This window comes from Dendropsophus ebraccatus, chromosome 1 (assembly GCF_027789765.1).
Source record: "Dendropsophus ebraccatus isolate aDenEbr1 chromosome 1, aDenEbr1.pat, whole genome shotgun sequence".
NCBI classification, from domain to species: Eukaryota; Metazoa; Chordata; class Amphibia; order Anura; family Hylidae; genus Dendropsophus; species Dendropsophus ebraccatus.
The window spans coordinates 184,936,952-184,995,044 of NC_091454.1; the positions used below are offsets into that span (position 1 = coordinate 184,936,952).

General features: G+C 44.2%; 2 protein-coding genes across 12 annotated transcripts; both read left to right on the forward strand.

Moving 5' to 3' along the window:
* Positions 1-2,328: 2,328 nt before the first annotated feature.
* Positions 2,329-15,274, forward strand: PAQR5 (progestin and adipoQ receptor family member 5). Of its 2 annotated transcripts, XM_069986381.1 has the most exons (9): positions 2,329-2,508; positions 3,762-3,877; positions 4,081-4,208; positions 5,437-5,642; positions 7,907-8,033; positions 9,611-9,655; positions 10,419-10,515; positions 12,677-12,821; positions 15,032-15,274. In XM_069986381.1, exons 2-9 carry the CDS (start codon positions 3,827-3,829, stop codon positions 15,271-15,273), a joined length of 1,041 nt encoding a protein of 346 aa, XP_069842482.1. In that variant the 5' UTR covers positions 2,329-2,508; positions 3,762-3,826; the 3' UTR covers position 15,274. The 2 variants fall into 2 exon arrangements, with proteins under 2 accessions (XP_069842482.1, XP_069842489.1); XM_069986388.1 differs by lacking the exon at positions 9,611-9,655.
* A 1,109-nt stretch (positions 15,275-16,383) lies between these two features.
* On the forward strand, positions 16,384-43,869 carry KIF23 (kinesin family member 23). Of its 10 annotated transcripts, none has more exons than XM_069986296.1 (24): positions 16,384-16,461; positions 32,077-32,146; positions 33,927-34,055; positions 34,554-34,659; positions 34,738-34,874; positions 34,982-35,097; positions 35,171-35,341; positions 35,559-35,591; positions 35,828-35,940; positions 36,125-36,246; positions 37,366-37,468; positions 37,580-37,659; positions 37,741-37,860; positions 37,952-38,111; positions 38,190-38,357; positions 38,448-38,605; positions 38,690-38,863; positions 38,998-39,183; positions 39,606-39,884; positions 42,013-42,246; positions 42,590-42,678; positions 42,763-42,844; positions 43,402-43,472; positions 43,632-43,869. In XM_069986296.1, the coding sequence occupies exons 1-24, from the start codon at positions 16,430-16,432 to the stop codon at positions 43,645-43,647; spliced, it is 2,949 nt and encodes a 982-aa protein (XP_069842397.1). In that variant the 5' UTR covers positions 16,384-16,429; the 3' UTR covers positions 43,648-43,869. The 10 variants fall into 10 exon arrangements, with proteins under 10 accessions (XP_069842397.1, XP_069842422.1, XP_069842432.1 ...); XM_069986321.1 differs by having other exon boundaries at positions 39,666-39,884; XM_069986304.1 differs by lacking the exon at positions 16,384-16,461 and adding an exon at positions 25,596-25,714.
* Positions 43,870-58,093: the final 14,224 nt, after the last annotated feature.

Consider the following 58,093-nt stretch of genomic DNA (forward strand, 5'->3'; position numbering starts at 1 on the left):
TAACATGACAGGTTTCCTTTATGCACTATGGTCCCACTTTAACCATGACTGCTGTTATGTGTACATTAGGCAATATTGAAGATGTATATTTTTAAAAAAGTTTAACATAAAAACTTGACTTATAGGGGTTGGCCACTTTACAGTAGTTGGCCGGGTTCACACAGCGTATGACACCGGCCGTTCTGCGACACGGCAGTGATGTTCATTCCGGCCGGTACTACAATAAACTTCAATTCACCATTGAACATAATGGAGAGTGCGGCCGGATCCGCAATTTCCATTATGTGACGTGTTAGTTTTTCGTGCGGCCACTAGGGATCCTGGTCAGAGCGATACTATGTGTATGCACTCTGCCGGGATTCCGTTCATTCAAATACAACGTATCTTTTACATTTATCATGGCTGTAATTGCAACAATGGTCGTGATTTATGTAAAAGATACGTTGTGTGAACATAGCTGTATAATACTGTATTTACTCGCTGCACTTTCTGATAGCAGCTCCCTATGTACCTCATAGAGCTAAAATAACACTCTCCTCCTCCAGGCTGGGCTGTCCTGCTCTGTGATGATCCTGTCCATAAGATGGCCAACATGGAGGAGCAGTGTGGCAACTCTGATGGTGTTCAGATGGGGACACGATGTTATGTACCACTGAGGCACTTGTCACGATGGTCAGAAGTGGTATTTGCACACCCCTAGATATAGCAGCCCACGCCCATTAATAGAACAGTGTGTAGTGCAGATGTATGAACAAGTAACCACAGAGCCACACGTAGACTTCAACGAGGCGCAACCTTTACTAAATTTTTTCTTAAAGGAACAGTACACAGTAACAGTTCTTTTTGGTAAAAGTGGAATACAGTAAATGACATGGCTAACTGAGAGGCATGGTCATATGTGATTCTCCATGTCAGCCATCTTATGAACAGAATCATCACAGAGCAGGGCAGCACAGTTTGTATTAGGGGAGTCTGATTTTGGCTCTATGAGGTACACAGGGAGCTGCTGTTGGTATATATACAATAAATACACTTACTAATACTGTATTCTGAACAATTTTACTATAAAGCCAACTCCTTCAATCAATAGGTAATTTCTGATGACACGTTCCCTTTAACCCATTCACGATCAGGAATGTAACTGTTCTTTTATTTTAGCATTGCATTCCCACTGATGGACATACATTTGCGTCCATAAGGCTGTCAATCATAACCAAGAACCCACCTCAATTGTCGGGAGTGGAGCCATGCTCCGCTCCTGGCAGTTAACCCTATAGATGCTGCAATCTGCGCCATTGCAGGGTCCCAATTGTAGTTGTGGCAGCCAGAGACCTTACTGAGGCCTCTGATGACCTGGCTATGGAAGCCAATCAGGCTCTGCCGTGAGGTAGAGTTGGATCTGCTATGCCTGTCAGAGTCAGTGTACTGATTGGTACTGTTATTCCAGCAAATGGCACAGTCAGGTCCCCCAGTGAGATAGTAAAATAAAATGTAAAAGTAAGAAAAACTCTGAAAATAAGTAAGCACACAATCCCCATATCCCCCAATGCAAATAATCAATAAAAAAAGTGCACATATTTGGTATCGCTGTGTATGTAATGACACTGGCAAAAAAATTCTCACATGATAACCTTACACGGTGAAGTTGAAGAATTCCAAAGTTAGACAAATGCCCGTTTGCCTTTTTTTTTCTTCAATAAATGTGGGTATTTTTCCCAAAAAATGGTAATGATCAGCCAAAAACTCATGTTAGGTGTCTCATGGGCATATGGCACAGGCTGATTTAATAGTTTCGATAATCTCCCCAATTTTTTTTTACCTTCTTTATGAAAAGGAGAGACCTGTTATTTGAGAGGTAGTGTATCTGCCATTTAGCATACGTTTTGACATGTCACAGAGGCAAGTTAAAAGCTTTGATCAGTTGGGGTCTGAGTGTTCACACCCCCACAGGTCATTAGAACATTGGACACTTCTCTCCCTGACTCTGAGATCTTCATCACATTGCAGGAGACGGGCTCCACAGACTGACAATAGACCGCACCTCCCACAACCGGATGGAGATTATGGCAAGCCAGGGAGTGAAGCCCCCAGCACGTTCTAATGATCGATAGGGGTCTAAACACCGAAACCCTGACCAATCAAAATTTTTGACATGTCTCCGTGCCAAGTCAAAAGTTTTGTTAAATGACAGGAACACTTTAAGAGGTGTTTGAACATCCTAATAAAAAAAAGAGTAAGAAGTTAGTTCCCTGTGTACTGAGTGTGAGTGAGTCACACAGCTCTGTCACTGTGGGCCACTGTGTCAGCTTTGCTAGTCTCTTTCCACAAACCAGTCAGACAAGTCCTGTTTGGGGCAACAAACAGAATCCAAAACATTTGAGGAGGAGTAAGAATGCCAGAAGAGGAGGGAAAAGGTAAAAGACACCGACAGCTCTTGGCCAAGGGAGTAACTGTAGTAAATTGTCAGACAGATTCAGAAGCAGACCAGGTCCTCCTCATGTACCGCAGGTGAGTGAGTGCCTAGACTAACGCCATGCCTTGGGATCTGCATATAGTATACTGCAGTCACTGTCAGCTGCCACTTGCATGTTTAATACAATAACATTCACATGTGTATATGGAGACCGGTATCTTCATTGTTATTAGCAAAATCTCAGCTTTCTTCTGTCACAGGCTCTCAGCCAGCCAGATACACCTAGTATGTGCAGGTACATATGGGTCTGGTCTGGGATTTGCTCTCCAGATTACACGTTAACTAGCCTATCCCCCTTGGTTACTTATTAAGCCATGAAATGTTTCGCCTGATTTACATCCTCTAAGGACATGACATTGAATTACAAACAATGACTCTTAGACACACATTATGTGACACAGGGATGAAGGAACACCTTTACCCATAGCAATAAAGCGTCAGACATGCTTTGCATGCTCCATTCATAAAGTCAGCAGGCGCCTGGCACAGAATGTAGAGCGCGATTATAGGAGCATTAGGGTGGTATGCAAGGTAAGGCGCTGCTGGAAACGTGCTTCCATTTTCTAAAGAAAAAATAATCATTAACCCTGCTTAAAAAGTGGAAAAAAGAACAAATTTTTATCTTACGCAAAATTTTTGGTCAAGATTTTGTCATATTCTAGTGTAGAAAGCGCATCCTGTTATGTCTGGAGTATTTGTAGCAATAGAATGAACAGTCTGTAAATGATTCCTCTGTGTGTGCACAGTGTCAAGATGTATCAGGGCGGCACGTCACACAATAATTCCTGGCACACATGGCTGCTGGACCTGCACATCCTTGTAGATTGACACAGACCAGCTCATCTTTGGTACCATATAGTTGTTGTGTGCTGATTTTTAATATATGGGATCTCTTATGGATGTGTCCTGCACAAGTTGCACTAACTCTGAAGACGCCTTATGTGCATCTAGTTCTCCAGCCATAGACTTGTCACTGTGAAAGGTCCAATGGAACTGAACTAATTCACTAACTCATTCAAAATACTAACATCTCTTATTACATTCTTGCAATTTTTTTGTCTGGATATATTTTGCGCAAAAAAAAAAATCTGGATTGAGATGGCAAACCCTTCTTGAGGGTGGTGGATTGTTCTTTGGCATGCAGTTATGGGGGTCACAAGACTCTTAATTTTGATAACTGAGCAAACAGATAAGGTGTGTTTAAGGGGAGTGTCAGCTAGGAGGGTGTAGGATGACAGTAAGGAGGGCAGACTGTAAACTGAATAAAGACACATATTTGTCATGTCAGTGTTACCAGGGCACTAGAAGGATTCAATCGAAGAACGTGTAACGACCAGATTCAGATCTGCTGCCATGCTGACCTGGAAGCTCCCCAGACTGCTAAATGTTAACCAGGTGCCCAAGGTGAGTTTTGGGAAATTTAAAATGATGACAAGCAGATGTGTGTGTGTGTGTATATATGTGTATATATATATATATCCTGATCATCCTCCAGCAGCACAATATGAGTGTATATGAGCTGTGTATAATTTATATAATATATATATATATATAATCATGATTGCAAAACCTGTATTTATGTTGCACCCCCCCCCCCCCTTCCCCAGGTATTTCATGAAGACAGTATTATTTGTGGTTATCGTTCCCCTCCAAGTTCCGCCACTGATTGTGTCCTAAGCCTGTTCCAGATGACCAATGAGACCCTCAATATTTGGACCCATTTTATACCCACCTGGTAAGATCATACATTTGATGCCGTAACACATTGCTGAGCTTTTCTTTTTTAAGCCATTATACTTGCCTGAATACCAGCAGTTATCCTGCTTTATTCTGTTTCAGATCCGTCACCTTTCCTTTGCTATATTCTGCTCTTTCCTGGATTCTTTACATCTATACAGTCAAACACTGGAGAGCACGTTCTCTTCTTCCTTTTCCTTTGTAAGAGTCTTCTAATGATTGATCCATAACATATTTTCTATTGTCAGAATTACTGCAGCATATGTATAAGTAATATAAACTAAATCTATGATGTGACCTGCTTGCTTAAAGGACTAATCCAGGATTAGAAACATCATAGCTGCTAGAAACAGCGCCACTCTTATCCTCAGTTTGTGTGTGGTATTGCAGCCCATTTCCATTGAAGTGAATAGAGCTAAATTGTAATACCACACACATATTGAGGACAAGTGTGGTGCTGTTTATAGAAGAGAGCAGCCATGTTTTTATAATCCTGGATTACCCCTTTAAATCAGTCCCTAAATCAGTATATAGTGGTGTTTTGTTTTTTTTGTTTTTTGTGTGTGTGTGTGTGGGGGGGGGGGGGGTGTAATGTCACCTATTTTCCCCTCATAGTCTCCTAAATTACTTGCTTAACCAGATTACCCATATCTCATGTGTACCCCCTTCTCCTTCAGAATGCTCTAAAGTAGCTAGGAGCAGACTTGTTCTGCCTAGTTGTGTAGGGATGCACTGCATAAACTTGAAGCATTAAACCATATATAGAGATAAAAATATTTTTAAAAATAATAATAATAATAATAGAAACAAGAAAAGTAGTAGGTGCATCACACTTACACCCTCTAATCCCCCACACCGCAGGACACAGGTTTACCCAGAGCACATCACATACTGTAGGGCACTGGTCGCTAAACGTAAGTGATTAGTAGAGTATACACGCTGATTCTATACCTGCATTTTTTTTTAATCTTTCTATGTTCTTGTATTCCTCTGTTATAAGCCCACAAATGAAGGAGAAGTCCTCTCCATTATATTCTTGAACTATCCACATGCCCAGCTTGTAGGCTTACAGCTTACTCTCTACAAAGGAGTAGAAAGCTACAAGTTACAGATTTGGAATCAGCATCCTTTATCCTACTTACAGATGACTTTTTAGTTTGGGGTTTTGAGGAGGATGGGTTGGAGGAGACAGAATCCCTTTAAATAAATGTTCTATGTCTCTTCAGGTACTTCCTATGGCGAATGCTGGCACTTCTTTCCTCACCTGGTTCCTTACATGATCCCTTTTTGTGGCCGCTGTTTGTCTACCTCCTGTCCTGCTGTATCTACCCGCTGATGTCCACCTGTGCTCACACATTCAGCGTCATGTCCACCCAAGCCCGGCACATTTGCTTTTTCATGGACTATGGAGCGTTGAGCCTTTACAGCCTGGGTAGGGAAATAGTTAACATACTTCACATGCTATACAAGGAGAAGTCACAATATGCACTTTATTCATTTCCAACAAACACTATTGAACAGTTTTGGGTGTGAACGTAGATCTTGCCAAGAAAGTCATCCAGACTGCTCTAACAACATTACTATTGTAACCGCTAGCTGGGATTATAATGGAGATAGGTATGCATTGTGAGGTTGTTTTTCAACGAACGTGGGAGCAATACATGACATGACTCTGCTTATCAGTCACCTATTATTAAATGTTACTCAGTAAATGTTTTCTGTAATACTGATCTAGGCAACACTGTCATATACAGTAACCCTTGTTGTGGTATATCCTAAGATACAGGCATATATGACTACTATTCAGGTGACAGAAGAAGCGTTTACATATGATACCACACAATGAGATTATTACTTTAGCCTGCCTATAGGTACACATGCAATAACTCACAGCTGAACTTTTGTTCATCCAACAGTTAACGCTCATGACTCCCCATATACATGCGTACTTGGCATAGCTGGGTGTGGTTCTATTCGGTGGGGAAGGGAGGCAAGCCTTTGTCAGATACTTCTGGAGGCAACTTGTCTCCCATAGGTACAAGGGGATGGGCATGTTAAAATCCAAGATGTCCACATACACAATAGATTGGTGGCATGTTTCGCAGGGGATTGTATGTTATAGTTATATTATAGTTGTTCTTTAGTTATATGTATGAAAACTCTCTCAGATAATGTCCTTGTTGATCATAGCAACCATGTTTTTCCAAAAATAGGCCCTACCCCAAAATTGGGGTAGCTTCATATTTCAATGTTTTTGGAGTGGGCTTGGTTTGGGCATGTGACGTCACGGAGACAGTTAATAGATAATACTATAGCTGGCCTGACAGCTTTCTCACCCTCCCTTTTGGCCACAAAGGACATAATCGTCCCCTGCATGACTAGGTAGGCAGCTTGCATATAGTGCAGCCTGACAGGCAACGGTGCTACTGAATCTCTGACTGTCGCCGCTATTGTGACACAGCAGAGTACAGTGCAGATGCCAGGGCCAACCGTAGGTTCTTCCTATCCTCTGGTGGGCCAGTCTAACGTTGCACCTAGTGATGCAGCCACTCCAGTGGGCCCCAGCAGCAGCAGTCAGAGATTCAGTAGTAACCTGTTAGGCTCCCCTGAGTGTGACCTGCCTCTGTCCCTCTACCATGTCTCTCCAAAAATAGGACCTATCCTGAAAATCAGCCCTAGTCCTTTTTTTTTTGGAAGATAGTATAAGGCTCTGTTCACACTGAGTTATCAAAGAGGAAAATGTTCTGCTTTAAAAACCCCACCTATTTAATGCTGGCAGAATAGTCTTGGATTTTGAGCAGAAATCAAGCTCCATTCACTTCTATAGGATATCTCTAGCGGAATCCGCCCAAAGAATTGACGTGTCAATTCTTGTAGTGGAAGGTGGAATCCGAGGTGAAAAGTTCTGCATGGAAATTCTGCCGTGTTAACAACATAGCAGAAATCCAATTAAACATGATGGGCTATTGCTATGCTCATTTTACGAGCTGAATTTGAAGCAGATTCCGCTTTAAATTCAGCGCCTATTCCTTAGAGTGAACATACCCCAAGACCCCGTCTTATTTTTGCAGTAACATGGTACCATGTATTCATGATCAGTTTCTTTTAGGGTGGGTTCACACTATGGAATCCGCGTGGATAAGTTTCGGCGGATTCTGTCACTCATACCTGCTTATGGCCACGCGCATATCCACCCATCTGATAGACTCAGTTCTATAGGCGGGCGAATTCCACTGTCCGCCAAAAGAAATGACATGTCAGTTCTTTCAGCGGACGGCGGAATGCGCCCGCCTATAGAATTGAGTCTATGGGACAGGTGGAGATGCGCGCTGAGTGAGCGGGTACGAGCGACGGAATCCGTCAGAATTTATCAGCGCGGATTCCATAGTGTGAACCCAACCTTAGTCAGTATTTTTACTAAAACTAGGAGTGGCTGCAACAAACTATAATGGAAAGACTTGCACCTTTTTTTTATGTTTTAGTAAAAACACTGACTAAAATGAACTCCGGAGCAAATACTGTGAACTAGTTATTCAGCGATGCTCAGTAATTTTATGTGATGACTTCAGGCCATTTATCAGTCTTCATTTGTAGAAAAACAGTAACCTATTTATTCATCATCAAGTTGTGTTCGCTTAGCTTATTGCTTCTTTGTTCAGTTCTGTTTGTTCACTTAATTTTGCATTCTAACTTCAGGCTCAGCCATTGCCTACTCCACGTATATCTTCCCAGATCGGTGGGTGAACAGCACATTCCACCAGTGGTTTGTATCTTGGGCTGTTTTTAACTCAGTCATCAGCACTGGACTGTCTTGCTATTCCAGGTATGTATTCATCGGACAACAAGTTTAAACTAGAAACACTGAGCCTATAGAAAAACAGAAAAGTCAGCTCTGAACTGGAATAAAATGTATACCAAGGGTAAAGAACTGATAAGGTCATAAGATCCAAGTAAACAACATTGATATTTGTCCTAGATCCTCTCATGCAGACAGCAGCTGTGGTAGTATGGTAGTAGAATAAAATGATTAGTAAGAAATGGTTTCCACAATGAATAACATAAAAAAATTGAGAAATCCCACAATGGTCATGTTCTGAACTTAGCTGCAGAAATGTATAGGTGAGGGATTTCCTTTGGCATGCTGAGGCCATGCGATTGCGCAATTCATAGCAGAAATGCAACAAAAAAGTCTACCAAATGTGATACCATGATCCCAGCTAGGTGAGATGTCAGGATACAAATGATGCAAGCTTGCAGGGATCAAGTGGGTATTAAGGCCTGTTCACACTACGGAATTGGCACAGAAATTCTGTGCAGAACCCCTGTGCAGACTCGGCATTGAATCCTGTCTTCTATCTGAAGGAATTGACATGTCAATTCTTTAAGCGGAGGCACGCAAGCCCTCCCATTCAAACAGATAGAAGGCAGGATTCGGCGCAGAGTCTGCAGGGGAGTTCCATGCAGAATTTATTGTGGGTAATACATAGCATTTCTTTAAGATTCTTAAAAGTATATTTCCATCTCAACTAATAGTTAGGATATCAAGATAAGGAGGCAAGTTTGGTAACTAAAGGGATTTGCGAATATTTAACTCAAGTAAATGTATTATTAGATGGGAAAAGGCGTGTACAATAAAATGTAGAATTTGGGATAGCGTAATAAAATTTACAGATTGCCTGCAAGTTATTGTGAGGAGACTATCTATGGCAGCCAATTGGTAGGAGGAATCAGAATTCATATTTATGTTCATATTAAATAAGGCAAAGCTGTGAGGGTGATAGGGAATGAGTCTGGGTTTAGGGCGCCAATGGAGGCACCAATAAGCTGCCCTGCTCTGTCCTAGGAAAGCCTAGTTTAGAACTTGGAGTTGTGTATTGTACAATATCTTACTACACTATTAACATAATCTAATGGGTAATGCCATAATCTAAGGCTAATGCCTAAAGGTCCCCATATACTTTATACCTATGTCTGTCAAACCTGCCATGAGAGATAACGTATATTGGGTTCAACTGTGATTCCACCCACAGATGCTGTTCATGGAAATAGGGGTCAGATGAAAAATTAGTGCCTGAGCCCTTTGTTCTCAGAGAGATAAGCAGCCGTCAGAACAGTCTGATGGCTGATAAACACCCCCTAGTCCACAACCCTCCGTAGAAAAAACAAGAACATTTGGCCGTGCTGAACATTTGTTTGTATGGGGTGGACAGGGGAGAGAACCGTCGGCCTAACACAGTTTTTAAAGGTGTATAGCCACCTTTAATTCTGTAGCTGTTGCTGTAGCTATGCATCGTGTCTATAGCCGCAAGCTTGTCACCTATCACTTACTTGTCCATTCCCTGCATCAATGCTAGGTCTCCACAATTCTATAAGGCTTACCTATTAAACTATCACCCACAGGCTGGGTATTCCTTTTCTCCATTATAACCAGCACCTGACAGAAAGGTAAATATTGGACAAGAAGTGGTTATCTCCACATCCCAACCATCTACCTGTGATCAAGTAGATGTCTGCAGATAAAAATCTGGGCAATCTGTCAATGTGCAATCATGATGAAAATAATAATAATTGATCATTTAATTTATATAGCGCCAACATATACCACAGCACTTTACAATTCTGAGGTTGGATATCTAGACAAAATCAGACATTACAGATATACATATTTAACCATTAATTGCAATCTAATATTCACCGAATGCCACATTTTGTAATGCGTCTGCTGGGAATGTAATCTGCAATATAAGGATTGAACAAGTATTAAAGTGCACCTGTCATACTTTTATTTCTGGATTTAAAGTAATCTTTCCTAAAGCAAGGTTCAATAAGCCAGTATTTGCAGAGTGAAGTCACTAATATCTATATACTGTATATACACCCAAGGCTTCATCTCGTGGTCTATTCAGTCCTTATACAAATCAATCGTGTTTACATACATAACAAATGGACGAATATTGCCTAGGAATATTTTGGAACAAAGCCTGACACACAATCTGATCCCCCTATATCATTGACAGGTATACTTTAAGATGTTAAACCTGACAATATCGTGCATGTCAAGTAATTGTGGTAAATCCTAGAAATGATTCATACAGCTTAATTCTATTACTAATAATGTATCCCAGCATATTGCTGGATGATACGGAGAGACGTTTTCAGGCTTCCATACAGTTACGATAACTGCTCTGTTGAATCTCTGTATCTGCAGGTTTCCAGAGAATTCTCGTCCGCGGCTCAGCAAGGTATTGCGGGTAACAGCCTTTGCATACCCCTACCTGTTTGACAGCATTCCATTGTTCTATCGGGTGAGACTTGGGTACATGTTGGGAGGGGAAGTTATTATGTAACTAAACCAGTTTGTGCCAGGCATGTTAACAACATAGCAGAAATCCAATTAAACATGATGGGCTATTGCTATGCTCATTTTACGAGCGGAATTTGAAGCAGATTCCGCTTTAAATTCAGCGCCTATTCCTTAGAGTGAACATACCCCAAGACCCCGTCTTATTTTTGCAGTAACATGGTACCATGTATTCATGATCAGTTTCTTTTAGGGTGGGTTCACACTATGGAATCCGCGTGGATACGTTTCAGCGGATTCTGTCACTCATACCTGCTTATGGCCGCGCGCATATCCACCCATCTGATAGACTCAGTTCTATAGGCGGGCGAATTCCGCTGTCCGCCGAAAGAAATGACATGTCAATTCTTTCAGCGGATGGCGGAATGCGCCAGCCTATAGAATTGAGTCTATGGGACAGGTGGAGATGCGCGCTGAGTGAGCTGGTACGAGCGACGGAATCCGTCAGAATTTATCAGCGCTGATTCCAAAGTGTGAACCCACCCTTAGTCAGTATTTTTACTAACACTAGGAGTGGCTGCAACAAACTATAATGGAAAGACTTGCACCTTTTTTTATGTTTTAGTAAAAACACTGACTAAAATGAACTCTGGAGCAAATACTGTGAAGACTTGGGTACATGTTGGGAGGGGAAGTTATTATGTAACTAAACCAGTTTGTGCCAGGCATGTTCACATGTTCCTGGGTAACTAATATTAAAAAAAAAAAAATATATATATATAATGCTTTCTGTATGATTTTTACAGTTATTGTCTGTGTTTCTGTGTCTTCCCATATCTTAAAATAACACATGGAATTATATCCATACATGAAACCGCATGGCTGTGTAATGGGAGGTCTGCAGTTGGCAACTGAAGTATATAGAAAATAATAACCTTATCTGTCCACGCTTCCCCGGTGTCCTCTTGCTTGTTTCCCGCTAACCAGAGCCGCAGCTGAAGCTTCTACACCCGTCTCTGAAGTGACAGGTCGCTCCGTCAGTCACTGACCGAGACAGAACAGCGCCACGCCCAGTGATTGGCTGAGTGGCCTGTCACTTCAGAGACAGGTGTAGAAGCTTCAGAGACGGGTCTGGTCAGCTGATAACAGGCAGGAGTACACCGGGAAGTGTGGACAGATAAGTAAAACTTTGTTTTATATAGAAAATAATAAGGGCTGCATGGACATCCTTAATGATGTCCATGCAGCCCTTGCTGCACAATAATTGAGCAATGTAATGGTCTCTATAAGTGAGCACCCAGTGGCGGATGCATGTTAGGGCACAGGCAATACCAAATACCAGCCAAATCCTGTTTATAGAAGAGAAAGTCCAACAGCATCCAAAGACAATGGTCTTTATTAGAGATGAGCGAACCGGGTTCGAGTTCAAGTCGATCCGAACCTGAACGTTCGGCATTTGATTAGCGGGGGCTGCTGAACTTGGATAAAGCTCTAAGGTTGTCTGGAAAACATGGATACAGCCAATGACTATATCCATGTTTTCCACATAGCCTTAGGGCTTTATCCAACTTCAGCAGCCACCGCTAATCAAATGCTGAAAGTTCAGGTTCGGATCGACTCGAGCATGCTCCAGGTTCGCTCATCTCTAGTTTTTATCAATAATAAAGGCTATCTTTATTTTTGACCATTGTTAGTCAGAAAATTCTGTACTTGGATATGCAATAAAAATTTAAGATTTTTTTTTTTCAGATGTTGTTGGACTTTCCTTTCTATATATGTCTGACAAGTCAAAAGTTTTTTTTTTTGTTTTTTTTTTAAGGAAAGTATCACTTTAAGGTGACTATATACTTTCAATAGCTGTCAGCTGAAAGGAAATAAAGCGGAAGCCAGACTTCTCAAGCAGTGGCATAGGCATATCTGTAAGGGAAATAAAAGAATTAGGTGTTAAAATTTACCATGACTGATCCTTCTCTTCCCCAACATTATATGTTGGCGAGGATCTAATATATCTATTAGACAGCCGTCTGGTACTCTAAAATCGACAGACTTTACTCTAATGTGTATGAGGGCCTTAATGCATTAGATTCTCAGTGATGTGTTTAGAACATTTCAGAATGTGATTTATCACTCTTGGATATCCATGTCTTTGGTCTGTTTGCCTTCAGCTCCTCTTCTGCTCGGGTAATGACTGCACACACAATGCCACGCTCACCATGCACATCTGGCATTCCATCCTCGCCTTCCTCACTGGTTTTCTGTTTTCCACTCATCTACCAGAGAGGCTTGCCCCAGGACGATTCGATTATGTGGGTAAGTTTTCTACACATGGATGCATGTACAGGCAAACTCTACCTGTATACACTCCCTGGGCTTACACATACACAGTTTTGTAATTTCCCTCATGTCATATGATTTTCCATCTGTCCCATTATGTGAGGTAATATTTATTGCCTCTTTACAGCAAAACATAATCTTAAGCAGGCCTCACACTTTATATAGCTAAACAAAAGCCTGTTGTTTTGGCTCCTAAACGCAAAATGAAACAACTTTCTATATAGTCTTTACTGGAAATTTACTACCAGTTAGCTGCCCCTCAGAGACAGAGAAATCCATTAGATGAACTTCTACTCTTTGTGCTACAGAAAGCAGCAGGGAGAGAGAGTGAGTTCCAGACCAGCTTAGATTGTGGACAGGAGGAAGAGATTCCTTGGAGGACAGCTCACAGAGATTGTAGTTGGAGAGGAGAGCAGACATCATGTAGGTTGCAGGGGAAAATAATGCGGGCTGTTTACAAGCTTAGAGAGAAAACAGAACTCTCACAGCTAGCTGTAAAAGCAAAATACACAGACGAATGCCAGTGCATTATAGTTTAAAAAAAAATCCTAAAAGGTCGTAAAACAAAAATCCCTTCCTGGTACTAAGAAGAAATTGAAATTGAAATATATTTTTATACAAATTTACACAATTTATTTAAAGGGAAACTATCCCCTATAGTGCACGGGGTGCTGAGGATGAAGGTAATTTTGTTACCTTGAACCTTGGTGCCATTTTCAGGAACTGTAGTTTATTAGATATGTAAATGAGGCAGTTTGGGGGTGCCACTACCACTGATCCGCCCCACCTACCTAATGAATATTCATCCGGTGCTGAGTGCTAGAATGGCGTCACTGCAGAGCACTGCTTCAATATTAATTTGGGGGGGGGACACAGTCAGGGCAGATCTCTTCACTCAGGATGTTAGTCCTGCCCCCAGTGCACCTTTAAACATGTTAGATATTGACACAAAATTATCACACATTATACGTTTGTAGTTAATATCTTCACAGCAGTCACAAACTATTCAAAAAGCCAAAATATTGTGTATGTAGAGTATGAAGCGTGTTGCTTGTCAGCCGTCTGCCTTTGAACATTGTGCACCTCCATGCTGCTCTGCTCCGGGTGCTCGGAAATTTCTCCTAGTTTCCCAGTACTGAATCCAGTTTTTGCAGGCACCTGGAAAGGAGCAGCATGGAGGGCTACAGAGTTCAAAGGCAGTTGGCTCATCTCTAATATGTATACTACCTTGGATATATATGAAGAAACTTGAAATGAGGCTGGGTTCACACTGAGTTCTTTTGCAATCCGTTTTTTCCCCTCAATTTTTTCCAAAAAACAGATGCAAAAAACAGATGCATGTCTGTGCATCCGTTTTGACCCGTCTTTCCATTGACTTTCATTGTAAAAAAAGACTGATCAAAACGGATCTGGTTTTTTAATTTTTTTTTTTTTTTTTAACGGACACAAAAATTAGGTCAACTACATTTTTGTGTCCGTTAAAAAAACACTGATAAGTTTTGATCTGTTTTTTCCACTGACTTTCATTATAAAAAAGCAGATCAAAACGTATGCACACAAAAGCATCCATTTTTTTTCATCCATTTTTTAAAGGGAAAAAAAATTGATGAGAAAAACAGACTGAAAAACACAGTGTAAACCCAGCCATACTAGACATGCTCAAGTATGATTGTCTAAGTTCTACATTTGGTACCTACAAACCACAGACTGAGGCAGAGTTTTTATTATATCTTGTCTGTAAGTTTTCTCTGATTGTGGAATGCATCCATAGGGAGCAGTGTACATACCCTATTCATGAACAGCCTTCCAGAGGAAGATCAGTGGTGACAGAATTTTATTGCAGTCTATATCAGAGAGCAGCTAGCATATTGCTTATGAACTTCTGTATTCCTGGAGAACAGTGTCGGACTGGCCCACCAGAGGACCAGAGGATCCTCCGGTGGGCCCCCAGCTTTACAACATGCACAAACACTGATTCACAAGTCTTTTCTTACTGTTTCTTCATTGGTGGGCCCCTAGGATTATTTCCTCTGGTGGGCCCCAGATACCCCAGTCCGACACTGCTGGAGAACCCATGTAAAGATCACTTTTGGCTTGCTGTAATTCTACGATGTATTGATACATCATGAGATCATGTAATTAAACTGTTAAACCCCTTTCTGAACAGCAATGTTCTTCATTCCCAGGTCATAGTCACCAACTCTTTCACGTATTTGGTGTCATGGGAACGTACTGCCAGATGGAGGCGCTGATTATGGATATGAATCTAAGAAGGAAGTGGCTTCTGGATCACAGTCTTATTCCATCACTATCTGGCACTCTTGGAGCCTGGTGCTTAGCGTTGGTGACCTCCTTTCTGCTTATCGCTGCTTTCTCGTGGGCTCTGTACTGGAAGCCAAAGGAACAGAAAAAAAGGAAGCGCATGTAGCAGTATCTGATCTAACCTCAACAAAATGGAAGGTGCAATATATAGTTTTGGCGCCATAGCTTGCCTTGAAGCCTTGCTTTCCAGCAACACATGCAGCGTCCTACGCATTTAATGTGCCTATGAATAATCGAAAATTCAATAACATTTCTCACTTGCAGCAAGAGTACACTCCATGGACTAAACAAAAAATGAGAAGGTGCATTACCTTATTATTACCTGGCATATTGTCAGGGTTAAGGTTTGGGTGGGAAGTACATGTTTCATATCTATGAAAATCTATATCCAAATATTTATGTGACCTCTTTGGAAACCTGCTAGCGGACAACTTTACTAAGCTGGTGGACGGTACCTTGTGGCGAGTCATAGAGACAGCTCAGAATTAACTCTGAAGTACCTGAAAAGATGGAAATCAGAGTGTCAACCACTAAACTGGACGCAAACACCAAAATGTGTTATGGTGTTCTACCAAACATTAGTCATACAAGGAATTGGTGGTGGCCCCAGATCATGAATCTTGTCAATTGTCTTGTCTCTAAACTCATCAGCCATGACGTTAAAACCAATGGCCAAATATGCGGTATGCCCCCCTTGCCAAAACACCTTTCACCTGTTAAGGCACTGGAGGTGTCCTGGGGTGTCTGGGGCAGCCATTTCTTTAACGTGTACCTATTAATTTAACAAACTTCAGGCATGTCATAGGGACTTGTCCAAAGTTTGTATTGTGGAGGTTCAGGAGCTGAGACCCCTGCTGATATTCAGGATGAAAGGGCAGAAGGGCATGGCTGCATGGCCTATGCGTCTTTTGCAAGCAGTTTATAAAAGTATAAGTTTGTTTAAGTCATGTAAGTTGTGAGGTGCGACCTTCATGGATCAGACTTGTTTTCCACTGCCTCCCATAGATGCTTTTGGATTACAATCTAGGAATTTGGAGGCCACGTCAATGACCCCAACTGTTTGTCATGTTCCTCAATCCATTCCTGAACAGTTTTGTTGTGGGAAGAGCATTATCCTGTTAAAGGATGGTGCTCCCATTATGGAATAACACTGCCATTAAGAGGGGGGTTTGCGTAGCTGGTACATGTCAACATAACTACTACATAGATGCCAGGACCGAAGGTTTCCATACAAAGCATCACACTACCTCTACCAACTTTCCATGGTGCAGCTGAGGGCCATCTCCACCCTAAGGTAAGTGACATCCAAATAATGCATAGATTATGTGATTCAGATCAGGCCACCTTTATCCATTTCTGATGTTCATGTGCTTGTTATAGACACTTAGAGTGATAGACAGGGGTCAGCATGAGCACAGTGACCAATCTGCAGCTACATAGACCCAGACACAGCTCATAGACCCATACACTGTGAGGGTTTGTGTGTTCTTACACCTTTCTATCATACCCAGCAGTAACGTTTCAATTATTTGCGGGATAAGACCAGATAGAATAATCTTTAATACCTACCTGAGCATTGATCACTCATGACCCTGTCGTCAGTTTACAGATTGACAACTTTTGGTAGGTACTAACCACTACATACCAAGAATACAGCCACAAGACCTGTTATGTTGCTCTTACCTATTGGCCCTTATCAAAGTCAGTCAAATCCTTACACCGGCTCCTGATTCCAACACACCAATGTCAAGATCTGTTTACTTACTACCTAATATATGCCAATTTTTAACATAACTACCCCCATCAGTGGTTCCATTGTTATTTCACAAAATCGTAAACGCGGACTACCCCTTTATCTTGTCCTATGCATTTGTTTATGGTAAACCAAAAAAAGGCACTTTCATCCAATGACTCTGCAGGCCAAGCGATACCAAGTGTCTTCAGATTCGTTGGCTCCTAATACGGTATAATCTGTACACGAAGGAAAAGTACTCTGTTTTACATTAAAAAATGTTTAATATATTAACACAATAAATATTTATTACATGGGAAACGGTGGACTTATTTTCTTGTTCTCAAAAAAAAAAAAAAAAGTCATTTGTGGTTCTTTTTGGTAGCTTTGGTTGCTTATCCTTCGCAAAAAGAAAATGTGAACAATATATTACATGGAGAATTGTATTTTAATAATTAAGGTGCCATTTTGGAGGCTGTATCCTGTTTGTGCTGCTGCTTAGATTAGTAGGTACCATTTAGCAAGAAGGAAATAAAGTAACAGAATAATCTTTAGTTTTGTTTGTAAGGGTACAATAACTGCAATGAGTCCTCGGGACCAGGAGAAGCATGCTGGCAAGGATCACAACAACATGAAATGATGCTTAATTGTATTAGCTGCTTCTCCCTCCTCCTTTTTCATGGTGCCTTATTGCTCTGCAGCACAATAATCATTCTTATGTTTAATTGCACTGCTGAATAGAATGTATTATGCATAATGTGTAATGTGCTTTTATAATAGAGAATACTATAGATCTCTTAAAGGGGTTGTCCGGCGATAAAAAAATTATTCACAGAATAACACACATTACAAAGTTATACAACTTTGTAATGTATGTTATGTCTGTGAATGGCCCCCTTCCCCGTGTCCCACCACCCCCACCCGTGTACCCGGAAGTGTGGTGCGCTTTACATACCTGTCACGTGCCGACCACGGTCTCCCATCCTCAGCAGTGACGTCTTCTTCGGGCGGCCAGCGGATCTTCCCGAGTGCTGGCCGCCCTCTGCAGCGTCATCCGAAGCTCAGCCGCGATTGGCTGAGCATAACTGTGCTCAGCCAATCGCGGCAGAGCGGCTGATGACGCGGCCACATCATCAGCTGCTCAGCCGCGATTGGCTGAGCACAGTTCTGCTCAGCCAATCGCGGCTGAGCTTCGGATGACGCTGCAGAGGGCGGCCGGCACTCTGGAAGATCCGCCGGTCTCCCGAAGAAGACGTCACTGCTGAGGATCGGAGACCGTGGACGACACGAGATGCGGTGAGTATAATGCACCACACTTCCGGGTCTAGCGTGGGTGGGGGGAAACACGGGGAAGGGGGCCATTCACAGACATAACATACATTACAAAGTTGTATAACTTTGTAATGTGTGTTATTCTGTGAATAATTTTTTATCGCCGGACAACCCCTTTAAAGAGTACCTGTTATAATTAAAAAAAACAAACAAAAAAAAAACAGATCCTGGGCTTACTGACAATCTTGTAATATAAGGTGGTACCTCGGTTCTCAAACTGCTCGGAACGCAAACTGTATTTTCAAGGGAATTTTGCTTTGGTTCTCAAACTTTTGCTCGGTTCTCAAACACTTTTCGGGCACCCAGTCTTAAAGTTCAGTAACACTGCAGAATTCAAACTAAAAAGTTCAGAATTCAAACTTTGCTCGGTATCTGAACATTTTTGTGAATGTAGAATAGATGGTGGGTTGTACTTGGTGAGTTTAGCACTGGTGAGGCTGAGTGCATATACAGTACAGTAGTAGTACAGTCAGTGCACCACCATCTCCCATCCTGTACTGTATAAGACTGCTGGAGTGCATATACAGTACAGTAGTAGTACAGTCAGTGCACCACCATCTCCCATCCTGTACTGTATAAGACTGCTGGAGTGCATATACAGTACAGTAGTAGTACAGTCAGTGCACCACTATCTCCCATCCTGTACTGTATAAGACTGCTGGAGTGCATATACAGTACAGTAGTAGTACAGTCAGTGCACCACCATCTCCTATCTGTTACAGTGCTGGGATGGGGGGGGCTCTATACAGTAAATTTTGAGTGAGGAGTTAGTGACTGCTGTACTATAATTGCTGGTTTTGTTGAATGTTTCTTGTGAATAATGTCCTGTACAGTATAGTGCTGTTCTGTAATGTACTGTAGTGGGCACTTTTCAATGTAATAAATGAGTACTGTAGGGAATTATTGGTGGGTGCTGGATCTAATTAAACACATTTACATTATTTCCTATGGGAAGACACTGCTTGGTTTTCAAACTGTCTTCAGGAACCAATTAAGTTCAAGAATCGAGGTACCACTGCACTCTAAGCTCTAAGGTTGTCTGGAAAACAATAAATAGTTTGAAATGAGGAAATCACCATTGCATGCTTCTACTTATATGCCCTATTTTCATGGTATAATATCACATGAACTTTTTATGTTTTACACAGATATTACCTGCAAACCAAATATCCCAACCTTTTTGTGAATAGTGTAAACTACCTACATAATGCATAAATAATACTGCTGTACCATGACTGGCATCACTACCACCACAGACCATATAGACCCAATAAGAGAATACAGTACAGTTACAGCCAGTGACTCAAGGAGGACATCTTCCCTGATTGGAGTCGTTCACTTTTCTCTTTCTTCATTAAGCCGGATGGTTTCTTCCAGCCACAACTCATCTCTCCAGAACATGCCGAACATCCTAGGCTACAAATTCTTCCAGCTGTCTCCTTATCTAATCCTGCATATAATGCCCCAAATGGTAACTATGCTCCCTCCCCCCGTGTCTTTAACAGTAAAGTGGGTTGGGGGGAGGGGTTGCTCAGATATATACCCCCAGTTGCTAGTCTTCCTCGTTTTGGTAGGTGCCTTTAGGGTCCTATTCTACGGGCCAATGGGGGCCGGAACAATATGTAAATGTATGTAAATAAGCGCCGATCTGCGTTTACTGGGCCTATGACACGGCCTGATAATCGTTTAGCAAGGGCTGCAGGGATATCGTTACCGATGTAACATTTCATACATTACCTAAACATTTTGCAGGGTCTCCTGTGCTACTTCTGCATCCCGGTCCCGTGCGTAGCAGCAGCTTCGGTGCGGCCTGTCTGAGCTGACAGACCGCTCAGCCAACCACTGGCCGCGGTGGTCCTGGCCAGTGATTGGCTGAGCGGTCTGTCCGCTAAGAAAGGCCGCACCGAAGCTGCTGCTGCACCCGGGATCGAGATAGAAGGAGCGCAGGAGACCCTGCAAAATGTTTAGGTAATGTATGGAATGTTACATCGGTAATAGAGATGAGCGAACCGGGTAGGGGGTCAAGTCCATCCGAACCCGAACGTTCGGTATTTGATTAGCGGGGGCTGCTGAGCTTGGATAAAGCTCTAAGGTTGTCTGGAAAACATGGATACAGCCAATGACTATATCCATGTTTTCCACATAGCCTTAGGGCTTTATCCAAGTTCAGCAGCCACCGCTAATCAAATGCCGAACGATCGGGTTCGCATGGACTCGAGCATGTTCGAGGTTCGCTCATCTCTAATCGGTAAGGTTTGAACCTAAATAAACGATCAGCCGATGACCCGATCATCGGACGATTATTGCTACGTGAAATAGGACCCTTAGGTAGTATTCCCTCTAGCCATGTTTCTCCCTGTAGGCATGCCTGTATTTCGAGTTCATGCTGCCATAGGCACTTTGCATGCTGAGGCGCCCCGCGCCCCCTTCCCCGCGCCCCCTTCCCCTCGGCACTGGCAGGTTACATGCATGGTGTATACCCTGGCACAGCTGGCAGGCCGGCACTCCAGCACCCAGTACTACTGAGCGACACCCCCCGACTGTCAGTAGTACTGGGGTGCCGTTCTGCTTGATGCCCACTCTTCTCATCAACAGACATGATGGAGAAAGGAAGGAGGCCGGGGACTTAATTTGGGGACCGCTTCTGTCCAGTGTCGGACTGGGGTGCCTGGGGCCCACCAATATAGAACCAGTTAAACGCGACATGCTGACCCGCTCCTTTCCTGGATTTATCTGTATCTGTGACAAATCTCAGAACACCCTCTATTTATACAGCTCTCAGGGGATGCTGGGAGTTGTAGTCTCTGAGAGGACAACCCTTTAATAAATCAGAGTCTCCTGGTGGCTGCAATCTGTGGGTGACAACCATCATCCCTGAAGGTCCAGCAATACATCTGTCTACAGCTGCAGTTATCAGAGGATTGTACTACAACTCCCAGCATATCCTGAGGGCTGCAGACTGTCAGTACATGCTAGGAGTTGTAGTGCCTGCAGCTGTTGGAGTTGGGTCCTAGATGCATTATACACTGGATGCTTTGTGGCATATAAGAATACATAGATCTGGGGGCTCAGTGTAGGGAAGTGACCCCAGAACATCACTAATAGGAGATAGAACAAAAACATCTACCCCTATCCCTATTAGTGATGTTCTGGGGTCATTTCCCTGCACTGAGCCCCCACAGATCTATGTATTCTTATATGCCACAAAGCATCCAGTGTATAGAACCCAACTACAACAGCTGCAGGCACTACAACTCCCAGCATATCCCAAGGGCTGCAGACTCAGTACATGCTGGGAGTTGTAGTGCCTGCAGCTGTTGTAGTTGGGTCCTAGATGCATTATACCAGTGCTTCTCAACTCCAGTCCTCAGGCCTCACCAACAGGTCATGTTTTGAGGATTTCCTTAGTATTTCACAGGTGACATAATTATACTCAGTGTATCAGGTATTAGCCCAGGTGTCCTTTATATGGGAAATCCTCAAAACATGACCTGTTGGTAAGGACTGGAATTGAGAAGCACTGCATTATACATTGGATGCTTTGTGGGAGATCAGAATACATAGATCTGTGGGGGCTCAGTGCAGGGAAGTGACCCCAGAACGTCACTAATAGGGGATAGGGGTAGATGTTTTTGTTCTATCCCCTATTAGTGCCCCCACAGATCTATGTATTCTGATCCAGTGTATGCGACCCAACTACAACAGCTGCAGGCACTACAACTCCCAGCATGTACTGACAGTCTGCAGCCCTCAGGATATGCTGGGAGTTGTAGTACCTACAGCTGTTGTAGTTGGATTCTAGTTTAAAAGTTTGTGCTAGTGTACTGTAGTGACCACAGGGCTGTGTCAGTACACTACCGCAAACCATACACTGACCCATTTAGACCCCAATGGTACACAGGCTCTGCACACTATAGACACTATAGAAGTGATTACAGTGCAGTTACTAATGACTAATGACAGGTGACGTCTTCTCCGTTTGCCGTCGCTCACTTTTTGCTTTCTTCTCCATCTGGAGCAGCCATCATGAAGACTTCTCCGACCACAACTCATCTGCAGGCGGGCAGCTGGGGGTTACTAGGGAAGGGAGGCAGCTGGGGGTGACAGGGAAAACAGCTGGGGTGACAGGGGGAGGGGGAGTAGCTGGGGTGACAGGGGGAGCAGGAGAAGCTGGGGAACAGGGGGAGCAGCTGGGGCGACGGGGAGGGGGAGAAGCTGGGGAACAGGGGGAAAAGCTGGGGCGGGAGGGGGAGCAGCTAGGGGTGGCAGGGGGAGAAGATGGGAGGACAGATGGGGTGGCAGGGGGAGGGGGAGAAACTGGGGTAACAGGGGGAGAGGGAGAAGCTGGGGAACAGGGGGAGCAGCTTGGAGTGGCAGGGGGAGAAGATAGGAGGGCAGCTGGGGTGGCAGGGGGAGGGGGAGAAGCTGGGGCGACGGGGAGCAGCTGGGGAAAAGGGGGAGCAGCTGGGGCAATGGGGGGCAGCCGGGGCAACGGGGAGGGGGAGAAGCTGGGGAACAGGGGGAGAAGCTGGGGCGACAGGGAGAGGGGGAACAGCTAGGGGTGGCAGGGGGAGGGGAAGAAGCTGGGGTGACAGGGGTAGGGGGAGAAGCTGGGGAACAGAGGGAGCAGCTGGGGCGACAGGGGGAGGGGGAGCAGCTAGGGGTGGCAGGTGGAGAAGATGGGAGGGCAGATGGGGTGACAGGGGGAGAGGGAGAAGCTGGGGAACAGGGGGAGCAGCTAGGAGTGGCAGGGGGAGAAGATAGGAGGGCAGCTGGGGTGGCAGGGGGAGGGGGAGAAGCTGGGGCGACGGGGAGCAGCTGGGGAACAGGGGGAGGAGGAGAAGCTGGGGAAAAGGGGGAGCAGCTGGGGCAACGGGGGGCAGCCGGGGCAACGGGGAGGGGGAGAAGCTGGGGAACAGGGAGAGAAGCTGGGGCGACAGGGAGAGGGGGAACAGCTAGGGGTGGCAGGGGGAGGGGAAGAAGCTGGGGTGACAGGGGTAGGGGGAGAAGCTGGGGAACAGAGGGAGCAGCTGGGGCGACAGGGGGAGGGGGAGCAGCTAGGGGTGGCAGGGGGAGAAGATGGGAGGGCAGCTGGGGTTGCAGGGAGAGAAGATGAGAGGGCAGCTGGGGTGGCAGAGGGAGGGGGAGAAGCTGGGAAACAGGGGGAGCAGCTGGGGCGACAGGGGGAGTGGGAGCAGCTTGGGGTGGCAGGGGGAGAAGATGGGAGGGTAGCTGGGGTGGCAGGGGGAGGAGGAGAGGATGGGAGGTTGCGAAACCAGAAAAAAATTAAATGTGTGGTGAAATTGAAATTTTCGCGTTTACGCTGTCTGCCCTAGGGTAAAATTGACTTGTTTTGCATGTTCCTCAAGTTGTTACAATTACAATGATATGTAACTTGCATAACTTTCATTTTATTTGATGGCTTTAAAAAAAATATATGTTCCTTAAAATCGCTCCATTCCCATGCCTATAACGCTTTTATCCTTTGGTCTATGGGGCTGTGTCAGGTGTCATTTTTTGCGCCATGATGTGTTCTTTCTATCGGTACCTTGATTGCGCATATGCGACTTTTTGATCGCTTTTTATTACAATTTTTCTGGATTTGATGTGACCAAAAATGCGCAATTTTGCACTTTAAAGTTTTTTTTTTTTTTTGCATTAACGCCATTTACTGTGAGAGATCAAGAATTAAATAAATTAATAGTTTGAGCAATTACACACGCGGCGAAACCAAACATGTTTATTTATTTATTTTTATTTATAAAATGGGGAAAGGGGGGTGATTCAAAATTTTATTAGGGGAGGGGACATTTACGCCCTGTGTCGTTAAGGGATTAAAGAGCGGAAGGGGTTTTCAGAGACAGAGGTGGCAGCAGGACATACAGCAGCTGAAAAATACTGGAAGGCTTTTTTTTTTCTTTATAAATAGATTTATGGTGCGTTCACACCTACAGGATCTGCAGCTGATTTTCTGCAGCAGATTTCATTTAAATAACTGAACACAGCATCAAATCTGCTGCAGATCTGCTGCAGATCCTGTAGGTGTGAACGCACCCTTAATCTACAAATCTGTATAACTTTTTGACATCAGTTGATTTGAAAACAATTTAGTTTCTCTGTTACTGAACCAGTTCTTCAGCCCTTAACTTATCCCCTCAAGGCAGCGGCCGATTCTCCAGTGACCCACAGTACTGTGACAGGAAAAGTGCTCACATAGCCCCCGGGCTCCACAGACATGTTTCTCATGGACCCTTTGTCCTCAGCTAACTATGCAAATAGAGCATTTCCTTGCACCTTTTCAGCAATCCCACCTCTTTGTCTAGTGGCTTCCTTACACTGACAGAACACCTCACAGCCCTGTCTGTAGTTTCTCTTAACGCATTCGCTCATTCTGTCTTTTAACAACTCGCTGCCACCCTCTGGGAACAGTGCGAAACCAATGCATCTTCCCAGACAGGTGGACAACCAGGGCTCCATGCTGCCACAGGATTCTGACTACAGAATTAGGGTATGCGCCCGCCCCATAGACTCAATGATATTCGACGGCAAATTCCGTTGTCCACACAAAGAATTGACATGTCAATTCTTTGGATGGATGCCGGAATTCGCTGGCAAATATCGAGTCTATGGAACAGACGGAACTTAAAGCGGGGTCCGCGGGGAGAAATCTGCTTGAAGTGACCGGGATATGCCATAGTGTGCACATACCCTCACACAAAACCATGGTAGTAACCCCTCGGCCCTGTACCATATACTATCCAGATACAAATAAAAACTATAGCATAAAAACTATCGTGAGAAAAACAACAATGTATCATAACTAAAGAACACCACAACTGTTTGTGAGAACCTCCATACTCTCACAGACCACATCCTTTCTTGGTGAACCTGTCAGTAATATGGCGGACCTGGGATTGTTGGTGACAGAAAGAGTCCATCTCGTCAGTGCTTATGTTATTATCTTAGGATAGATATATGTTTATCCAGTTTATACTGTAGATTTACCAACCACATCAGCTGGAAGTTTGTTCCAAGCATCTACTACTCTTTCAAATGACTTTTTATCTGTTATTAAAATTAGGCATTATTAATGTCAGCCTTTTCTTATTTGCAAAATGACAGCTCACATGATGCACTGACAGCTGTATTAGGAGAAGAGTGTTAGCTGACTACAGATCTACTAATTCGCTGGCTTTTTTCTGTTTCCATTTCGGCTGAGAATTTAGGTGGGTGTAATGCAACGATTAGCCATCAGGTGGCGCGCTTCGCTAACCCACCGCTTCGGCTTGTCTAGCCGTTCAAGTCCACGCTGTTTGCTTTACGCGTAATGACGTCATCCAGCGCTGTGATTGGCTGAATTTAAAAAATACAACAGGCGGGAAGCGGAAACCGTACAGCTGTGTGTGACCGATACCGAGTAATCTGTGCGGCGGTACCTGAGCCCGGAGCAGCGACCACCGGCTGCAAACATGATGAAACCACCGTAAGTACATGGAGTATAGTAGCTTCCCCTGGTTCTGGTGAATGTTACTCCTGTGAGTGTCAGCAGCGCACGGTATAGGGAGACTGAGCCCTAACTACGGGTCTCCACATCACTGTACGGCCGGCTGTATAGCCAGGGGTAACGGGGCAGTGTCTGAGGGGAGGCAGGGGTAACGGGGGCAGCTTCTGAGGGGAGCCTGGGGTAACGGGGGCAGTGTCTGAGGGGAGGCAGGGGTAACGGGGGCAGTGTCTGAGGGGGGGCAGCTTCTGAGGGGAGCCTGGGGTAACGGGGGCAGCGTCTGAGGGGAGGCTGGGGTAACGGGGGCAGTGTCTGAGGGGAGGCAGGGGTAACGGGGGCAGCTTCTGAGGGGAGCCTGGGGTAACGGGGGCAGTGTCTGAGGGGAGGCTGGGGTAACGGGGGCAGTGTCTGAGGGGAGGCAGGGGTAACGGGGGCAGCTTCTGAGGGGAGCCTGGGGTAACGGGGGCAGTGTCTGAGGGGAGGCAGGGGTAACGGGGGCAGCTTCTGAGGGGAGCCTGGGGTAACGGGGGCAGTGTCTGAGGGGAGGCTGGGGTAACGGGGGCAGTGTCTGAGGGGAGGCAGGGGTAACGGGGGCAGCTTCTGAGGGGAGCCTGGGGTAACGGGGGCAGTGTCTGAGGGGAGGCAGGGGTAACGGGGGCAGCGTCTGAGGGGAGGCAGGGGTAACGGGGGCAGCGTCTGAGGGGAGGCAGGGGTAACGGGGGCAGTGTCTGAGGGGGGGCAGCTTCTGAGGGGAGCCTGGGGTAACGGGGGCAGTGTCTGAGGGGAGGCTGGGGTAACGGGGGCAGTGTCTGAGGGGAGGCTGGGGTAACGGGGGCAGTGTCTGAGGGGAGGCTGGGGTAACGGGGGCAGTGTCTGAGGGGAGGCTGGGGTAACGGGGGCAGTGTCTGAGGGGAGGCAGGGGTAACGGGGGCAGTGTCTGAGGGGAGGCTGGGGTAACGGGGGCAGTGTCTGAGGGGAGGCAGGGGTAACGGGGGCAGCGTCTGAGGGGAGGCTGGGGTAACGGGGGCAGCGTCTGAGGGGAGGCAGGGGTAACGGGGGCAGCGTCTGAGGGGAGGCAGGGGTAACGGGGGCAGCGTCTGAGGGGAGGCAGGGGTAACGGGGGCAGCGTCTGAGGGGAGGCAGGGGTAACGGGGGCAGCGTCTGAGGGGAGGCAGGGGTAACGGGGGCAGCGTCTGAGGGGAGGCAGGGGTAACGGGGGCAGCGTCTGAGGGGAGGCAGGGGTAACGGGGGCAGCGTCTGAGGGGAGGCAGGGGTAACGGGGGCAGCGTCTGAGGGGAGGCAGGGGTAACGGGGGCAGTGTCTGAGGGGAGGCAGGGGTAACGGGGGCAGCGTCTGAGGGGAGGCAGGGGTAACGGGGGCAGCGTCTGAGGGGAGGCAGGGGTAACGGGGGCAGCGTCTGAGGGGAGGCAGGGGTAACGGGGGCAGCGTCTGAGGGGAGGCAGGGGTAACGGGGGCAGCGTCTGAGGGGAGGCAGGGGTAACGGGGGCAGCGTCTGAGGGGAGGCAGGGGTAACGGGGGCAGCGTCTGAGGGGAGGCAGGGGTAACGGGGGCAGCGTCTGAGGGGAGGCAGGGGTAACGGGGGCAGCGTCTGAGTGGGGGCAGGGGTAACGGGGGCAGCGTCTGAGGGGGGGCAGGGGTAACGGGGGCAGCTTCTGAGGGGAGCCTGGGGTAACGGGGGCAGCGTCTGAGGGGAGGCAGGGGTAACGGGGGCAGCATCTGAGGGGAGCCTGGGGTAATGGGGGCAGCATGTCTCAGTATGGAGTACTGATGTGTGTATATATATATATATATATATATATATATATATATATATATATATATATATATATATATATATATATATATATATATATATATATATATATATATATATATATATATATATATATATATATATATATAGTATTGTGTCCATCTGTCCCATTATATAGACCAGTGCTCCCACCAGCAGGTATAATGTGAGGATATCCCATACAGAGATCACCTGTGCGGACACCTGGTGCACTCACTGTAACTATATCACCTGTGAAATACAAAGGATGTCCCCCACACATCACCTATTATTGGGGAGCACTGATATAGGGGACATTGTGTCTAATGTATAACACCTGTACTGGTATACACTGTGGTGAAGGGGGTTGTCTGATCAGAAATGTTGCTTCTGCAGTGAACAATGACTATATATGACAGTGTGAAAGGAGTCACTCTCATAGGGTAAAGCTGGTCATACATATGTAATAGCAGGTTCACAAACCCCTGACTGACGGCTATCTATCCTGATTATTGTTGAGCGGCTTTTAGCTGTAACCCAGTCATCAGCATTTCATTCCCTGCGGCTGAAGAAGATAAGGCCTAGGGAGTCCTGGAAAGCATGGATGCATCCATCTTCTGCAGCCACGGGGTTAAGGGGTTATACAGCGAAAATCTTTTAAATCAACTGGTGTCAGAAAGTTATATAGATTTGTAATTTACTTCTCTTTAAACATCTCATGTCTTCCCACACTTATCAGCTGCTGTATGTCCTGCAGGAAGTGGTGTATTCTTTTCAGTCTGACACAGTGCTCTCTGCTGATATCTGTGTCCATGTCAGGAACTGTCCAGAGCAGAAGCAAATCCCCATAGGAAACCTCTCCTGCTCTGGACAGTTCCTCTTACAGACAGAGGTGGCAGCAGAGAGTACTGTGTCAGACTGGAAAGAATACACCACTTCCTGCAGGACATACAGCAATTGATAGGTACTGGAAGACTTGAGATTTTTAAATAGAAGCATGGGAGACCATTAAGGGGGCAGGTGAATTACATACGTATGTATTCACAGGGACCTGCCAGGACCTTACTTCGTAGCAGATCCTGCTGCAAAACACGCAGCGAGAGTTCTGTTGCGAGTCGTACTGTGTGAAGGCACTATTCCACGGAACGATTATCGGGCGATAGTCGTCCCGTGTAATAGGAGGCAACAATCAGCAGACATCGTTCATGTCGGCTGATCGTAGAAGTCATTTCTTTTAACATGTTGAAAGACAAACGACTTATATAGCAGCAATCTTCTGCGGCAGCAGCAGACTACTGCTATATCCTATGGGCTGCCCGGATGCTCAGTGATCACCCAGGGAGCCCCCCCCCCCCTCCCAGCGCTCGTTTGCTCCTCAGAGTCGGACCGTGTAATAGGGCATTAATGCTCTGCTTTGATTTATAGAGGTTGGCAACTCACCCAGAGGGGGGCTCTCAAAGTAAGTGTACATATGATTTATACCTATGATGAGTGCCACTAAGTGACGTCCATCATACTTGGGGTCCCATGTTTGAATAAAAAAAAAAAATGTACTGCACAGGTAATGTCACATGACCTAGACCAACGTTCAGTGCAAGTCTATGGGGTGTGCAGCTGTCTCCCAACTACCGTGCTGCTGCAAATATAAGATATGTTTTTATATTTTTCAGCCTATTCTAAGAACCCAGCAAATTCAAGCTAGGGCATATTTTTGGCGAAACAGGGTTGTACTACTGATCAGTCAGGGTCTGAACTGATAACCTTTCATACGCCACTGATTTATTTATATTTATTTTTTTAAATGCCTGATTCTTTAAGTGGGGCTGATCTGTAATACCACACACAGCCAGTGAAGAGGGGTGGCGCTAGTTTTAGAACAAAGCAATTATGTTCCAAGCAATTCTCGGTCCCCAGCCCTCATCCACTTGTTATACCATGATACATTCTTTTGAATGAGGCTTCCATTTTCTTCTAGTAACTACACTTACATATATCTGTGACATGGCAATGTGTTAAGTGACAGGTCCACTTTTGGTAGTAGTTCTAGGCTATGTCTTTTATTGCAGATTCTTTTCAAACTGCATATCTTACGTCTGAACACTTTTTTTAATTTTTTTATGCTAGACTAGGGCTTGGCGATATACCGTCAAAATACCAATACCGTCTCTGGCGTCGGTTAACTGACCTCAACTTTGCCAGGACGCTATCTGCGGTATTTTAACTATTTTCCTGCCTGAGCCCTAAGCGCTGCACAGGTTGGAGGAAGCCTCCTATGTGCAGTCTGTGCAGGGACGCACAGACTGCACATAGGACACCGGCACCGTGTGTCTGAGCACCCCAGCCATCCCCTCCTTGTACATAGCTAGTCCTGCTCCCAGCTGTATCCAGTGTAGACAATGCTCTGTGAGCTCTCCAGCCTGGACTCCCCATTGATACATTGTACGCTGAAGAACTTTGTTTAAAACCTTGTAGTGAAGTTAGGATTTAGTAGAGCTTGCAGTGTCCCTATAATGTGCCACCATGTGCCCCCCTAACATACCAGCTACAGCCCCCCCCCCCCCAATAATGTGCCAGTCAGTGTCTCCATGACAGTGCCTCTGTACTGTCACCTATATGTAATATAATACATGTAGTACATAGTTGTATACCTGTGTATACACGTCCTGTATTGTGTACATAGCTATATACCTGTGTGTACACATTCTGTAGTGGCTGTATACCTGTGTGCACATGTCCTCTAGTGGCTGTATACCTGTATATACACGTCCTGTAGTGGCTGTATACCTGTCTATACATGTTCTGCAGCGTGTACATAGCTTTGGTTGCTGCCCAGCCCTATGCTAGACCCATTCATTAAAGCTTCTGCAACAAATCTGCTTTGTACACTAAAGTCTAATGACAGATGCTAGAGACTACTGCTCCCAGCGGTCTGTCGCTGGAGGGAAGCTCTGCTCTGAGAGTCAGAAAGGATTAATCCGCATGGCTCCATTTCTGACAGTCCTGTAGGTGTCAGTATGTTGGGGCTGAATATAGCACCGGCATAATATCCACATTGCAGGAATTGCCCTCCTTGATGCTTTGGGTATGTGGTGTACAGTACAAAGCTCCTTGGAATTATTACAGATTCTCAGTATCTGAAACTCCAATACCTGTACCTCTCTGTGGTGAGTCAGCTGTATTGCTAATGGTATATTAGCCAGTCTAGAGTACTCGTTTAGTCTGCATTGTGCTCAACCCAAAGGTCACTAGATATAAAAGCGTATAGGATAAGGGATTTATTTTTTATTATCTTATAGCATCGACTTCTTCGGTCAGCTAATAATTCCCTGAAGACGTGGGTTTAAAAGTCAACTTGTTCTCCAAGTAACACAGGCGGTATTTGTCTTCAGTGTAAAGCAAATAATTCCTGTGTGTTATGTGGCTCAGAGTATTGGACACAGGAAGGCGCACACTGGTCTTTTGTGTTGCTTTTAAGGCAGCTTAGGTATTTTCCTTGATAAGTCTCATAGCTCAGGAATGTGCCGGCTATGGGTGTGGGCAGGAAAAATAATCCCCCCCCCCCCCCCATCCCTCTCCTAACTGGTAATTTAATAGCAATAGCAAAGGACCCATTCCCCTCTGAAATCAAAGATATCTCGGCTGGATGGGAACCTAAAATGTGGTCATTCGTAGTCTGTCACAACTTTCCAGCATAGGACTGCAAGATGATATAAACTCCAACAAAGACTGCAGAAATAACAGGTTGAGTCCATAGATATGAGCTGTACATGAGCAAGGGTCCTCAGTAGTCACTACATCATTGTTACCTTTACACCTGATGAATTCCAGAACTCTACTGTACCTGGGAGTAAAGGAAATGGCTAACCCATAATGGTTGAATGCTATGGTATACATCTGATGTGATGTGTATAGAGCTTTCCCCTCCAGTTTCTACACAGATTTTTTTTTTTAACATGATAGATAAAATATAGGTTGTCAATAGATGTTATTCTGTCATGTGATTGAATCCTCCAAGTAATGGCAATGTGTATTGTAGATTTTAGTTCTGTTCATATCCTATTGAAGTACCCCATTTAGCCTCTAATATTAGAGCTTGTAGCACAGCATGCTGTCATAGAAGGTGGATGGGATTTCCTGTGACCGGCTAGATGTTCTCCAGAAGGGACTTTATCCTTATGTCTGGCAGCTTTTTCTCATCAGGCAACAGCTAACTTTGTGCATATGGGCCGTATCAGTGTTCCCCCAACCTCTTGGCTCTCCAAGCTTTTGTACAACTACAATTATTGTCATACCCCGACAACCAGAGGATGTCAGGGAACCTTAGGAGTTCTGCAATAGCTGGAGAGCCACAGGTTGGTTAACACTGAGCCGCATTGATGTGTAACAGCATGGCAATGTCCTTATGTAATAGAAGGCAGCCATATCCAGCCAATGCCAGTCACTAGAGACTTAACACACCTGAATAAAAGATGGTGATCTGTTCTGAATACCCTGCTGAGCAATGTAATTCAATCCATAGTGTACTTATAAATGGTTATTTGTTTATCCACAGTCGATCCAAACCTCCCCGGAGGGCACCGCCCAAGAAGCCTTCTAACAGTGGACAGAAGGACCCAGTTGGTGTAAGTCTGTGTTTTTTTGTTTTTCATATAACACATTGAGAGAATTATATGATGGCTTACTTCTGATTTCTTCTTTGAAAGCTGTGACGTCTTCCGAAGGCATTGGCTTAGTATCAGAACTCTGATCTTGGCCTCTGTTCCTGTTCAAGGGTGTGTTCACACTATGCAATTCTTGTGGATAACATCCCGTGGATTCCGATGCGCCCTCCCGCTTGACACTCCGCCTGTCCCATAGACTCCATTCTATGCTTAATTGGATTCCACTTGAGCATAGAATGGGTTCTGTGGGACAGGTGGGGGGTCGAGCAGAAGCTCATGGGGGCGAGCGGCGGAATCTGTGTGATGTTAACCATGAGAAATCATCAGTGTGCACATACCCCAAAGAGAGGACAGTCTGCTACATGAGACTCCAACAAATCCCGGGAGGCTTTAATAGTGTCCATTATGATTGTTATTTTGTTGGATTCTGAGGTGGGATAAACAATTTCCTTCAACCTATTTTTGTCAGTGTCTTCTGTGTATCCCTACACAATTCTTCTAATAGAAATATACAGAACAGTGACTTCCAATGTGTGTGTTTTACCATCAGCAAATGGTGGGTGTTACAAATCCTGTTTCATCACACAATGCATAAGACAATTCATAGTTGGAGAACTTCTGAATTGACAAACTACCATAACTATCAGGGCTGTGGAGTCTGAGTTGGAGCTAGCTTTGGCTGGAGTTAGTCGTACCGACTCCGACTCCAGCTTTAAAAAAATCTTTAAAAAATGTAGAATGTGAATTGAATTTTGATATAAATTTTACAAGTTTTGCTCATGAATATATATTCTGAGCAACATTCTAATAGGACACTGGCCCTATTACATAAGGGGGGGGGGGGGTCATGGAAAAGTTGTTGGTCACTATTTGGCAGTTTGTTTCTGAGCTAGAAGAGTCCATTGTGTGTGGTGGGGGGGGGGGGGGGGGATCTGTGCTGTTCTCTTCCTGAATGCTGGATGACTGTATATAAGCAGCAGTGTAATATGAAGATATCCTGTGTAATATAGAGGAGGAGGAGAAGACATAAGTAGTGTAGCAGTAACCTCTGTCCTCAGTGTGGGGTTTTCTCTCTGGGAGATTGAGTGTTTTTCTTCAGTGTTCAATGGCTGCAGCTGTGTGTGGGTGGGTTTGTGTGCTATGGCTGCAGCAGACTGTGTGTACGTGTACTATGGCTGCAGCAGACTGTGTGTGTGTGCGTGCTATTGCTTGCCCCCACAGTGACCTTCTATATCACTGTGTGTGACCCCCTGTATATCACTATGGCTGACCTCTATATTACAGGTATCTGGCATTGTTAGCAGTCTCTGTGTGTATGGTGAATATTTAGTTAGAAACATAGAAGACTGTCAACAGGAAAAGACCACCTGCTCCACCTAGTCTAGTTGTGAGTAGTTCAGGACATGGAGGCTGGAGACTGGCTGCATCCACTGCACACACAGGAGAAGCTGCTTTATATGTTTCCTTATTCCCTCAGAAGTCGCCCCAGGATCATGTAGGACATTAGGGAGAAGCTGCTGAGCCAGTGTGATAGATAACTCCCCTGGTATATGACCGGCCATTTATGAAGGAGCAGGAGTCTGAGTCGGAGCTGCGGCTTACCGACTCCACAGCCCTGATAACTATATAAAATTTATTTTTAAATTACTCTTATCTTAAAGACTTTATAATCTAAAGACTTTTATAATATAAGTCATAATATTTCGAAATACTGCATCCTGATGTTAGTGCACTTCCCCAGGTTTACTGCAGGGTGCGTCCTCTCAGTCCTGCAGACCAGGAGTGCTGCATTGAAGTGATAAATGAGACCACAGTGCAGCTGCACCCCCCAGATGGTTGTAGAGTCAACAGAAATGGAGAATATAAAGAGGTGAGAATTTTACTTACATTATTTTATGACAACTTGTACATGCTGTTTCTAAAGGAAGGAAAGGCCATTGTCTCCAAAGTACAGAACAATAGGTGGATTTTATGTATTCACACCAGGTCAAATGTTTAAAGCAATACTCAGTTGTGCGAAGAATTATGTCTGCTATTGCCACTTAACAAGTGTGTGCAGTGAAGCATGAAAGGGGTGTAGCAGTGGGAGCCTGTCAGATTTACTAGGATATACAACACGTCACAACAGATGTGTATACCAGCTCTGAGCATGGCCAGTGCTGCACAGGCAGATTTATGAAGGGTCTAGCACGCCTTTAATCTGACAAATCAATTGGCGTTGTGGCATTTACAAATGGGCAGTGATCCACCAGTCCCTCCTGTAAATCCCACTTATATGTTTGTAGACTAAACAACATTGGACTGTAGTTTTCTCTGTAGCTTGTAGTAGTGTCTTGTTCCACTGATTCTTCTTATCTTCCTGCTACAGACCCAGTATTCATTCAAACAAGTTTTTGGAACGCTGGTGACACAAAAAGACCTTTTTGATGTTGTTGCTAAGCCTCTGGTGGAAGATCTAATTCGTGGTAAAAATGGTAAGTGGTTTTAGATGGTGATCAATACATTTTTGGCTTTTTGCTTCCAACTAAGCAATCTTTATTTTCGCATTTCAGGATTACTTTTCACGTATGGGGTGACTGGAAGTGGAAAAACTTATACCATGACGGGGTCTCCAGGACAGGGAGGACTACTTCCCCGGTGTCTCCACATGATCTTCAACAGCATCAGTGATTTCCAGGCTAAGAGATATGTAAGTCTGTACATAATACATACCTGTATACATTGCATACGATCTTCTCACTGGCCATACAGTTGCCAGTGATCAGGAGCTATTTAACAGCCTTCTATTCTCTGTAGGTTTTTAAGACTGATGATAAAAATGGTATAGAAGTGCAGAATGAGGTGGACGCCTTATTGGAGCGTCAAAAGAGAGATGCTCAGCCTCAGGCAGTCACAAGGACTCCGTTAAGCAGGTATGTAAAGCAGATATATGTGAACTGTTCTCCAAATACATTTGTCCCTGATATTCATACTAAGATTCTGCAGACAGAAACCAGAACCTGAATTTGCTGATATGATAAATATTGAAGATAGCTGCAAATTAGAAGATGTAGATGAAGACAGCGTATACAGCGTCTTTGTGTCGTATATTGAAATCTACAATAATTACATCTATGATCTTCTAGAGGAAGTTCCTATAGATCCCATTAAACCAAAGTAAGTTGTTGTTTTTTTGTTTTTTTTTTTAAATTAATTTAGTCTTGTTCTATATTATGTCTATGTCTGTGCTGCTTATAGCTGTTGTGGTGAGGTTTGAGGGGTCCTGGTGTAATAACCTTAATTTCCTCATAAAAGTCTAACCGCTTAATTTATACTATAGCTGAATGAAGTGATGCAACAAAAAGATTGTAACCTGTTGCTATTCCTCCATCAGGTGGAACACGCCGGGAAAGAATGCAGAGTTTATGTATGTTTCCATTACATAGCTTTTGCCTTGTTGCCCAGCTCTGCCCGATTCCTTAGTTTTATAGATCATGCACAATACCATATCCCTGTACCTGCCTGTGTCATATCTCTACCTATTCCATAATTCTGCATGTGGCTTCTCCCGCTCATCCATGCTTTCATAAAAAAAAAAGTTACCTTCACTCAAAGTTGTAGCACCACGTGCTTACATAGATTGTTTTCTGCTTCACTTTTTAGACCGCCACAGTCTAAGATATTGCGTGAAGACCAGAACCACAACATGTATGTTGCTGGGTGCACAGAAGTTGAAGTTAAAACAACAGAAGAGGCCTTCGATGTCTTCTGGAGAGGTGGGAACTTTTAGTTAACTGTACAGTCTATAAAAATTATTTGTAAAAGGTGAAAGAAACCTTTCCAGGCAACTGAGGTGGATCTAAAGCAAAAAACATTCCTCTATTCCTCCCCTGCTTCAAATGTCTTTAAAACTGTTCACAAGTAGCTGGCCGAAAAGTTGACTAGAATCTTTTCCTTCAGGTCAAAAAAGAAGAAGAATTGCAAACACTCAGTTAAACCGTGAGTCCAGCCGCTCCCACAGTGTGTTTATAATAAAGTTGGCGCAGGCTCCACTTGATGCTGATGGAGACAATGTTTTGCAGGTAAGCTAATTTTGTTATATTTGTGTTGGTTGTATATTTTTTTTTTTCCATTTTATTTAACAAGTGGTTCGTTTATAGCTACCACCTGTAGTGAACTACTGAAAACAGTGGCTCCCTCTCTGACTTGTCTGTTTGCTGATTGTACTTATGGGGTTGGGAATAAGTGTTTCCCAACTCCAGTCCTCATGGCATTAATTTGTGTGTGACTTTCAGAAGCCTTGATGTCTCAGATGCTGACAGCCAGTGTCGTCCTCCACTCAAAGATGGGTAAAACAGGTGCTGGTCCAACAGGCAGTAGTGATATAAAATATCATAAAATTTATTATAAGAATTATACCAGCGACACACGCCGGCATAATTCTTGTAATAAATTTTTATATTTTATATCTCTACTACCTCTTTGACCTGTACCTGTTTTACCCGCCTTGGAGTGGAGGAGGACACTGACTGTCTTTAATCCCTGTGGGGATTAGTGGGGAGTGGCTGCGGTTCATTCACATGCCATCAGTAAGAGTTGGGCCTTACACCAGCACAACCTACTCAGGTGGGAGTTCTATGTGCTTTCTCTCACCACTTCAGCCCTGTCTGAGTTACGCTATGGCGCGCTGTCTTATATTTTTGTTTCAAATGCTGATAGACACCCCTTAATTGTAGGTTATCTTATAAGGCTTTTTTTAAAAAAAAAAAAATTCCTTTATTTAACAAACACCATAGGCAGGTCAGCGAAGGGGACGCAGCCCCATGGAAAACACAATGAGAAAGGACACTAGAATATCAGCGTGATATCTAAAAGGACCAAAATGAGACGTGATGTGCATGTTAGGCGACAAATAACTGTCAATATGGGAAAACAATAACACCGGGGCGTCCTGTCACCGACCGACCCCAAACCCACTTTTCAAACATTTTCAATAATAGAGAAAGGAAATGAGAGATGGAGTAAGCCTACTCCAGAGCCTGACAAGGCTCCAAGAAAAAGAATCTTATAAGGCTTTTGTATTAGATAAAATGGGTGTATGTATTTTTATGTATGTATAATGAAAAATATCTATCCTTTTTGTAATATGTTTTTAGTTTCTAACTTTTTTTTTTTTTTTTTTTTTTTTTTTTACCCTCTAGGAAAAGGAGCAAGTAACAGTGAGCCAACTCTCACTTGTGGATTTGGCTGGGAGTGAGAGGACAAACCGCACGAAAGCTGAGGGCAGCAGACTACGTGAAGCAGGTAATATCTGAAAAGCTAAAAATTACCCCTGTATATTTTTGAGTGAATTATAGGACGTTTGAAATCAAAGAAACCATATACTTATCCAGATGTTTTTATATTTGACCTTAGGAAATATAAACCAATCCCTTATGACCTTAAGGACTTGTATCGAGGCTCTGCGAGAGAACCAAATGTGTGGAACCAATAAGGTAAGTTGATGGATTGATGGAAAGTAGTCTGAAACCGCTCTCATTCCTTTACTGCTTCAATAAGGAGTCTCTCACCCTTAGATGGTCCCCTATAGAGACTCAAAGTTGACTCATCTCTTCAAGAACTATTTTGATGGAGAAGGGAAGGTTCGAATGATAGTTTGTGTTAATCCCAAAGCTGATGACCATGAAGAAAGTTTGGTGAGTTTTGAAGACTGGATTTTTTTTAAATTTTATTTGAAACTGCTTTATTTTGCTGTTTTTTTTTCTATATTTCTTATGTGTTTTGCAGCAAGTTATGCGCTTCGCCGAAATGACCCAGGAAGTTGAGGTTGCTCGGCCTGTAGACAAACCAATCTGTGGCCTCACTCCAGGACGTCGGTACAGGAACCAGGCATTCAAAGATGAGCTTAAGCTTAGGCTGGAGGAGCGTGGTGGTCCAGTCAATGGAGGCAAGTGCAGTCACCTTGGGTACTCCTGCTTTCTATATTTAGATTTTTCTAAAGTTAGTCGGTTTTGTGTTTCTATAGAACCTGAGGAGCAGGCGGTAATAGAGATGCTAATTCAAAGCTTCCCTCCTATTCCGTCTTGCGAGCTTCTGGATGCCAACGACGACCAAACTCTTCCAAGGCTCATTGATACCCTTGAGAAACGACGCCGGATTCGTCAAATAATGGCTGAAGAATTCAACAAAAGTGGTGAGCTGATACTCCGGATTTTTGACAGTGTTATACTGACATTTTTATCTACTGAAAAAACTTGTTTATATAATATGGTTTTATCTTTAGTTACCTCCTTCAGAGCTATGCTTCAAGACCTTAATGGTGTAGTGGCGGCAAAGGAGAATATAGCCCAAGGAAGAATGTCTGAGAAGGAGAGGACTATAATGTCTCAGAAGAGTGAGATAGAACGGCTAGAAAAGAAAATCAAAACTCTGGAGTACAAAGTGAGTGTGCTGACATCCAGTCTGTTTGTTCATATTCTTTTTTGGGATTTGATGGCCGCTATAACTGTCTATTTGTATATACAGATTGACATTTTGGAGAAGACAACCTCAATTTATGAAGATGAAAAGCGCACTTTACAACAAGACCTCGAGTCGCACCAGCAGAAGTTGCAGCGTCACTTGTCTGATAAGAGGCGGCTAGAAGCACGGTTGCAAGGCATGGTGTCGGAGAATACCATGAAATGGGAGAAGGAATGTGTAAGTGTTAGCACAATATTCCCTTTCAGAATGCACCATACCTGCTCACAGGTTGTTTTGTGGTATGGCAGCAGAGTCTCATTCTCAAATAGCTTAATTTTTCAGACTGCTTTGTTTATTCCTTTTGGTTACAGGAACGTCGTGTGGCCGCCAAACAGCTAGAGATGCAGAATAAGCTGTGGGTGAAAGATGAAAAGTTAAAACAGCTTAAAGCAATTGTAACAGAATCTAAAAGCGACAGACCAGAAAGACCATCAAGAGAGAAGGACAGAGAGCAGCCGAAGGTTCCCATCAGATCCCTCTCTCCTTCACCTGTACCTGTATGTGTCACGTGGAGTCTATAAGGTGTTGGGTGGTGGTGGTGGATTTAAGGCACAACTGGGGATTGACTGCATGTAGGGGAAAGTCACACTGTCTGTCTGCATTGGCTCACTGGGGGATCCTTCCATCTGTTAACCAAAGTACATACATTATGTGCCTTTTCTTCCCAGCAGTACATAACACTTAAACTTGCAGTTCTTTTGTTCAGGTTTTATTAGGTTTACTTGGTTAGATTGATTGAGAATGGAGAAGGATGCCAATACTCTTCCATACATGTAGAAATGGGGATCATGCAGTTCATGTTTAAACAGATCTTTTATAAGGCCACTGTATTCTCAAACACGCATGTATTCTCTAAATTCTACTTTCATCGGCCATTCATCTTGTCATCTACTGATTTAATCTCTTTTGGTTTCTTTAGCTCCCTGGTAACCCTGTTTCTCAGCCTCCCCACATCCATGTCACCCCTGCTCGCTTACAGCTGCACAGGCGTTCAAACTCCTGCAGCAGCATATCCGTGGCCTCCTGTGTTTCACAGTGGGAGCAGAAAACACCACAACGCAAACCAGAAAGAAAGATGGGCCCCCACTGCAGGCGGTGGGAGCCAGAGTCAGCTAGGAAGTGTAATGCAGCAGAGAACAGGACAGGTTATCAGGCAACCATCGTACAGGCAGAGCTAGAAGAGGATCAGTGTCTCAGGGTTAGTGAGGTTTACTGTATGCGACATGGCCATCCTTGGATAACAAGAAACATGCTGTAATACTCCATGTAAAATCTTGCTTTACATGGTGTATTTCAAGGTTAAATGACTGTCATGCTGCTTGCAAGGACTCTTGCTTGTACTCTGCTCACAGCTGTGCTAAGCTGGAGACGAGTGGCCTGCCCAAGCCAATTCCGCCTGGTGCTTTAGAGAAATGGATATGTGAAAAGATTGTGTTTACCACAAAAAGCCAGTTTTAACATTGTCTAGACCAGTTATTGATCCACTGATGTAATAAATTATTCTGCTGCAAAAGCTTCATACAGGAAGCACTACTTTATGACTTTTTACCTAACTTTCACAAATCCATTTCATTCCTTTTTTTTATATAGCAGGGCTGTAGTTTGCACAGAACACTCTTATTTAGCAGTTATCTATTGATAACTTTGCATGTCCTATAGTGTGTTTTTTTTTTTTTTTTTTTTTTTAACTATCTATGAAAACAATATGCAGATGTATCTGCAGTATTCTCTGCCATGTGCATTGCATAGCATTGAGCACAACACCATCTCACTTCAAATGATGCATTTGGGCAGTGAGTGGGCATGTTTTCTTCAGTGTCACATATTGCTTTGTGCTTCTGGAAGAAATGTGGACAGTGTGATTTGTGGTATACTTCAGGCAAATCAATTTATTTCATTGTACTGAACGTGCTATAGTTGCAACTACATGAACGTAGTGACTGCCAGACTATATTCAATACATTGAAATCATTGGCACAGTATTACCTGGTATATGTCTGTACACTGGTTTGCCAACTTATACCAAAATCGTGGTGTAGTTTTACATCTGACTGTGCCCTAAATCGTCCCCTTTCTCCCCGCTCCATGAGAAAATACTTAGCAGTAATTTAAAAAAAAAAGTGAAAAGTACACTACAAAAATGGCGCTTACTTGGAATTGAAATGTTAAAGGATTAGTTGCTGATATATAAAATAACTGGTATTAACACAGAAATTTTCATTGCTTGGATTGTACAATTTGTAGACTAGAGGATTTGCATTACATTTTACCAATCCCCTATTCCAGCCCAGTATAATTGCCTTGGTTGCAAATGAAGTGCAATTATATCGCTCAGTATCTTCTATTCTAACAATGCATGGAAGCCTCTTGGCTATATGCACAGGGAGCATGCTTTTCTGTTGCTTTACATTGTAGAGACTTGCATTTTCAGTAGTGGGGTCTCAGGCGCTGCTGCGGACATCCCCCCCCCCCTCCCCTGCTTTGCTTAACTAACATAAATGGTGCATGCCAATTTTTTAAATATATTTTATTAAAACAAATCTTTTACGGATTGACAGAGCAGCTCAACAGGCCTGATAAATGGGGACTACCTGGTAAATATACTTTTAGGTAATAGCATAAGACTTCCAGGTAGATGACCAATAGCATCACCATTAGGACTAGCTGACCCCCAGCTATGAGGAACTGGTTCAAAGCTTGCTGTATACATTAGATAAATAAGCTGACTGGCTAGTCTTACCATGATCGGCTTGCTTGTTTCGTGCATATGGGGTTCACTTGACTAGAATTTACTCTGCCCAATCTTTTTACTCCACTGAGAGTGATCTGGCAGCGGCTTATTCTCTCCTTCCAATTTAAGTTTGTGCATGATCAACCAAGCGGGGAGTTATGGGATATAGCCAGCTTTAAGTCACTCTATTTTTATCTGGTTCTTGAGTCCGAACTTCTGTGACTATATTTTTAAAAACCAGGGCTTTATTAGCACTCCAAATGTCCTCCATAGACACAGAGGCTTAAAGGGGAACTTACTTTCTGCGGCTTTTCTTAGGGCTGTATTCAACAACCTGTGGCAAAACTACAACTATCATCATGCCCGAACAGCTTTCGGGAGTTGTAGTTTTGCAACAGCTGGAGATCAGTATGTTGGGTTACCCTTCCCTGGGGAGCATAGGAGCTTACTGCATACAGTGTTTGTGCATAGTATGCAGCTAGTACCTAAACTCTGTCTGGTGTCAGCCTCAGGCCTGTTGACTGCTTCTGTCCATGCACTCTGAATAATTCAGTCACTGATTCTTTGTCTTGATTTGATTTCTGGTCTTGCTTAGAACGTTCCCCCAGTGCACAACAGACACCGCCGCTCTCGCTCAGCGGGGGCAGAGAGATGGGTAGACCATAAGCCAACCGGTAGTGTGGAGACGGAGACGGTCATGCAGCCTCATGTCCCCAACTCCATCAAAGTATCTGTTGCCAGTGAAAAGGCGCTGTCAAGGTGTGATAAGTACATGCTGACACACCAGCAGCTGGCCTCGGATGGGGAGATTGAGACTAAACTCATTAAGGTAACCATCTGAATGTGGGAACAAAGGGGTCAGGGGGAAGTTATACTTCATTGCCGGGATGATACAAAGCAGGGCTTATAAACTGTATTGAAATTGCAAATAGCTTCTATTAAAAAAACTCCTAAGAACTAATGTACTTTAGCTGAATGGTGGAATAAGGCAAATGTAAATTTCTTATACACAGTGAAAGTTCTCAAAACTCAGAACTGCACTAAATTTTTTCAAATTAATGTCACTGTACAAAGTTTCTTCTCTCTTCTGTCCATCACATTTTGGTGAGCACAAGGTGGTGTCTCTGTAATGTTAGGATAACATACTTAATGTTACTTCCTTCATGTTTCAGGGTGATGTGTTCCGGACTCGAGGGGGAGGTCAGTCTGTACAGTTCACTGACATTGAAACACTCCGGCAAGAATCCCCTCCAGGCAGCAGGTGAGTTTCAGAAGTTTGACAGTCGCCCTAGTGAGGCAGATGATGGATAGGACTACTAACGTGTTGTTACTATTTGCCTCATAGCCGCAAGCGCAGATCTTCTGGATCTAATCAGCCCCCACTGGTCGAGAACACAGATTCTGAGTGGACAGATGTTGAAACCAGAGTATGTATTTGACTGTTGCTTTCGGTTGTAATCTTCGGTATTGCGGAGCTGTAACTACAGTATTCTACACTTTATGCTGAATGCTATTAGGACCATTTTAAGAGACTTTCAGTAGGTTTCTGCTGACCTATCTAAGGGTAGTGCAAACTAGTGACAGAGCAGCTGAACAGAATGATGTATCACTTATATTCTGTGCTGCTGATTCAAAGATATCCTCCTGAATAAAAAGGACAGTAACTAGTCCTCTGTTCTGTGCGTGTGCTCAGTAGTCCTGGATATTCATGAGCACCAGCAGATGATGGCAGTTGTCTGTCTATACTGTGTATAAGTAGACAGGTGTCAATCAGCAGCAGGGGGCGGAGTTAGTGGTGTAGCCTAAAGCCCATTTTCCTGCATATCAGGAGAACGGCTGAACAGATGATGCAATGAATACAACATTTTGTTTAGCATTTATGTCACTAGTTTTTAGTGCTTTCATTTAAGCTGGTATAAACAGAGTGACATGTTCCCTTTATAATAGCCCCATATTTTAATGCCGGTAACCAATTATTTTCTAGTGTTCGATGGCAGTGGAAATGAGAGCTGGATCCAATTTGGGACCTGGGTACCAACATCATGCTGTTCCTAAGTAAGTTACTTGTCTCTTCCTCCTTGTCAAGATATTAAAAACACTGCATTACACAGATTTGAGTTGTTTAGTACTCCATTGGCTTGTTAATGCTACTTGAATCGTGGTATGCACGTCTTATAAGCCTGATTATCATACTTTTATTTCCGTTCCTTTCAGGCGCCGAAAACCTTGAATGACCAGTAAAAGGTTGATGGACGCTGTTCAGCTGCAGGACGTGATGGCAGTCAGGCTTCTGTGTCTGTATATAGAAGAAACGGGAAAATCTGTATAGCAGGCCGATCTGTAAAGAATGTGAAGCTGTTACTCTGCCTGTCTACCCTGAATTGACTACCTGGCAGACTGTATTTTCCCCCCTCTTTTTATAACATTGCTGCGTGTATTTTATGCAACCTTTCATGAGCTCTAGTCCTTTATTCCGGCATGTACAGCGGTGGCATTTTGACCTAGACTGTATACACATTTCCAAACTGGTCATGAAAGGGTTTTTATAATCTATATATTTTCTTTGTACTCTTATTTAGAAGAGCTGCTGCTGTTTCTTGAGTGGCAAAATGCACTTTACCAAAGCTGTCAATCCAGTAACACTGTCTATTTAATATGTCCCCAGTATTGTACAAGGATGTACCCGTAGCCTTTACTCCAGTCAGTGAGATCTAGTAACCAGCTTGTTTACAATGTACAGGCTGCTATTAGGGATTCAATAAACTTTCAGTGGCTTTCATGAAAACATTTTTGGGCTTTGTGGATTTCCCTTCTGTGCTCAGAGCATCCCTTTTAAGCCTCTGTCCCACCAGGTAGTATTCTGCACACAGGTTCAGGAGTTACAAACTGTGTTCAGAAAGACTTTTATCTCATCACGGTTACACTACAAGAATGTAGAAGAAATTCTGCAGGAAACGTACATAAATTTTATAATTGAAGATAATTTGTGGTTTTGTATGCTGTTACTTCATACAACCACTAGAGGGAAATATTACTGCTTTTTTTTTTTTTTCTCAGCAGTCTACATCTTTACAATACTTTTAATGAGTTAATTTTTTTTTCTTGTATATTTTTATTATAAGGGTTTTAGTTTTCACTTTGAGTTATATGCACTTGGGCAGAACGACTTCATAAAGGACTCATTTTTATTCTAGTTCACTTGGTGAGAAATGTTAGTCTAACCTGAGCACACAGTGTATGGTCTCTCACAGATTAAATGCTGCAGGTTTTTCACCATGGGATTTACCTACAGGGAAAAAAAATATCAAAGCCACATGATTCAGAAAATCCATGTGGAAATTGACCTACAGTATAGTGTCTTTATTGTGGATTTTTTACATAGATGTCAGTGCATTAGTCAAAATGCATTATAAATTTAACTGTACAGATTGTGACTGATCTGTGTAGAACAACTACACGTGGTGCAGATTTTCCCTTTCATGTAGCCATACCTATAAAGCTTCACTTGCCCCCAACCACTTTCTGTTTACATCATTGCTTTCCCATGAACAAACTGCTTTGCCTAATACCCACCTCCCTAACAGTGCCCATGTGTTATGAGCAACAATGTGGAGCACTAGCATTAGTTGCAGTATAATTGCCGGATGACAGTGAGACAACCTCAGGGGTTTCCTGTGGAAAAAGGTCCTGATCATGTGACCTTTAGAAGGGGGGGACGGCTGTGTATTATCTATTAAGTTACCTGCTCTCCATGCAGGAGCACTGATAATGTCATCCCCTATATATAGGTTTAGCCATGGAAAACTCAGTATGCGCTATTATCAGTTTTGCCTATAATATCCCTTTAAGCTTGGGCTACACAACCTTTCTGACAATTCCATCATTTAGCAGTTCTATATACATGTGAATTTCTTGATAATGTTTCACAGCACGAGCATTTTCCTCTATTCAGAGGAATAAATGTCGGCTCAAAAGGGATTCCTGCTGAATGTGCTACTTTGCTACTTTTCACCTATCTATTTTACTACTTGTATATAAGGCTGGTCCAATGATATGTTTCTGTGTTGTAAATCATGAAAGGATGTTGATCTTTAAGTCGCGGTAGCTTAGTCTTCCATTCTAGAACTGTGTAATAAATGACTCTTTTGTAAGGTACCTGTGTACTTTTTTGGATTGGGGGGAATGTCAATTAGAAAAACTTTCCCTGTTAAAATTATATCTATAATATGCAATACACACATGGATAATGTACTACGCTGTATGCCATGCTAGCCCTGAGTGCAGAAAAAGTAAAAAAAAAAAAAAAAAAAAAAAAAAAGGCATGTCTGGCAAAATAAATTGACAGTGGAATTTACTGGAGATTATGCAGATCACAAAGCCTAGTGTTTTATTTTCTAGTGAAATTATCTTTGTGTTAAGTCTAAGGGCCCTATTACACAGAGTAATAGGCCAATTATCGCTCTGTGTAATGGGAGACAACAATCATCGTGTCAATTAATCTGAAAGCGAAATTATAGGCCGTCGACCGCATAAAGATTTGTTTTTGGCTATCCTGGCATGACGGCAATAGTTTTGTACCAGCTGGAGGACCAATGGTTTCCCCACTTCTGTTTAGGGAATTATGTTCTTTCCAAGACTGCATAGACCACAGCAACATGGCCAGGTACACGGCATTCCTATGGTGCAGCACTATCTTATGGGCATCTAGTTGGTAGGAAATTCATGTATAAGTTAAAGTATCATGACAGACTATAGATGTCCTCTTATTATACTCCAAAAAGGTGGTGATGACTATGTTTGTGAGTTTGGCCACCAGATATTAGTGTTCTATGTCTAAACTTGTATATATGTACATGTACAGCTGTAGTCACTATAGGATTACTGTTTCTTGTGTTTTGTGATTCTGTGCACCAGTGGAGATACTTTTCATCTCTACGCTGCTTTGTCTGCACTCTCTTCACCACCACTCACAGGGACTCTTACATACCCTGTAGGAAGTAGTCACTTGGGGAGAGGAAGTGTGGCGTCAGTTTCCCTCTTCTCTAAGGAGTAGGACATATAGAACAGGCATCCCTGCTGAACTTAGCCAGGGCCTGGCTTTGCCAGGTTCCCTGTCCGGGACATTCCAGTTGAGTTGTGTTAGTGGTCTGAGACACACGTGTATGGAGAATGCAGACCTTTGCTTCCAAGACTAACTACAGACACTGCAGTATTAAACCCCTACAGGAGGACAAGTTAGAGATCACCCCAGCCCACGCCGTGAACCTCTCTAGACAGTGCAGGGCGGTATCCTAAGACAGAGGAACTGACCCGGATAGAGCAAGGCAACTGTACGAAGGTCTACGTACTCCCTTGCTGTGCAGGTAACACTGGACCATTTCGGCCACTTAGGTAACCAAGACTGGGGCTTGTCACACTGATATGACGGGTACCCCAACACTGCAGGGCAGAAGGTGTTTTAGATGAAACACGGTCACAAGTATTCTCTTCTAACAAGTACTGTATCTCTCTCAAGTTCCGGCAGAGCAAACTACTACCCTGGATTGGGGCTCTCACTACAAACTCCTCTACTCTGCTCAACACTAAGCTATGCAAGCATTGCTATCCTACCTCAGCACTTAAAGGGGTTGTCCGGCGATAAAAAATTATTCACAGAATAACACACATTACAAAGTTATACAACTTTGTAATGTATGTTATGTCTGTGAATGGCCCCCTTCCCCATGTCCCACCACCCCCACCCGTGTACCCGGAAGTGTGGTGCGCTATACATTACCTGTCGCGTGCCGACCACGGTCTCCGATCGTCAGCAGTGACGTCTTCTTCGGGAGCTTGGCGGATCTTCCCGAGTGCCGGCCACCCTCTGCAGCGTCATCCGAAGCTCAGCCGCGATTGGCTGAGCATAACTGTGCTCAGCCAATCGCGGCTGAGCAGCTGATGACGCTGCAGAGGGTGGCCGGCACTCGGGAAGATCCGCCAAGCTCCCGAAGAAGACGTCACTGCTGACGATCGGAGACCGTGGACGAAACGACATGCGGTGAGTATAATGCACCACACTTCCGGGTCTAGCGTGGGTGGGGGGAAACACGGGGAAGGGGGCCATTCACAGACATAACATACATTACAAAGTTGTATAACTTTGTAATGTGTGTTATTCTGTGAATAATTTTTTATCGCCGGACAACCCCTTTAAAGTAACTTCCAGCACAGATCCAGTGAACACAAGTGTGTACACAAGAAATGGTTTATTACCAGTGTATCCTGTATCACAACAGACTCGGTAAAGCCATTTTATTTATTCTACTGGGACTCAGTGATTGCACCAGCACCTACACATACCGGCTACATATTCCTTGGGTAAGGGTCAATTCACACAGAGCTTATCTGCCAAAGATTTGAAGCCAAAGCCAGGAATGCATTTGAAAAGAAGGAAAACCTGAGATTTCTCCTATGACCTAATTTCTGTTTATAGTCTGTTCCTGGCTTTGGCTTCAAATCTTTGGCAGATAATCTTTCAGTGTAAATGGACCCTTACTCTCCCCTTTCTGTGGGTGGCGGTACCAACAGTCTGGGTGGGTCATCTCCCCACTCCGGACCATTGTGACAAGAGCCCGAGGGACCCATCACAACCCGGTAGGTCACTGACCATTGGTTGAGCAGCAGCACTGCACCACAGTTCCAAATAGAGATGAGCGTTTTTACAGTATTAATAAAGCAAAATGTTTTTTTGTTATCTCTGCAATCCGCTCATCATCCTAGTGAAAAATAGCTTAAATTTACTCACCGAAATTTCTTCTTTCCATGAGTCCGTAGGCAGCACAGAGACATAAGGGTTAACCAGATTATCCCTACTGCTAGGCAGAAGAAACAAGATTAATAATCAAGGCAATTAATCAATTAAACCATTAGGTCCAGTACCATAAAACCCCGCCAGAGACAAGGAACAGACGTGTAAGTACTGCAGCAATAATATAGTTTATTAGGGTGGGGTGCTGTGCTGCCTACGGACTCATGGAAAGAAGAAATTTCGGTGAGTAAATTTAAGCTTTCCATATCGTCCTACGGCAGCACAGAGACATAAGGGAAAGCAAAGCAATGCCAACACCAGGGAGGGACTACTAGCAAGAGAACGCCTTTTCCAACACTTTTCTGCCGAAGGCCACCCTGTCATTGGAGATGACATCCAACTTGTAATGTCTCATAAACGTAGTAGGGGAGGACCTCGTGGCAGCTGAACAAATCTGTTGCAAAGAGACTTGGGCTAATTCCGCCCAGGAGGTGGATGTGGAGCGTGTAGAATGGGCTCTGACTCCCATTGGCGGAGTTAAACCCTTTGACTTATAACATTCAGCAATGACGTCCTTGATCCACCTTGAAAGGGAGGCTTTGGAAGCTGCTCTACCTTTATTAGGACCCTGAAATTGGAGGAAAAGAGAGTCTGATGATCTTATACCTTCTGTACGGCTTAAGTAGGTCAAGACTGATCTTTTAACGTCCAGTAACTGAAGTCTCTCCTGATCATCACCCTGAGGCTGGAGACTTGGGAGAATGATCTCCTGGTTAAGATTAGCAACAGAAGGCACTTTAGGAAGGAAACCTGGTCTGGTGCGAAGAATGAGACAGTCATGTTTAATAGAAAGATATGGTTCTTTGCAGGAGAGAGCTTGCATTTCGCCGACACGTTTGGCTGAGACTATAGCCACCAAAAATAGCGTTTTCCATGATAGGAACTTGAGAGAAATTTCATCCAGCGGTTCGAAAGGAGGGCCAGACAAAACATCTAGAACTATGGAAAGGTCCCATGTGGCCACTGGACTTTTGACTGGAGGGCGAAGGTTCCTGATGGCTTTGAAAAATCTTCTCACCAATGGCTGATTTGAAAACTCTCCTTCGAACATATAATTGATCGCTGAGAAATGGACCTTGAGGGTATTAAATTTCAGTCCTTTGGCAAATCCCTCCTGGAGGAATTTAAGCACATCTGGGAGAGAAGGCACGGACACTGCATGCGAACCGCACCAGGATCTAAAGGTCTTCGCCACCCTGTTATAAACTTTCATCGTTGACGGTCTCCTTGATGATAATAGGATATCCGCTACATCATCCGAAAAACCCCTCTCCAGGAGGTTTAACCTGTCAGTCTCCAGACTGTTAAGTGAAGATTTTGCGGGCATGGATGAAGAAACCCCGCTTGGGTGAGAAGATCCGGGCGGACTGGAAGACTCCTGTAGCAACCCCTCGAAAGCCATAATGCGAGAGGGAACCAGGCCCTTCTGGGCCAGAATGGGAGAACCGCTATGACTGTGGCCTGGTCGTCCAGAATCTTCTTGAGAATTCTCGGGATCATCGGAAAGGGAGGAAAGAGATAGATCAGCTTGTTCTTCCAACTGATGGATAGTCCGTCTATATAATCCGGATGGTCTTGCTTGTAGATTGAACAGAAGGCTTTCACCTTCCTGTTCTTTCTTGTTGCCATCGCATCGATATCCGGATGGCCAAACATGTTGGTTATCCAAGAGAAGACCTCGGGATGGAGACTCCATTCTGACTGGCATAGTTGATTCCTGCTCAGCCAGTCCGCTGTTGTATTCAAGACTCCTCTGATGTGTACTGCTTTCAATTCCTGCAGATTCTCCTCTGCCCACGCCATCAGACACCGACATTCCTTGATCAGCCCGGGGGACTTGGTACCCCCCTGTTTGTTCAAATAGAACACGGTTGCTGAATTGTCCGACTGGATCAGGACATGCCGGTTTTGGACATGTTGAGAGAACGAGACCAGGGCACGATGAACCGCTCGTAATTCCCTCAGGTTCGATGAACTCTGACCCTCCTCTGTGGTCCACGCCTGCTGGACCCACAGTTCTCCCATATGTGCTCCCCAACCTACCCTGGAGGCATCGGTGGTGATCAATATTTGAGGAGCACTGGAAAGTGACCTCCCCATGCAAACTTTGTCCCGTCTCAACCACCATAAAAGGTCTTGTCGGGTAGCACTGAGGAGAGACAGAGGCTGGTCCAGGCCCGATTGGAGGCGGTTCCACCTGGAGAGAATGTCCTGCTGGAGCAATCTCATATGTGCGCGTGCCCAAGGCACAGCCTCCAGTGAGGCTGTCATCGACCCTAGAACTCGCATGCCCATTCTGATCGTTATTTGGGGACAAGAGAGCAGAGACTGCACTTCCCACATCAGCTTGCATGATCTCTCTTCCGTTAGGTAGAGCTTCATTTCCCGCGAATCCATGATGAAGCCTAGGAACCTGCACACTTGGGAAGGCACTAGGTTTGATTTGTTCAGGTTTAGGATAAAACCATGACTCTCCAGAACTTGTCTCGTCATCTGGATATGAATCAGAAGACTCTCTTTGGATGAAGCTTTGATGAACCAATCGTCCAGATAGGGGACGATAAATACCCCTTGTAGCCTGAGATGAGCTGCTAGGATGACAATGATTTTGGTGAAAACTCTCGGCGCTGTAGACAGGCCGAAAGGAAGGCATCTGAACTGGTAGTGAAGAGTTTTCTTCCCTTTGAGTATGGCCACTCGGAGAAATCTGCGATGTGATGGCAGTATGGGGATGTGTAGATACGCATCCTTTAAGTCTATGGTGGCAGCAAAATCGTCTTTCTGGAGAATGGCAATGACTGATTTGATCGTTTCCATTTTGAACTTCTTGCAAATGATAAAACGGTTCAGAAAAGACAGGTCTACTACTAGACGCCAACTGCCTTCTTTTTTGGGCACTGCGAATATCCTGGAGTAGACTCCTCTGCCCTGTTGATGAAGAGGAACTCTCTCTAAAGCGTTTTTTAGTAAGAACTCTGATAGGAGCGCATGAAGTTTTGGACTGTCTCTGTTGGAAAAGAACACGTTTGGGGGAAAGTGAGAAAACTCTATGGAGTATCCTCTCGAGATTACAGAATTGGCCCATGCGTCTGACGTAGTTTTTCCCCATACTGATGCGAAGAGGCTGAGTCTGGCTCCTACCTCTATGGGGGAAGATCTGGCGTCATTGTTTTTTATCTTTGTCCTCTGAAAATGTTTTTTTCTTATAGTTGGAGGAGTTATCTCCTCGAGGTCTAAATCTGTTCTGTCTCCCCTGGGGAGCTCGCTTACCCGCCGGTGACCTTCGGAAGGTTTTACGAAAGGGACGATTCTGCTTTCTTTTAGGGTATGGAAAGGAAATTCCTTTAGATTCGTTGAGGGATTTCAATATGCCCTCCAACTGAGGCCCAAATAAGCCTTCCGGTTGGAACGGGAGGGAACAGAAATGAGTTTTTGAAGATAAATCTCCGGGCCAGTCCTTCAGCCACAAACTTCTTCGAGCAGTAGTGGCCATAGCCATGACTTTAGAATTTAGGCGCAGAGTGTCTAGAGGGAAGTCTGCCAGAAAATCTGAAGCAAGTTTCATTGTTTGAACATCCTTCAGCAAGTCTTCTCTTTTGATTCCTCGTTCTATGTCTCTAGTCAGTTCGCTGAGCCAAACCCTCAAGGCTCGTCCTACTGATACTGCTGATAATGCTGCTTTAGCATTCAGCGCTGATGTAGCATAGATCTTTTTAAGAGTAGAGTCCGTCTTGCGATCTAGAGGATCCTTAAGTAGAGAGGCTTCCTCTGTAGGATACAGTGACTTCTTGGAGAGACGGGCAACCGCCAGATCTATTTTTGGTGGATTGACCCATAACTCAGAAGCTTCTGCAGAAAGACTGTATGCTGCCTTGAAACGAGAACTCGGATCAAACTTCTTCTCAGGCTTTTGCCAATCTTGTTCCATGAAGTCCTTCAGGAGCTTGTGGGAAGGAAGCACGGTATGTTCGGTTTTGGGAAAAAAGAAAAGCGCCTCTTTCTTTGGCAAACTGGAAGTAGAGGGTTCCCCCTCTAAAGTGTCCTTCACTGATTTGATGAGTTTCCTGGCATTCTCCTTTTTGAATAAAAAGAGATCCTCCGGAGAGCCTTTATCAGATGCTTCTGAGGCTGAAGAGACAACTTCACCTTCTGACAAGACCTCTTCCTCCGAATCTGCGGAAGAAGCAACAGATGGTATCTTGACATGTTTAGCCCTCTTAGCTGGTTTTTGGGTAACTTCGCTCAGAGTCTCAGACAGCTGAGACTTGAACCATCCAAAAAACTGCTGAGCCTCTGAATGAAATGCAGAGCTCCCGGAAGCAGGAGCACAGATGATGCAAACGTCCTTTACATAGTCATCTGGTAGGGGCTGGGAACATGATCTACAGAGCCTGTGACGGGCTTTACTCCTCTTTTTACCCGCAGTATGCCGACTAGCCATCTAGAAAAAAGAGGCAGAAAAACACATACAGTAACAGGTACAAGATCTGCGAAGATACCACACTCTGACATAGAACCCTATGCAGAGAAGAAGATACCTTCAAATCCAATGACTGATGGTGCCCGGCAGAGTGCTGGATAGAGCAACCGCTCACCAGCACAGCTTTAAAGCATGTGAAGGATCCAGGCAGGATGGACCTGCGCAGGTGCAGAGAAGAGACCTAATGCGCATGCGCTTCCAAGGATCCCGCCCCCTCAACTAGCCGAGAGGCCGAGGATGCAAAACTGCACTTAGACCTGCATATCAGCGGGTGAAGTATATATTGTACGCCCGTACCTTAATCATCAGAGGGAAGGAGATGCCAGCCGAGAACGGGATCAGGTTACTGCTCCGTCGCACAACGCCACCTCCAAGATGGCGCTGATTACCGAAGACCGGAAGTCCCGCCTCCATTGCGAGTCGCCTCCTGCAAGATGGCGCCGGCGCTTCCGGTCTGGTCAGCGTACCCACGGGAGATTCGGGACCCGATGCGAGGCCCGCGAGCTACCGTACACCATACCAGGAGTGCCGGGACTAACTCCAACTGGTAGGCAGCCAAGACGGAGGACACACAGAACCCTGTGGTCAGTGCCGTCCGGCCTCCCTGAAGCCAAGGTAAGGCCATCCAGATAGCAGGGGAAGAGGCTGACTCCTAACCTAGGAGCAGACTTATTTCTTCAAATATCAAATAAAAAAAAAAAAAAAAAAAAAAAAAAAAAAAAAAAACACTTCTGCCTGCAGAAGAAACAAAACACGTCTGTTCCTTGTCTCTGGCGGGGTTTTATGGTACTGGACCTAATGGTTTAATTGATTAATTGCCTTGATTATTAATCTTGTTTCTTCTGCCTAGCAGTAGGGATAATCTGGTTAACCCTTATGTCTCTGTGCTGCCGTAGGACGATATGGAAAGTATAAATGTGTATATTGTGCGGTGTATGGGATCCAGCACAATAGAATAGCAAAGATGTCCACGCAGTTCAATCCAACAGACCCTGCTGCCTATGTGATGTATTTCTGAAGCTGCTGCTCACATGTGAGTATTGGCATTACTTCCAATATAAATATGTCGACATTTTCTTCTCTGACCCTGGGTGAGCAATGATTTGATAAAGTTGTTTGTGGTGGTCCAGATATTCTCAGCGAGAGCCAAGCTGCAGCTGCTACTTGGGTGGCCGGATCAGTGATGGCTAGAAAAGAAGCTGAAGATGTTAAAATGGTTTAAGATCAAAGGGGAGTATTCTGAGCTGAACACAACACCAAAAGCCTAATATAGAACCGTGTCTCAGACTGGTCCAAATTCATAATCAGCCACCCTGCTAATGCCCCCTAATATGATAATACCCCATGGCTTTCATGGCTCTGGACAGGCAGTACAGACTTACCATCTACTGAGGTTCTATACTGCAAAGCATCTGCGGACATGAGACGAGCCATCAGAAGTATGTGACAGTGTAATGCTTGTGTCTATAACTGATCCAGCAACTGCATTGGTTTTTTTATTTATTTTAAATAAGGCAAGGGAATACAGGAAAACCTGGACATAAGCCTCAACAACAGGATTTTTATTAGAGATGAGAGAACTGGATTCGAGTCGCTCCAAACCTGAACGTTCGGTATTTGATTAGCTGGGGCTGCTGAACTTGGATAAAGCTCTAAGGTCGTCTGGAAAACATGGATACAGCCAATGACTATATCTATGATTTCCACATAGCCTTAGGGCTTTATCCAACCTCAGCAGCCACCGCTAATCAAATGCCGAAAGTTCGGGTTCGGATGGACTCGAGCATGCTCCAGGTTCACTCATCTCTAATTTTTATTTGTCCTGGAATTGGGCACGTCAGAACGAAGTCCAGAATAACTAGTCCTGAGAAATGAATATCATGCAGTTAGGGCTTCCATGACAGACATCTTCTACCTTCTGGAGCCAACGTTTTCGGCATTGGGGGTTCTGGACGTCGACAATTCTGGAATACGGACTCTGGTGGTATTGGCCTTGTGATGGACAACTGACTGTCCACAGGAGGTTAATGGGTAATATCCTAAAGGAGGAGGAGGAGGAGGACAACCTCCAGACCTCCCAACAAAGGGTCATCATTTTCAACTGAACAGGGAAGGGGAATGTGATATGATTTAGATGTCCTGTTGCCAGGCCATAGGGGTGAGAAGTGGAGGCCTGGGGGAACCCAACTGGGCATAGTTCAGTGACAGGGCATGTCTGAGTGAGTCTGGGAATATATACTCAGTCAGTGGCGTCCCTAAAGAAGAGAGCAGGTGAAGGCAATAAAGAGAGAAAGCAATGACGCTTCTGGTATCTCCACAAGCTCAGAGGCTGTGACTCAATGAGGAAACCCTGACCCAGGTACCGTCACAAATACAAGAAACTATTATTTGATAAGATTAGGGGAGGCGATCATCCAGTCTTCAGTGCCACCCATTTCGTTTAAGAACTTTTTTTTTAGTCTATTCTATTAACGTTAATAAATCACAACAAGCCTGGTATCTGTGATTTATGTGAACAAGCTGAGAGGAATGCTGAACCTGACCCTGTCCTAGAATGCAGCTCCATGAACTGGGCAGAGGACTCTTACAGGTCAATCCGGAAATCCGCATAATGGGATGCCTGAATGTAAAGGGTAAATGTAAGTAGTGGGGATGTCTGGATGCAGAGAATAGGAAACTGTTTCTTTTCTCTATATAGGACTGATGGGTGATTAGAGAAAATGTTTCCAGAGTCGTTTTTCCCTTATTAGTAGAGATGAGTGAATCACGAGCATGCTTGGTCCCGTCCGAACCTGAGTGTACAGCATTTGATTACCAGTGGCTGAAGAAGTTGGATGCAGCCCTAGGGAGTCCTGGAAAATAAGGATACAGCCATAGGCTGCATCCAACTTCTGCAGCCACCGGTGATGAAATGCCGCACATTCAGGTTTGGATGGAGCCCAGCGTGCTCAAGATTTACTCCTCTCTAGTTATTAGTGAAGTCCTCAATGATCACTGTCATACCCTCAGACTCCAAGAAACCAAACTTTGTTGTTGTTGTTTTTTATGTTAGTCCCTTACCTCCCATGTGACACATCATGCTGGTGTCTTTTTAGATTGTTAGTTAATATCTGCAGTTGTAGATTCCGTTCAAAATAACATACTGCTTGCTAAATTGTTTTTGAAGTACAGTGGTATGGATTTTTTTTTTTCATTCTTTTGCTCCAATGATGAATTGATGGAAAAATATTGGAGCTTCCAATGCAGACGTAAACACAGGCTTATGTGGCTGAGTTGTTTTGGGGCCTGAGAATCGCTTTTCTGATAGTCTGGAGTAATACCCTACTATTCTTTAAACTAAGTGTCCAATAGGTTAGATTTATGGCCCAGTCATTAGATCAGAAGTCAAAACCTATAAGTAATGTTTACCTGCTAATAATTTTGGTCAGTTCTTGCTGCTTTTTTTTATTTTTTTATTTATTTTTTAAACCTTTGCTCCATTGCATGGTTTATTGGAGCAATTTTTCACTCTGAATGAAAAACTACCTTAAAAATGGATAAATGGATTAAAGGGATACTTCGGGGAAAAACAAATGTTTTCAAATCATAAAGTTATACAGCAGCTGATCTAGCTCTAGAAGGGTCAATGAACAGGTCATAAAGGAAAGACTGAGATTCTCCTATTTTAAAATCTATTTTACGGGATGTGTGAATGCAGCCTTACATTTCAGTAGTCTGGGATCCACCTCCTGTCTCATCATTGGTTCAGGATTATCAGTCTTTCCCGCCTTTGCAGCACTGCCTCATTTGATTGGCTACTATGTATAAATACAATTAAGAATAATTATAAAATAAAGACTACTAAAAGGCTAATGGAACCAGTCAGGTACCAGGTACTTGCTACACATTCACTGCAGAGAATGAGCCTTTGTAAGGGAAAACCAGAGGTATTTCTACTACTTTCTGGTATCAGAAAGTGCCAGAGATTTGTAATTTACTTCTATTAAAAAATTCCAGTCTTCCAGTACTTATGCGCTGCTGTATGTCCTGCAGGAAGTCATGTATTTTTTCCAGTCTGACACAGTGCTCTCTGCTGCCACCTCTGTCCATGTTAGGAACTGTCCAGAGCCATAGCAAATCCCCATAGAAAACCTCTCCTGCTCTCCAGACTGTAAATAGATATTTTTAATAGAGGTACATAACAAATCTCTGGCACTAGTTGATTTAAATATTTTTTTTATTTTTTTTTGCTGGAGCACCCCTTTAAGTGAAACCATATTCAGCAATGAATAACACAACTAAAGCTGGGAAAGAAGTGTGCATGTAATCAGTAGTTTAAGACAAAGGTTAAGTGTAAGTTAAGTGCCCCTATATCATAATGGTGCTCTATCCAATGACAGTTACAGTACTTTCAATTACAGGTCAGACCCTCTGAATACTGGCAGGATTAGTGCCTGGGGCAGCAGTGTGTGCCCTCACATGTGCCAGTGGTAATGCAGACAGCTAGATGAGCTGAGGGCAGCTAATGGCTGCTACTGGATATACAGAGGGCAGGGGTCAGATGCTGCACATTCCATGTCTGCTCAGCACTAGAATGGGTCTTAGCTAATTATGGGACAAGGCTCCAGTCTGGACTCCGGCTTCTCTACTTAGCCCAGATATTTACACTGGCAGCCCCTGGCACAGACACATACGGCAGACGTTACACATGCAGCCAGCAGTTTTCACTAACATCATGACATCTCTCTCTCATGTTTCAATCACAGAGTTATCGAGTCCAAATAAGAGTGTTAATAAAAGCTGAGCCCTTACACCCCGGGACATTTTAGTACAGGAGCGTCTATTTTATGCCTGGACTGTACAAAACAGTGACAGCGATGGCCCAGGAATAGTCTGTTATTAGAGGGGTAAACTAAGACCTAACATCTCGTAGATGGAAAACACAGGCCCCTAGATTGTATTATTAGCCAAGCAGAATGGACGCCAGACTAGGCATTATTCAGACAACTAAAATACAGATGCTTTCCTCTATTACTCATCTCCTTGACCTCCTGCGGTGTATCAGAAGCTTATGGGGCACTAACACCGGTTCTGATGAGACAATAGGCGAATGTGATCTGTACATAATGTAAGTGCAAGAAGCAAAGCATTACAACTGTCTGAGGCTGGTTTCACACACAGCAGTTTTTTGGAAAACTGCCATTGCAGTTTTTGAGCCAAGACCCGAAGTGGACAGGTCACCCTCTAGGACGGGTCCCCCGACACTGGTAGGGCATTAGGTGGTGCGAAGACCCAAAGGTCAAAGCACGGGCACAAGTATTTTCTACCTCATCCTCCAACATCCCGGCAGAGCACAGTACTACTTGGGTT

What these genes read in the sequence shown, in the direction of transcription:
- PAQR5 (XM_069986381.1), top strand. Translation starts at nt 3,827, where the DNA reads ATGCTGACCTGGAAGCTCCCCAGACTGCTAAATGTTAACCAGGTGCCC. An exon ending in ATGTTAACCAGGTGCCCAAG is followed by an intron (nt 3,878 to 4,080) that starts GTGAGTTTTGGG and finishes CCCCTTCCCCAG; the next exon opens with GTATTTCATGAAGACAGTAT. An exon ending in AGGACGATTCGATTATGTGG is followed by an intron (nt 12,822 to 15,031) that starts GTAAGTTTTCTA and finishes CTTCATTCCCAG; the next exon opens with GTCATAGTCACCAACTCTTT.
- KIF23 (XM_069986296.1), top strand. Translation starts at nt 16,430, where the DNA reads ATGGTGCAGCTGAGGGCCATCTCCACCCTAAG. An exon ending in ATAGATCCCATTAAACCAAA is followed by an intron (nt 35,342 to 35,558) that starts GTAAGTTGTTGT and finishes TTCCTCCATCAG; the next exon opens with GTGGAACACGCCGGGAAAGA. An exon ending in CAGCAGACTACGTGAAGCAG is followed by an intron (nt 37,469 to 37,579) that starts GTAATATCTGAA and finishes ATTTGACCTTAG; the next exon opens with GAAATATAAACCAATCCCTT.